General features: G+C 38.5%; 1 protein-coding gene across 1 annotated transcript; it reads left to right on the top strand.

Annotated features, from left to right (window-relative positions):
• The first annotated feature begins 27,495 nt into the window (after window positions 1-27,495).
• On the top strand, window positions 27,496-71,502 carry CATSPERB (cation channel sperm associated auxiliary subunit beta). Its single transcript, XM_068944115.1, has 19 exons — window positions 27,496-27,579; window positions 29,023-29,089; window positions 30,455-30,550; window positions 31,113-31,262; window positions 35,713-35,805; window positions 37,032-37,150; window positions 38,863-39,039; window positions 41,941-42,093; window positions 43,000-43,152; window positions 43,748-43,892; window positions 56,203-56,529; window positions 59,918-60,057; window positions 62,842-63,039; window positions 64,288-64,398; window positions 66,210-66,320; window positions 66,561-66,699; window positions 69,041-69,141; window positions 70,162-70,236; window positions 71,293-71,502. Exons 1-19 carry the CDS (start codon window positions 27,496-27,498, stop codon window positions 71,500-71,502), a joined length of 2,649 nt encoding a protein of 882 aa, XP_068800216.1.
• Window positions 71,503-72,089: the final 587 nt, after the last annotated feature.

Below are 72,089 nucleotides of genomic sequence, written 5' to 3'. Positions count from 1 at the left end.
ATCACAAAAAGGTATTCAAAGAGATGCCTTGAAATGTGTGCTTAATGTACGCTTCATAAGAGCTCAGATAATTTTGGAAGCATACCAAATCACTTTTTTTCTTTAAAATACTGACCGTATACAACCACATGAGCCTCCCTAGCAGGAAAAAGAGCTACTCCACTACATGATAGCCAATATTGGGCTGTTGGCTCTGTGCTGTTAACACAGATTCTTTGTTAGTTCAAATATGAGTCTGTGCTTTTGGCAAAGGCTCTGTCCTTACAGTGGCTCTGGAGTCTGAAGTAGCTGTGTAACAGTGCATGATGACAGGCATGAAATTCTTAGTTAGCATCAGGTCCATGGTGCTATTAAACTTAAAATAAAAAATATCATCATAGAAAAGTTAGGTTCTTGATGGATGGGGAATCCCCAAAAGGCGGGAATTCAAGAGCCGTTCGGATGAGCATGCAAAACTTCAGTCACTTATCTGAGTTGCTGGAGCTTTTAGAATAAGTACAGCGTTCCCTTGAGGAAATGCTCACTTTTCCCCACAAACGCTGCCCCACTTCCTGCTTACCTCCCCCCGCCCACGGTATTTCAGCACTTCTGGTTCTTACCAGCATCTCAAACTGAAGTCCACGTCTTACCTTCTCTGAGAAAATGCCTGCTAAGGAACTATTTTTCATATAGTACTGTATGTAGTGGTTTGATTGCTAGAACACTGGGAGTATACATAAGGCCTGAGTGTTTGTAAGTGCACAGGTACTGGAGCGTTCATGCAAGTGTCCCTGAAGAATGTACTCTGATGCCCTGCCTCGTGCTGTGTTCATTCCCAGCCCTTGAGGTTTCCTACCTTGCTGTGTGCATTCATGTAAGAATTTCATGAATTGTTAACAGCTGGGAAAGGGGAAATGTTCACTGTTCATCAGCAAGGAAGTTACTCAGCCGGTGTGAAATAGAGGTTCTTGCCCCTCTTTTCAGAAAAAATGGTGGATCTTTCTTCTCTTACCTCTCTAAAGATACTGGTCTAGCACTGTTGGGGAAGATTAGGAGAAAGTTAAAATATTTCCCTTCACATCTAGAAGAGCTGAGGCTATAGAGATCATGTAATTTTCTATAAAAACAGTGCAGTTAAGTTGCTTGTTGCCCAGATTTGTACCCCAATATGTCTAGGGCACTACAGACAATGTTCTTGATAAAACTGATTATATTTCAGGTTTGGGGAGAGCAAAAAGTTGCTTTTATCTGTCCCAGCATGCAAAGTTTCGTTCTACTTGGCAGAGCGAATGTGCAGTACCCAGCTGCATAAGATGAGGAAAATAAATTTCTGCTGATCTGTGTCAGGAGCCTTTTCACTGCTGTATCCTGCTTGTTTCCCAATTCTTGGATCCCAGCATCTTGGGATGAAACCAAGAACTTTCTTCCCACTCACTGCTGAGGAAAATCTAGGGGTGAAGAGAGAGCTACCCAGCTCAAGAACCAAAAAGTGACCTTCCTCGCATCAGCATTTGCCTTGCAGGTAGATCAAAGTTGTGCTCCAGACAACCCATCATCACCTGAAACTACAGTCCTTTCCTCCTAATGCCTGCTTTAGTGCTCCTGAGGACACCTGCCGGTAAAGAGGTTGTCCATAGGATTGCCTACAATGTGTTGGAAAATGAAACTCTGTTACGGAGGTTGGGGCTGCCAGAAGGACACTCAGGTGAGGTTATCTTTATAAGAGGCATTGAGGATAATATATGGGAATGGAGAAGGGCTCCAAGAAAAAGCCTTGCTAGATAGCCTTCTCCCATGTGTCACGTTTATGTTGAGAAGACCCTGGGATGAATACACACTAATTCTAGAACAGAACCCAGAAAGACTGGAGAAAATGGGTGGTGTAGTATAATCAACCAGTTAGCCAAACTTAAGTTATTAGCTGCCTCATAAAGCATTTCCCTCGATGATTCATCAAGTCTAGAGCTAGCTTATCAATATGTTTGTTATTAGAAAATAGTTCTGAAGAAAAAAACATGGAGCAGGGGGAGACATAGGTGTTCCTAGTGCCAGTCCCAGTGTATGAAGGGCTTAAGCAAGAGCGTTCCAGCAGGTGTTACTTCAGTTTGAACATCTTAAAAGGACAGCTAAAAATCATGAGATGTTTTTACTTTCAAGTGCACAGTGTTTTGCTTTACTGCTTCTTGTTTGCCTTGCTATGAATGTGAGACTAGTTCCTCCAAATTCAGCTCCTGACTTATTTGAGACCAAGGCTGTCCTCCAGAAAAGGAAAATGGCACATCATTTAAAGGCCCATCTGCAATATAAATCAGCAAGGAAGTTTACATACTTCAAGACGCATGAAAAAGAAGGAAAAAAGGTGCCTAAAAACTCTCTTCTAATGGTGGCAGTTCTACACTGTCCCTTTTAACAGATGTTTAGCTACTACCTTAATTACAAATGACATCCAAGTTTACTGTCATTGAACGAACTGTCATGAAAGCAGTTTTATTTATCAGTATACTTAATTCATAGATATAAACCACATGATTTATAGTCAGGCTTGCTGTTGCTTATAGTTAGTGGTTCACTCAGCTTCTTCTAGCAATTTTGATGAAAGCTGCAGAGGTTCAGAATCTCCACCAGTTGCATTTGAATTCGCTCAAAAAGGGACATAGCTGAACTGGCACAAAACTTACGATCCTATGTTAAATGTTTTTCCTGTAGAGATCTGTGCTTTCTTAGTTAGAAACTGACTGTAGACTAAACCAGATTTTCAGACTGCATGTACATAACTACACTGGTTAATTAAACAACTCTGTTCTAAGTTTATTTATTTATGACTAATAGCATTCTCTATGTAAAAGAGGCCAACAAAGTTATTTTCTACGTCTTTATATCTCAATGTCATGGCCTTCCTTTTAAGGAAAAAAATGTAAGATTCTACCTCGAAAGATGAGTGGGTGGAACAGGCAGTTTGTAAACCACAATACAGTAAAATATTACTTGGAAAATAATTGTATTTGAGTATCCGATCTCCTATGATCGCAACATAAATAGTGCCGTCCTGCTAAGTCCATTAGACATCACTGGTTCATTCTTTTGTTGGCAGGACATTTATATAAAACAAAAGGTAATTTGTAAGCATTCAATTAAGCACATATGCTGTACGGCTTGAAAAACTGTCTGCCTAGTGGAGGTTGCTTTTGCTTTTGAGTTATGAGTTGAATTTGCAGCCAAAGTGTAAGGTTGTCTAGAAGCTGGGGGGCGGGAGTGTCCCACTTGTTACCTTTATCCTGCCAAAATATGTATGACATAGGAGGGAGGCTGCATAGTTGTGGAAAGTTTGGCATAAATCATGCTGGACTTGATATACCGTCCTTGTTTTTCCAGCTTCTGCTGTAAAATTACATCACCATGTAAATACAGCCCTGTACATGATCTCATGGTTGGTGCATGGAAAAAGCCATCTCTAAAATCAGCACCATGTTCCACAAACATTGTTCCAGCAGATTTACATTCTTTTCCCTTGCTTGCCCTGAGAGATAGTCCATCTTCTCTCACAGTCTATGGCAAAACTCCATTCAGCAGAAGCAACCAGTCTGCAAAGCTGTCTTAGTTATTTTGGCATTGTTATCGTACAAGTTATCTCACAAAAGGAAGTTACACATAGCTTAATTTTTTTTTTATTTTTAAAATAGACAGCTGGAAATCCATCCTCAGCGATGTTTCTGTAGAAACTTAATTTCACTGAAAATGGATCTGCAGTGGCTTTGAAACAAATCCTACTTGTTATTTTTTCCATATTTCTAAAAGTGTGCAATTTTTTCCTTCCTTTTATTTGCCTGTAGACTGCTCTTCTTGCTCCCTAAGCGTAAACAGGCCTCAAAATGATGTCTGCTTTTTGCAACTAGCTTTCTGCTTTCCCAAATAATGTTTCACTTCGTTATCTAGTATTGGGATCAGCATTATATATGCCCTACTGATGGGAGTTTAAAGAGCTGGGTAAAGGCAGAAGGCCCCTGGGCCTGCGATCATGTCTGATGCTCTGCATTTCTGAGCTACTTTCGCTTGCAACTTTGATGTGGTTCTTTTGGAGCTCCCTGAAGTTCTGTATTCCTTACCACTGTGAGCAACAGTGGGATAAACCAGTTGTAACATCTTTTGTGTATCTGGGAATCTTCACTTACCTTTCTGCTCCTCTCTATATTAGCTTAGGAAATGATTTTGCATGGGAAGAAGAGGAAGGAGCAAACTCTCTGTGCCTCTGTCTGTAGAGGACAGTATGGTTGCTTGACCTGCCATACCAAGAGGAAGACTAGAGGAGGCCTAGTGGAGAATCTGTTCCTCTAGGTGGAGCGAGGCTTGTATATCCTGTATATACAATCTGGGAAACACTTACTAGCCTGGAGACTAGAGTCCCTTCCCAGATGTCTAAAGGGAGGTGTAGCTGTATTGTACTTCTTATCCTTATGTGAAGAAAATTTCTGGAAGTGTGAGGCAGCTAGATATGGACATTTTCCATAGGAGCAATGCTATGGCTCACAGATTTCTGTGAAGCAGAGCAGTGATAGTCATACCTTAGGAGCCTTTGAAAAATCGGAGTTATAGGAATGTCCTTGTATTAGTTACAGCAAAGCTTTGCCATTTGTCACAGGAGAGGAGTGAACTCTCAGTCTGTGGTATGCAGCAAAAAAAGGAAATAATGTTACACCCAAAACAGAGGGCTGGGTCTCCCCTGCATTAGTCGGCATTAGCCCTTCAAACAGAGGTGGAACTATACGTACCAAGTTGGCTTATCTGCCACCTTTTCCTGCATGAAAGACAGGTTGGGTGGAGAATTGTTAAGGGGAGGGAGTGAAGGAGCAGAAATAAAAGCAGCGCTTCATTTTTAAAAACAATGTCATGTGCCTGTAACTATTGACACAGCTTTTGTTTGAAGTAATTTAACATAGATGATTACGCATTTAGGTATTTGCTTAGGTACTCTAATACTTCCCTGGTATGAGAATGAATTAATCCTCTTTGTATTTAAATAATGCTTCATTTTGAGGTGTTCATTGACCTTTGAGCTCTAGACCTAATTATGCCGATTATCCTATGGACTTGTGCCTCATGGTTGATTGACTTTGGTGTGTAAATAAGGACAGCTCTGCTTGGACTTTTTTCTTGCATTTCACATAGTTATAGAGTCTCTCTCCCAGGTGGATTCTCTGATCTCTAGTAAGAGGTGAGCTCATAACAGCTCCTCCTTCAGCTGGGAAATGTACTCAGACTCTCTCTCCTCTACCCCCACCCTTTTTTTTCAAACCTGTGGAAACAGTTATTTGTGTCACTTCTACCATCTGCCAAGTTTGGCTGAAATTTGGGTAATGAGCTCAAAAATCATTGTGCCCTGAGGGGGAGAGGGAGAGAGGGAGAGAGAAAGAAACGAAGCAAGCAAGCTGTGCTCCTTCAGGATCCTGGGGATCAGATGTCTGTTCTGCCACAGGCCGGAGAAGCTTTTCAGATAACTGCTGATTACTAGATGTTTCTGCTCCCAATTCCAGCAGTACTAGCTCTCAAAGCAGCTCAAGCAGTTTTTCTGAAGATACATTTGTTAAAACGTGGATATTATAGTACAGTGTGCAATGGTGCTGGGCGCTTACTGGGGTTTCGCAGTAATGCAATTTAAAACATCTCCTTGGTGAAGGGTATTTTGATGTACCTTGAAATCACCATTGATTAAAAGCAGCACCAGAGATTTATCTTAGGTTAGTGTGAAGAAATGCTTTAAAAGTTTCATTTTTAGGTAGTAAAAGAATGGCTAGCAGCAGCTCTCAGATCCCCTTCTGCTATGCAGCATGTCCATCGAGTCAGGAATCCATTAAAGTTCATAGGCAATGATAATGCCTTTTTGAAACCACCAGCTTTGCTAGATTTAACTCAATGCTGAGGTTGAAAAGCAGCTCCACGTTGCACTGACAGAGCATTGACTCCTACAGCTACAGACTGTGCTGGAACTGTAGCAGTAGGATCTGAACTCTTTAACCACTGTGTTCAGATCTGTGCACTGTGACTTGTGCAGAACATCAAAAAAGGGTTTCGGGCAGTCGGACTTGTTTTTAGAGCACGTACCTTATAGGGAGTTGTGAGTCTGTGGATCCAGATTTACCACAAAAACATTCCCAAAGACTTGGACAATTAGATGATGCGAGTTCACGATGAAACTTGAATTGCTTGGAAATCAAAAGGTTTGGAGTTCTTTTTTAGAGCAGGACAGACAGGTCCTGGAATTCTGGATGAAAGTGTGACAATTGGACCTGAGTTTGTGATCAATAGACTGGCTTTCAACACCAAGCTGAAATGCCTGTGTGGATAGGAGTAGGTCAGAATCTCCATGAAAGAAAAGTAAGGAAAGCAGAATAAATGTACAGACAGTTACAAAATGCTGCAAAACTCAGGATTAATACACTTCTCTAATTTCACGGACTAGTAAGTACAACCTTGATGATGTTAGAGCACTTAAATCAAGCTCTTATACTAAGGTAAAGTAGATCTGGGAATAAAAGAGGATCTCTTGGGCCCCACTCCTTTGCTGTAACGAGTTAGACTTTACTATCGCTGCACTAGACGTTTTGTAGACCACATGCAAGCCTGCTGATTACCAGGCTCTAGTGTGGACAAATTGTACTGAGTGGGAAAATTATGGGTTGTGATGGATTCAAAGGTATGCCACACTGGGATTTCTGGCATGAAATCTGCATGTAATGCCAAAACTCATGCAAGAGGAAATGTGACATCAGTGTGGATTCGGTATTCTCTGTCTAGCACCATGGCTCCTTGTATAGGCAGTAATAAACCTACAACTACCCTTTCTGAAAAATATAGCAGGTACTGATATTCAAGTACAGGTAAGTGGTATTTATAGCATCTACTCACTCTCAGCCACTTTATTTCACCAGCACTCCATTCCCTTTCCCTGCCTGCACCTCCCTTTGAGTTGCCTAAGAGACAAGTGCAGTCAAACACATCCAGCTGTTTTACTTTCTTTAATCTGCCAGTAGAAGATCATGAGAGTGACAAGTTGTTCCTGTGCTTTAGAAAATATATGTCAAATCTGTTTGCAGATGATTCCCCATAAGAGCAGATCAAAGCACCAGGCTGGTCAACAAAAGCAGCAAGACATCAGCCCTGCCAACTGCATCGATGCTGCAGCTGGAATTTTGGCAAAACAAGTCACAAATCCAATGTTTTGGCCCAGATTCTTAGCCAGTGCAGCGTAAACTGGACTGCAGATTGGTAGACCTGTGCCAGTTCACTTTAGATGGCAGTCTGGATATGCAAGCCACAGAAACTACAACCCCGCTATGAAAAAAGATGTTAGTTGCTATTCATCCCCTGGAAGGCTTCAGTAGGCTGCCTGAGGGTCTCAGAAGAGAGCGTCCAGGGCTGGAAATACACCCTCAGCAGCTCCAGCAAAAGCTGGAAAGAAGAAATCTCACCTAAGAGCTAGACTGATGCAGAGTTATTTGGCATGGCCTTTCGTAGCCCTGGAGATCTGTTTTCTTGATTTTGGTGCTTCTCAATTAAAATATGGCTTCATGATGAGCTAATAAACCTTATCCATTTGTCTTGCTAAATAGGATGTCTTGATGTGACAGTGGAGAAGGAGGTAGAGGGGAAGAATATTTATTGTGGTCTCTGTTAACATGCCAGTAAGTTGCTTTAATATTTCTTTGAACTAGTTGCTTGTGTCCTGCAGGTGGGTGGCTACTTTACCCTAACGGAAAAGGTTCAGAATACCAGACTCAAAGAATCGGATTTCTTCAGGTCTTTGACACTGACACCAGTAAATGCATTTCTTCACATGGTGAAATAGAGATTTTTTTTTTCTTACCTTACAGGTGAGACTTAAATCACTGTTTGTGAGGTGTGTGGACAAACACCATAGAGAATACACCAATAAGATGCATGAAATACTGTTTGTATTTGATGTTTTAATATATGGTCTAAAAAGTATCCTCCAGACTAAATTCTTACCTGCTTATATATCCTCATCTGTTTTACTAAATATGTCAAAGAGTTAAAAAAGCAATGATTTTTTTTAAATGTTTGCTGCTTCTTCATTTGAGCTTCTGCGTTTCTGACTCTGGGTAATACAAATAGAGTGGTCGCATTTACTGGAGTAAGATTGATTCCTGTCCCTTCGCCCCCGCCCCCCCCAATGAAGTATTTGTCAGCAGCTGTTTTGCTGTAGAGGATGTTTAGTAACATTGTTCTAAAACCTGCATTTTAGGTTCATTTTAATATTCTACTGTCTATTTTACTGCGGTATGCTGAGTAAAACTTCATGTAGGTTGTTAGAAGCAAAGCTGGCAAAATATTTACTAGAAGGGTAGGGCTGAAAGGATACAGAGCTGATTAGAGTTGTAATTCTAACAAGTTCAAATACAACTCTAGTAGATTATCCCTGAAAGTTGTAAGTGCTTGAGGTTGTTGCATGATCTTTGCAAAACACTACAATGCTCTCAGTCCAAGGGTGTCTCCTTTGCTCAAAACTGTGCCATATCTGTTAAAAGAAACAAATGGAAAGACAAAAATGAAGTAGGCCATAGAACTGGGATTAATCCTAGACTGTGGACCTTTTGGGTCAGGGCTGAGACAAAGCTAGGAAGTATCAAGTGGTGAATGGCTCTGCCCATGTTGCACGAATTTTGTGCCAAATCAAAGGTTTTTGTTTTCTAGGTCTGTTCCCAGTCACAGAACTGAAATCATAACATACAGCATCTACTATTAAGCTTGTAAATGTTCTGATGAACTGCTTTTGTGCAGCAGAGCGATTTCTAGTTTCTGTGATCCTTGGTGTTTTTAGAGGGGAGACAACGATGCAGATTTGTAAGTGCATGTTCTGATTAGCCCAGCAGCCCCCTGGGATGTTAGGAGTTCTGAGGTGCCGGCCTTACAAGGTTGTACAAGTACATAGCCAAGGGCCGCTCTGCAGCAAATGTTATTTCCAAGGCTGGAATTTTGAAATTTTAAAATATTAAAAGATATTTCACTTACAAGAATCTGTAAGTATACAGTGCAATAATTTTAAAGTATGCCCAGAGAAGCAGGAGCCTGGAAATCCCGGAAGCCTTGGGAGCGAGGTGCCGCAGCATCCTAAGGGTGCACCTGACAATGCAGTGCTCGAGGCTTTTACAAGTTCTTAACGGAGATGTATTTTCTACTTAATGCAGACCAACTTGGGCGGCCAAAGAAACTACAGAAATACAAGCACTGCACTGCAAGTAAAAGCGAAAATTACAAAATTCAGATTTTTAGACTGAAAAGGTGAAGTATGTTACAGTCTTTCAATTTGGAGGAGTTCATTAAGGCCCCAGCAAAGATCAGATCGTGGCTGGAAAGGGAAACAAGAAACTGTGACACTACAAACACTGCAATTAATTCTTGATAAAACTGTTAGACTTTGAAGCAGATGCATTTTCCCAGCTTGCAGAAGCTCCTGCAGAATGGCCAAGACTGTAACACCATGGACATAATGAAGAAGCCAAAATACAAACAGAAAAAAAGGTTGAAGCATAAAGGCATGCAATACCCTGAAGAAGCTGCAGAAAAAAAACTCAGTGCCTTCCCATGCTGCAGCAAACAGCTCAAGCCAAGCCAATACTCAACATTGTAAGATGCAAAAATTGCAATAAATTGTACAGCTGTACAAGAGTTTCTTAATGGCGGTGCCACGTGCACAGACAATGACAGCGGCATTACTAGCATAAAGAAATCCTTTATGGGGAAAGGATTAGTGGGCCCTGTTGCGACAAATGAAGCACGTGGTCCTCGTGAAAACACATTGGCTACTGACTGCTATTAAGCATGGACATGAGTCACACAGTGAAAGCTGAAAAACTAATGGGACTGTGTTTGTGTTGGAAACTGGCATCCAACTGTCTGGACGTCAGTTAGAGCCACATGTGGTAGAGTGGAAAAATCCTAGTGTTCTGGGACCTGTCACTTCTTTGGCACCATCTATGTGCCAAACACATAAATACACATGTACTAGGAGATAACAATCTGAATGGCAGCAATATCACAACAGGTGGCCCCACTGTTGGGTAAGCTTGTTCCTGTGAGTGGAAATAAGCTAACCAAAAAGAAGGCAATGCTTTCTTCAAGCCCTACGTGGATGACAACCCATTTTACCCAAGGAGTCAGAATTCACATCATCTCCCTGGATGAAGCTGGCATCTTTCTCAACCAAACGTCAAGCTGGCCATCGTTCAGTTCCAGGCACGCAGTCCCCACGAGCCCTGACCGAGCACTTCCAGAAAAGGCTATTTGGCTCTTAAGGGGCAGATCTCTTTGACTGTAAACGTAAAAAAAAGGCAATGTGAACTGTAAAGGGGGCATAGCTCAGTATCACATTTGTAACACCAGGTATTGTGACACTATAGATGCTGTTAGTCGTTATCAGACGATGAGAAAGGAGTGTCTCGGTACCGCAGCCCCAGCCTCCAGGATATGACAAAATGGCATTGATTCTTTGTATTCCATTCACTTTTGTATGCACAACCATGTCAGGCACAATTTTCCAGGGCACTGAGGTAAATTACTTAATTGCTGTTTATCCAAGCTGATTTCAGGCCTCCCAAACCACATTTACTTTAAAAACCATTTAAACATTTCCCAATGTCTGTAATAAATTAGTCTGCCGTTAGAATTTACAGGAAGGCAATACTAAAGGCAAAACTACAGAGCCGTAATTTCTGGAGGTTCATACTGAAAGCAGAAATGGGCACAGTGCACACTTTTAGTGGGTGAAGCTGTTACCTTTTGCTTCAGAACACAGATTTGAACGGCCACTGGCGATATAGTAATGTTTCAGAAAAGGGAAATAGTATGCTGAGAAATGAGTCAATTTTGCGCAGAAGACGCAGAGGTATTTATTGCTCTCCTTGGTGTTGGGGTGACCTCAGGATGCTGTTGAAGGATGCTGTCCAACTCCAGATACCATGTTGAGAGAGAGAGAGAGAGAGAGAGAGAGAGAGAAAATGGAGAGAGTCTAGAGGAAACAATGAGGTTACGAATGAGAAAAGCTGACCTGTGAGGAGGCAGAAAAGGTACTGGGTTGTTAAATCGGGAAAAGAAAAGGCACGGAGACAAAGTTTCAATATTCTAATATAAAAGTTGTTGAAAAAGAGGCCGGAGGCTGATTATTCTCTATGTCTACTAAGAAAGAACTGCATAATCACCTGATTACAGTTTACAAGGAAGTTTTAACTAGAATCTGCTTCTATTTTTTCAAACTGCTTAGCAATGTTTAAAATTTTCTATGAAATACTGAAGCAAAAGGAAAGTGCTCAGATGTAACCTGTGTATCTTAAAAGTTCAGTTATTGTTGAAGATGAGTGAAAACACGGTTTTATTTAGTTATTTAGTTTGCTAGTATATGGAAAAGTCTTTTAAAAAGCTGGTTTTACCAGTAATCCAAAAATGGTATGCAAAAAGTTTTTAGTGAAATTAAGGGTTTTTTTTTTCCTTTGGCTAATCCTTTCATCAAAATTTCAACAGTTCTCAACAACGATAAAAAGTTCATTTTGCAAAGGGAATGTGAAGAACTCACCTCACTGATGAGGAGGAAATAACCTTATGTAATTCACCCGTTGGGTAGATGCATATTTCTGATACAGTAATGTATTCACTATTTGGTAAATACAATACTAGTATTACCAAAAAGTATAGGCTTCAGCAATCACAGGAGCTCTATCCTGTGTTTAATCCATTAATTCTTTATTGTCTGTTCTAGCCCACAGGTAGTGTTTTGTGAAAGCCCTCCATTACATAAAGGATGAGCAAAAAGCTAAAACATTGATTTCAGCAGTCGGAGGCCTCAGCACACACTCCTCCAGCTCCTTTCCCTTCAAGGGGCATGATGAGTATGCACAGGGTTCCTGGGCAGGCCACTCAGCCAGAAACACGGTTTCACAAAGCAAAAAGGTTTGAAAAGGTTTAGTAAGTGCTGTTTTGATCTCATTTTGGAAGCTTCCTCGGTGATTTTCACGGACTGGGCCCATCTTAATCAGCTTAGTTGAATGACACTTAATTCCACCGGATAAAGAAGCCTGTAATAGAACCATGATGTTACTCAACTGGGATGGAGTTTCTTCCCGTTCTCTCTCCTGCAAACAAGAATGACCATACTGAAATTAGTAAAAATGGTTTTAATTCTTTTTTTCATTTTAAGTCTCATTCCATGGTACTATCACTTTCTTTTTGACTTAGCAGCTTGAATCTGGCATTTCTGTCTATGGGGACTACACGTACTTAGTCATGATAAAGGGCTATGCTAATAACATGGAACAAAACACTGGCAACAACAAAAGCTTCTTTGCTCTCAGTTTAAAGCAGTATTTGCTTTAGCTTGGTGAGCTGATGGTCGCTTTGAACCTGGATACGTGTTGGCTAATTACAATGTAGAAGGCAATCTTTTAAAAAAACCCACATTCTATATTAACGGGACACGAGCATGGAGTGAAGTTTCAGAAGGCCGCTTTTACTACATCTTTCCTAAAGTTACTGTGACAGGTAGCCGGAAACGCTAGGAGCACCACTCTATAGACTGTAAAAATGAATCTGTTTGCACTTCATTCCCAAACAATTTATATGGATCTATTTCCAGATGGAACTGATGAAGCATGCTTTCAGTTTCAAACTCATTCTGTACTAGCCTGTGGTCATTCATATTTGTTAGTGTGACACTTCTTCACTGATTCCCAAACAAGTTCAGGTATTACAGAAGAACTGGGCCTAGCATGTCTTATGTTGATTTTTCTGATGATTGTATCTTATTACACTTAATTTACACATAGCAACTTTTTTTTTTCCTTTTTCGGAGCTTCCTGTTGGCAGCGTAATATTGCGTGAATGGCATATAATCTTGACTTCTTTTGCAATATCGTCTGGTCCAATGCCAACCTTTTGTTTAAAAAGGGTGTGAAAGGATTTGGCCTATGAGAGAATGATGCTAAACATCAGCTCTGACGTCATTTGAGCACCTGCCTCATGAATAACCCCGGATACTCTCACAGATGCAGAGTAAAATTGAAACTCAATTTAATATCATCTGCCAGTTAATCACGTGTTCTTTCTGCTTTTAGTTACCAACTTAAATAGAAGTTTTGTTCTTGTTTTATGAACAAAGAAACGGAATCTTTAGCTGATACTGAGTACCCAATTACCGTAAACTGTATGCTCTGGACAAAGGCCAACTGCGATAATCATATTTTGCCTTAGTAAACTTCTAATTCATTTCATAAACTGTTTAACATGACTATCTTAATTTACCATCTCCAGTTGTTGTGCAGTGTTGCTAGGCTCTGTTGAACACCCGTGATTCATCTCTGTTCAGCTGATTTTGTGTTTTCCTCTGAGCGCAAAAAGCTTTAAAAATAAATATGTTGTGTTACGACAATGAAAAAATCATAACAAAATTAAGAGTGCAGATGTTTTGCAGATGAAAATGAGTATGTAGCAGATTTCGCTCAAAAGTTTATTTTCCAATTACCTCAACCTTCTGCCTTGGAATGAGTGTTTATTTAAATAAAAAAGTCAATAGCCATGAGCACTTCAATGTTTTAGCCTGTGAAGCACTGCATGAAAAATGGAACAAAATTAAAATCGACCTAGTTGTGTACTTACTGTCAAGTTCTCTCAGGAGCTGTTTTCTTATGGAACAGACAAAACAAGGTTCTATTATTTACCTCCACTGCTAATTTGTTGTAAAAGGCTTAGGTCTCAAGGCAAGGTCTCGACGCAAAAAGCTCTGCTTTTTCTATCCGGTTGTTCTCACATAGATCGGCTGAAAGGGATTCTTTCTGTACAGCTGATAGGAAAAGAGAATTGCACCCAACAGTAAAATTTTTTCCAATTGGTTTTAAAATATGACACCCCATTCATAACAAACTGAATTTTAAAAGACAGAACTAATGGAACTGAAAATATACTACGGGGAGCTAGGTAGAAAATTCTAATTACATCTTGTCCCATTCAGTCACTAGGGATAGGGCTGTGGAGTTCAAAAGTCAAAAGGCACACCAAAACTACACTGTTCAGAACTGAACGTTAATTTTTCTGTATTTCAAAATAAATGGAAACCCCTCTAGTAAAACTGCCCTCTTCGAAAACAGCTTCCACCCCTAGTTACGCTGGACAGAGCTGTGGTCAAAATCAACTTCAGCTGGGTGATCACTGTGAGAAGCTCTCTGTCCTACTCTGTCAATGAGACTGAGGAAAGTGGCCCCTAATCAAGACCATCTGAGCTTCACTCACTTGAAATGATGAGAAGTAGGAGCCATTTTAGAAGACAGCACCTTTTCTATCGGGATAATAGCCCTCAAAGCCAGGGGAGTTACCTTTGAAAAGTAACTTGTACTGCTGTTCCTCAGGTGGTATTTATTCTTTGATCTCCACTGACATACAATCTTTGTATTATGAAATTATAGGATCATTAATTTTATCACAGGATCACAGAATGGTTTATGTATTTTTTTGATAAACTCCTCATTGCACTAGGTACATTCCACAAAGAAGGACTAAGGAAGAAGTGGAAGACAAAAAAAAAGAAAAGCCATGCCCAGTTGCATATTGGGTAGTAGAAAACGGATGAGTGTGTATTTGTGCGTGTGTGTGTGAGGGTACGCATTTGGTTTATGTGTGTATAGAGACACGTACACATAGAAGGAACTGGGGAAGAAACTGTTTAAAAGGACAGCAAGATAGCTGTGCACAGAGTAAGTCATCGGGAAGAACAGAGAAACACAAAAGGTAGCAGAAAGCTGACGCATGGGCAGCAGAGCTAAGCTTGGCTAAATAATTGTGCTACTTTGGCAGTACCAAGTATCTCTGAAAACTATTTGATTATTCAGTGTGCTATGGCTGCTTTAAGATGCTCTGGAGTGCATCAAAGCTAATATAACCATATTTATAGCTGAAGTTACAGCAGGAGATGGCAAAATGGCACAGATTAAAGTCATTTTCATGCTCAAATGATGTATTTTCTATATCTTTAATGTGTTGGACTTTCATTAACCTTAATTCTGCATTTCCTAGGTTTACCATGTTTAGTTTAAGAACAGTAAGAATATCACTCAAAAATCATCTGGGGAAAAAACTGTCTGCATTTTACTCTGTGTTAAGAAATCCATTTTACAGCAGTTTTGTCAGGGAATGTAATTCCTAGTATTAGTTTAAACAGTTTTGGTGGAAAATTAATTTTTATTAATACACATTTTTACCCAAGAAGCCTGTTTTCTGGGGAAAAACTTGTTTTCTTTAAAATTAACTAATTAAATACTCTGAACTAGCTTTTTAGCCAAAAGCTGAAAAGTTTCACTTCGGAAATACTCCCATCTTTTCTCAGGGGAGTTGTAGCTCAAACAACTCATTGTCCTCTCTTAGGACTCAGTCTCTCTAACGAGACTACACCTCCAAGGATGCACTGCAGGCAATCAACAAGACAGGACCCTGACAGACACAGCCACAAGCCAAAACGGTATTCTGCGTTACAGCTGCCAGGGCCCCATCAGGCTAATGTTCTCTAGACTTAAACATCTGGATTTTGGCTGAAGGATTTAGGGCATAGCTGGAAACGTGACTTCCTCTTGTGTTCCAAGATTCAAAATTTTCTGTAATGTAAAATTTCCGAGAGCAGTGGAAAACAATCCCTGTGTCTTCTGTCTCGTTCCCTAGAAAATACAGTCACTTTAGAATGAGATGGTAAGTGGCCTCTACCATTATTCGTGTATTTGAACACGGCCGCCATACACAGCTTTGATGTGACAAGCCTTTGGTACCTTGTAGTAGCGGTCTCAGTATCTTTCAGAACTGCCAGCTGACAGCTAATTTAAATCATTTTATAGCCATTGTCTGAAGTTTTGAGTATACTGATTAGCATTTATATGGCCCTTAACAATACTGTAAAGAAGTTCATGCACAAAATACCCACCACCATACACAGCCTTATCTCCATTTACATTAGGCTTCCCATCTTTCCTATCCAACATATGGTTTCATTTTGAAGGAGCAGACTTATTGTAAACTGGATTGTAATTGCTACACTGATACATGCTCTAATTCGTAACAGGACATCTGTTTGAGGAAGATTTCCCATACTCAGTGAATGTTTAAGGGCTTTTAAAAATAACAATTTTATTTATACATTTCTATCTTGAGTAATGTATATAGGAAGAGGAAATGAGGATTCTTTCCCATCTCTCCAACAATTTTAGGTTTTCATTTATTTTACAAGTCTAGGCTGACGTATGGATAGATAACAAGGGCCTCAGGATCTTTTGTACTTGGAGGCAAATGGGATCTTAATTCTACCTCAGTCCCCCTGGGTTTGCTGCTCTTGTAATCTGGCATATTAGATGTTCTGAATAACATAACTCACATTTTTTTAAATGCAAGTGTGGTGGGGTCACCAGATCCCACAGCTGGAGCTGGAACTTTTCTGAAAACCTACTGACACTGACCGCCAGTGAAGACTTGGGCCTGCCAACATGAAGTGTTTTGCGTGGAGGTCAGCTGAGGTGCAGTAGTGAAGCACGCCGTTCAAGCTTTTGAGCTTCCTAGTGACTTTTTTTTTCCCCTTAGTTTCCTGACTTAGTAAAGGTAGACATCACAGGCATACAGATGATTAACAGGTGAAGAAATCAGTTTATACTTAAGGGTCTGCAGGAAGAAACTCCTGGCTCCTTCACTAGGAACTGCTCAGTACGCAGACCTGGTCCTGGAGCCCCTGCTCAAGTTCTAACTTGAAGCAACATTTCAACTCCAAGCCTGGCCCTACCGAAAATATATGATCCAGGAAACAACCTAATCATCAACAAAATAAAATCTAAATGCAATCAGGCTGTGACAATTCTGCCTTTTAAAGAGCAACTTGAGTAGCAAAAACCTTGCGCAAGGAAGCAAGCTGGCCTGGGATACATACTCCTGAAAGACAGACACATCTGTTATCATGACCAATAGTGAAGAACAGCACTGAATACTGACTTTGAAACCTACAAAGCATAATGTAAACAACCCACTGAGATGAACAGGACTACTAGCTCACTCTCCTAGTGTTATTGTTTTGAGCTGGCTGTGGCCTGAGGAAGCTGACACGCTTGGTTAATTTTTCCGTGATTTGCTTTGCAATCCTAAGAATGGCAATTTTTTCCCCTTTCTTTCTTAGTAGAGTTTACAGTAGTTTCCTAGAGTCTATGTCAAATTCTACAGCATCAAAATTGCAATATATCTGAAAAGATGAGTAAAAGTTACATGTTTGGTTGGGGCACAGATCAGTGAGTGTTAAGTGCATCTCTGCTTTTCACTTTGCAGTGCACAATGAAAGCTAGCCTCAAAGAACTAGCAATTTAGAGGACCAGGTAAAATGGTCACGTGAATGAACAGGTCTTTGTGAACCTTGTAAACTTGTAACTCATAACTTTATAAGTAAACTTAAACTTATAAACTTTTTTTTTCCCCCCTTATTCTTGGATCTTTCACTTATCCCATTTGGAAGTTTATGACTCCTTTGGCCAGTAACAGCTGGATTAGGGTTCCTCATTTCATGCGCATCCAAACTTCTCTCTCAATGTTTAGCCAGAGGATCAGCTAGCCAAAGAATGAGGCCAGTCTTATGACAGCCTAACGACAGTTGCAGCAATACTGTCTTTAGCTGACCACCAACTGAGCTTTCTCACTGTACTTCTTTCTTTTTAGCTGCCACCTGTATGACCTGTATAACCAGCATCTGATGCAAAGTTGTTGCTTGCACAAGCCATCCTATCAGGCCAGCTTCATCAAATTCTTTTTAGCAGGTAAGTAGCCCCATTGAGACTAATGCTAATATTCATATGCTTGAAACATGTTCATCTACGAAAACTCAGGCATAGTGCCTTTCAGGACTAAGATCACAGTTCTGTAAGACTGTACCATGAGAAATGGAAGACAAACATTTTGGCCACTGAAATACAGCACAAGTCGGCAAGACAGAACTTCTCAGCATCCAAAGAAGGTATATGGCATAGATTAAGGAATTCCTACACATTCCCAGAACAAGCAAATAAGAAGGAGGGAACAATTATATTTGCCTTCTTTAAATATGTCATTTTGCTGGGTTTTCACCAAAAACATTTTCTTAAAATGTGGATCATGTTTCCCAAAAGTTCTGCAAATCCATACTGGTGTTTTGTCCCTTTGCTTTTTTTCCTAGTCTCGGATTTTAATGTCAATTGTTCCCATGATTATGTTTTAACACTGCTCTCTAAACACAGCCTGATTTGGCCTGAAGCATGTTTTGACACAATGGCTTTAGTTAAGAGAAGTAGGTTTGGGTTGTTTTGTTTTTGTCTTCTACATAGTTAAGATAATGCGCTGTGGCTGCAGCTTATTACACTCATTATTTCATAGACAGTCATAATTGTCTCTCTTACTGTGTATTACCCAGCTCTGTTTAAACAGTTTCTGCCATCTACAAGCATGCTAAGCAGGGGCCATCTTTTCTCTGTACGTACGTGATGGTTATGTCAGATGTCAGGGAGGTCCTGACTCACTTCGGAAACTCTTAGTGTTGAATACAAAATTAACATGATAAAAATAATATTGCATTTATTACTTAAACTCTTGATCAGGACAGATGCTGTCAATAACTCCATTCGACAGCTGCGTTAAACACTAAAGGGGAACTAATGAAAATCCTGCTTGTCCTCAGGACTTACGCTTTGCTGGTATGTGCTGATAACAGCGTACTGGCTTTTCAGTTTGGTGGCCAAACTAAACAAATGAAAAATAATTTTGGTTTGGGTAGAACCGAAAATATCTTATTCAAGCCAGAACAAAAGCATTTATTTTGATTTCTGCTTATGAGTCCCCCGGAAAATCAATTTTAAAGTGAAAATGTCATGTTAAAATTCAAAGTTTTGGCCAGAGATTGCAGGAAAAACACACATTGACCTTTCTGTACTGTTTTCAGTTTTGGAGCACACTTTATCATCAAAGCTGAGGTGCATTTGCTAATAGTTTAGACACTCTGAAAGCATGTTTTTCAGCAAATCTAGCGTTTGCTAAGAAGGGGACTCCCTCCTCGGCTGTCAATACGGCTCAACGAGTTTTCTGTTGCTTTGGACGCCGGACTCCAGGAGAGGAAAAGCGACTGAATACTCCTCACCGTTCGAACAGGAGCTCCCTGCGGTTCTACTCACTGTCTTCTGTTGAGGGGGTTATTTTTTAAAGCGACTGGGATCGCTCTGCCCTTCCCTGCAGCTCCCTCCGCTCACAAGGAGCGCGGCAGGTCTCACGGCCGCCTTTCCAACCGCTCACTTCACCGGGCAGGGGTGAGCTTGCCTCGGCACAAAACTCCTGGGTATGCCAACTTAACTGAAGGAACGGTCTTCACCCGGCTTCTTTCACACCGTTAGGAATAACTCCGTGCCCGCCGATGGCGTAGCTCTTCGGCTAATAACTATTATTTCGGCAGCGGGGCTGGGGCCAAGCCCCGCGCCCGGGGGCCCAACGCGCCGCCCCCGCCTGACAAGATGGCGCCTGCCCCACGCAGGCGGCCGCGGGCTGCGCTCCCCGGGGCTCTCCGCGCAAAAGAGTAGTCTGGCTCTCTTCCGCCACACAGTGGCTACTGCGGAGAACAGCCAGAAAGCCAGATGGCACACGTCGGCTAAACAGGGTGGTTTGGGGGAGACTTTTTGTTTAGTTAGTCTGTTCCAAGCGGGACGAGCCCGCCCTCCCCTCAGCCGCGCTGCGGGCCCCAGCCCGGGTCCATGCTCGCACGTCATCGGGCTCCGGAGCCCGCCCTCCCCTCTTGCCCAGGCTCTTCCCAAACTCCTCAGGGTGTCCCTTCCCTTTGAGGGGAAAAGCAGCAGCCGGTTTCATTAATTCTAACCCCGTTATTATCTGGCAAATGGATCATCTGCAAACTGGTTAACAGCCGTAATGCAGTCTGCCCTGCTCTGTGCAGCAGGTGACTGCCACGCGGGCGTCCCTGTGCCAACGCTTCTCGGGCGTGAGAGGACCGGGTATCTCCACCGAAACACACAGTACAGGGGGACTATTTAGCCCACTTCCACAGTAAGGGGGTTATGTGACTCCTGGGGTCTGAGCTAGCACGTCTGAACAGTTTGCCATACCAATTTGTCCATTAGCTGCTTAAACAAGGCAATACCCTGAATCATATAGACACTGCTTTAGGCCCTGCCAAAGTTCAAAACAAAGACTACTACTATTAGGGACTTGTAGCCTGAAGAAAGCAGTGCTAGTAGATAAGCAAGCAGTGCTATATCCTCTCATTTAAAACGAAGTGGATCTTCTCAGATTAGTTCAGCAATTTCAGCACAGCGGCCTGCCTTCAGCCAGGTGAGGGAAGCTGCTCTCTTCACTGCAGGGGGTTCACACAAGCGGCTGGCAGTGAGCCTCTTTCGAGGCCTAATTCACAGAACCGGATTGACGGCGTCCACGGGGTCGTTGGTAAGGAGCACAGTGAAGTAAGGAGCCACCTGATGCCTTTGCCAGGTGAGCTGGAAACACACAGGCTTCGCCACCACTGTGACCCACCTCAGAACGGACAGAGATGGGGGAGTATAGCTCTTTACCAGCCCAGCTTAACTGCTAAAGCAGACACACAGAGAAACTGCACTAGACTACATCAGATTTTCCCCTAGTGGTCTGGAAGGTTTTGAACCCAGCGTTGTGTCTCAGGCCCGCTGCTGGTAGTACTTGGCACAATTCCCGATCTTCCTTGGAAAAGAACCCTCCATTTAAGGTTACGAAATGTACGGTCAGATGGAGTTACTTTTCATTCGCACTGTTCAAGAAAAGAACAGTTTGGTTTGAAAATATGGCTTTGTTATGCCATTTCGTTTACTGAAAAAATTGAGTTTCCACATTACTCGAAAAGGAAAAATGATGGCCCTGTGCAGCTTCCAACACAGTTCAACTGATACTTGCACACATGCAAACCAGCTGATTTCTGGGTTCGCGCTTTGACCACTCCATCTCTCTAGGATATAGAATGACACGAGAAACTCTTCATCATGCTCATCCTTACAGTCAACATGCAGAACCTGTAGGACCCTGTCTCCAGGTGTTACTCCCTGAGCATTGTTGTTTATATATAATTCTGCTAGGTCTGATTCATTGTCCACTGAAACCAATGGACAATTCTCCTTTGACTGACCCACTGGTCACAGAGGAGTGCTGGCAGGGAGCAGGCCTCTGGTATGCCAAGTTTCAGCCAAAGACACAAAAAAAGGCAGTACCTGTCCCAAAGAACTTACAATCTAAATATAAGATAAAAGGTAATAGTAGTCTGCCGTTGCTCTCTGTTTCTAGCGAACAACTTGAGTGTTTATAAATTTCAAAGACTTCACTGCAAAAAATTCTGCAAGTTTAACATAACTGTATCAGTATAGTTTGTCTGGGACATCCTTAAAGTTTTCTTTCCTCCATCTGGTGATTGACATTCCTGAGTTAGTTGAGACAGGCATATTAGCACTAGAATGAACTTTTGAAAAAATTTCTTTTTAAATCAATGCACTCAGCAAAGCACTTTCTCTACTGCGTCTGCTAATTCTGGAACTAAGTGTGTTTGAATAGAAATGTGTCTCCTTAAGCTTTGTTTTCTCATTTGGCTGATTCTACAGTGATCCTATGTTCTATGTTTGCAAAATGAGATTTGCTGCTACAGCTTTACTGCAGGGTCAAGTATGATGAAAAAGTATGTTGAGAGAGAGCCAAAGCCTTGTTTAAACACAGATGTCTTAAATATTACAGATGTCTTCCATGTTTAGCAAATAGGATAGGGGGCTGGATAGCTGATAAGATTGATGATGAACAATCAACCTTTCACTGTTAGCTCTGCAATCCCAAACAAGTACAGAACATTGAGAGTCACCGATTACATGTTTCTGTCTGATTATTTGAAATAGGTCACAATGAACAAGTGCTCAGTTCTTAAAAACCTACCACAACAGGAGAACTTATTGTTTTATCACATATACCAACTGGTAAGAACCTATTCTTCTGTCAGGAGCACATCCTTTAGATAAGGATTGGAGGGAAGCATATGTTGCTCTTTCTTGTCCTGCCCCTCTTCCGCTGCTAAAGAGTTCAGGCCTCAGGAACGTAAAGAGAGCATGTAACAGTAGCAAGAAATTTAGAAAATAAAACGAAAAGTCAACCAAAACTACTTTATGCAAACTAGGGAAACTAGAAACAGGGACACCATTGACCTTTAGATATTTTGTGATGGGAAGAGAGCGTGCTATTTACAAATAAGCATTTGGAAAGCTCTCACAGCTTCTTTGAGACTAAAAGAAACGAGCTTGGCAGTATTGACTACACTACGACCTTTTTATCCTTCCCAGTGACTGTTCCTTTTTTTCATGATTGACTTTCTGATGAGAGCTGAACTTAGTAGAATATTATATACCTAGTGATTTCTTTCATATAGATTAACTTTCTCTTCTTCAGTATGAGCTTCATTTCTGACTTTTTTTTCTCTTCAGAGAGAAAAAGTTTTTCTTCAAAGCTTTTCTGTTATTTTAAACAGTAATTCTAATTACTAAATACAACTTTCCACTGCTTGTTTTGATCATCTGTTTCACTGGCTTGTCATTGCTTTTGCCCCTACAGTGTTTGGCAGCTATTGCTCTCCTACACTGATAACTTGCTGCTGTCCTTATGGTAAGATAGTCTTATTTTTAAGAGATTGATCCAAAGGCTTTCGTAATACATACAATTCTTTCTACTAATTACAGTGTGCTTTGGATCAGTATTGGATATCAGAGGTTGACACACTGAGATTAGGAGTCTTTTCCTGGCTATGTCAGAGACATTTTAGGTGACTTAGGGACAACACTCTTCATCAGCATATATTTTTTTCACCATCTGCTGTGTGGTTGCGCCTGTTTCTGTCTCATGCCCCTTGGAAATGAGCTTGCTGGCATTTATAAAATATTTTAATATTTTTGCAAGTGCAAAAAAATTATTGATAATTCTATGAGCTGAGTATTGTAATATCTAGATGTTTGGTTTTAACTTTTATATCATGTGATAAGTTAGACTGTAAAAGACTTGTTGCTGCTATCTGTTGCCACTTTCACAATCCTACTGATTTAAGGGGCTGTTCAGATGGTTTATATATATATAAATATTTGTATGTATCTAAATGTGTATATTAATATGCATAAGGTATATATATAGACTATGTAGCGCAGGGGTGGCACTGAAAAAGAGCAGTGCTGTTTTTATTTCTTCACTGAGATTGGGCTTCCACCTGTTGAACTTCTTCATTTTTCAGTTTGCTCCCATGGGCATTTGCCTTGCATTATCAACCATTCCCTTTTATTATTACCCATTATTTGAAGTTCTCTCCTCTGAAGTTTGGGGGATCAGGCTTTGCTATGGTTTTGCCTTTGGCCAGCAAGTAAAATTGCCTACAGTCATGTCTACATTCTGTTGCTGCACAACTGTTTATGGCACAGCAGCTTGTATCCGTGCTCATTTCCGTGTGTGTGTATTCCATAAGAGAGAGAAGAAAAGGAGAAGCATTCAGAGCTGTGTGATCAGCTGATAAACTTACCACTTGGATTGATGCTGTGACCTTTATTCACTGTCTATAGAAGGATAAATACAGATACTTGTGAGAGTAATGACATCTTTAAAAAATATGAGCTATTCTCTTTAGATTTTGCTCTTAGCCATGTCTGCTCTAGTCTGGGATATAAGGAATCTGTGGCAGGCAGGCTAGAGGAAATGATGCAGCTCATGCCAATGATCAGCTGATCCCACGCAGTTGTGTGAGGACTGGTTCGGGTGCAAGTGCAGTAACTGACTATGTGCGCCCGCCCAGTAAATGCGAGTGCAGTAACTGCTGTGTTTGCAATGTGAAGTAAAACGTGCTAATCCACATGAAACCAGGATTTCCTTGTATGTTTGTAGCTCAACCTTTTTAAACCGCTAAAGGAAAGAAACAAACAACGACTGCTGGTCTGTAGAGGGTAAGAAGTGAAATGGAGGTGAGCCTGAGCCCCCTGGTCACTGAAGCCATTGAAACAGGACTGCTGTCCAGAGGGTGAAAGGCAGGAAAGACCTCATCCCCCAGTTTCACTGTCAGGGGTTTCTGCGGCAGCTCCTTCCCTGGCATTCGGGGAAGGCACAGGCAGGCAGGTGGCCCCGCACCTGCTGGAGGAGACAGTTGGAAGCACCAACGACCAACGGTTGTCTCCAGAAGCCTCCGGGTGCCCCAAGCTGAGAAGCCGCGGCTGCTCATGGCCAGCAGAGCAGAGCCCAGGGAAAAGGGGGTGGAGAGGTCTGCCTAGGTAGGGTGGGGAGAAGGGAATAATCTCTCTCCTACTTGTATGTGTTGCAACTGCATGCGAAGGAAGTGCAGAATACAGGGGAAAAACAGGAATAAAGCTGGAGGAGTGAGGCACACAGGGAAAAAATCAGGTATGTAGAGGAGGAATCATCAAAGGAAAGAGTGCATTGGACTTTACATTGCCTTCTCACCTAGATATCAAAGTACTTTATAAGTGAAAGCCTTCCTGATGCTTCCTGAGGTGGATGTGGAGCATCTGATGCACAGAGAATGAATTAACTTGTCCACAGCTACACAGAGTCAGTCACAGACTGAATGCTCCCTCCTCTGCTCTATCAATAACCACTTCCTACCCTCTCCTCACCATTATTATTATTGTAGCGTTGTGAGGCAGAGCCAGATAGACAGCATAACCGGCAGTGTAAGTATAGAAGCTGACTAACTTGCTCGCAGTCAGCAAGATGTCTAAGGTAAAAATCTCAAGCAGAATCTGGAAGTCCTCCATTTCAGTAAAAAGTGTTGTGAAATATCCTTATTTCATATAGAGCTGGTAGAAACTTCTTCACAACAGATTGTTAGACTGTAAACTCTGGGAGATTTCTTTTATTTTAGCAGATGGGATCATTGATTTTGTGTATCACAGCTGCAACAATTTTAAAGATGTTTCCTCCGTCTTCAGGAGACACACACATTGTGAAAGGCAAGTTGATCTTTTTGTTGAGCAGTCGGTTCTGTTTACTTGTTGATTAGCAGCACAAGCGATAGTTACAGAATCACTCTGGAGACATAATAGTTAAATTTAACCTTCCCCTTCAAGCATTTAATTTTAAAAATGTTTTGGAACACTGCGGGTAAAACATGACTTACAAACTATAATAAAATAGTGGGAAACATATGATTTTTGTATACATGAGGACAGTTCTTTCTCTTGCTCACTCCAGTTTGATTTGCCTTTCTCATGCTGGTCCCTAGTTCCTTGCTGTTTCCCGGGGCTCATGCACTTTCCCTATTTCACGGCAGGCACTGGACGTGCTTCATCATCTGGTCAAAATGCAGGTGCCTATTATTCTGATGCAAGAGTCATTTCCAGTCCTGTAATGGTGTTATGACAGGCTCTTCAGCAATATGCTGAGAGGCAAATGTATGTCCTTTCATACTGATTGACAGCCATCTGGTGGTTTGTATGATGTCCCTTCCAGCCCTCTTTTTTGTGAGTTTTTCCTGTTTGTTCTTCATTAGAACATCTGGAAATAATCTATTTTCTTGTTTGGGGAAGCAGATGAACAGAAATTAGAGCGATTACAAATATAACCTGCTAATGTAGGCTGTTTGAAAGGTATTTCGAAAACGATATAGTGAAGTTCGTTTCAACCTTTCAAGTTCTGAATATGAGCTTTGACTTGTTCAGTCTCATCTGGGGACTTATTTGGAGTTCCACACCATTAGGATCTGTATTCACATCCTCTGATTCAAACCAAGCAGGTAGATTTTCTGGGAAGATAAAGAGTAGAACCTAATCTGAATGCCTGTTACAAACAGAACCATATCTAACACAACACACATCAGTCAGTGTGGATGATTGATGGGAAGAATGGACTGAAGGTTCAAAGGAGCTATAAAATGCATTCTAGTATGAATCAGAGAGTCAGCAGGAAGTTTGCGTTCATGTTAAGGAACTAGATCTTCAGAAATTTCTGTAGTAATCACAGGAAAATTTTCTGATGCACAAGTGTGATTTTCTTTCTTAAGGTGCTATTTAATCTAGGTTAATGTTTTACATGTTCCTTTCACAAAACTGGTGTTTGGTTTTTAGATACTTTTGCAAAAGGTGTTTATGTAACTACAGTGTGTTTGTTGCCTCTCCCAATGAAAGGTAATTCAAGCTTCTCATGCTTTACTAACAAAACGGGTGACGAGAAAGCGAGGTCTAAAGAAATCAAATTGTACCTAGATTCGCACAATCTGGTAAGTTCCTAGTTATGGGTTTGTATATATTAGTTGCAATTTGTTCACTTCATGTAGACAGAAACACATATTGTGGTTTATTACCTTATACTTTTATCGGGAAGATTTTTATAGAGATGGAATAATGGATAAGCCTAGCATGTAAATGATGATAATTTGGATCTCCTTTATATGCTCATTCTTTATTAGGGTGATACTATTAAAGATTGATTTTGTCTATTGAGAGGAGTTACCTAAGAAAACAGTTTATGTTCCATGATTTACACAGTGTTTGAATGGAGGGATCCAATTCATTGAACTAAGCAGAATCACTGAGTTAAATGTCAGTCATTGCTAACAAATGACCTTAAATTTTGCATATAGTGATGCATTTCAAAAATGGTAGTTCTTTGAAAAATATATCTGGGAACCTGTGGAAACATGCACTTAGTGCTGATAGTCAAAAGTCTTTGGGCACATTTTGAATACGCTGTCAGTTTGTCACCAGAAAGATTGTAATCCCATTTCTTTTCTGTACCAGGAGCAAACTCAGAAGCTATCATGATCTTGCAGCCAGATTTTGATTCTGAAACTTATATCTCCACTTTGTAAATGCATATTTGGAACCTTCAGTTAATTGCAAACTATCACGTCAAATTTGATTGTTTTCCGCCACAACTGGATGATTCTAAATATTCTCCATGCATAAGTTTCTCTTAATGGAGAAAATTCATTGCTTTGAGTCTAACAATATATGCAAGTTATGATGCATGCAAGGTTGTTTTCATTAAAATAAAAAAATGCCATAATGTTGTACAAATTCAGGGTTTGAACTGATTAATTGTAACGTTCTCTATCAGCTGACCTCATTCTGCTGTTAGTATTTGCATCCACTGCAAGTGGCAAGAACAATATTTATAAAACAAGAGGCTCTCTCTCTCCAAAGTTGGCAGGGATGCAATATGCATTATAATGATAATTCAGAACCCTCTATGACGCTGAACTTATTGCAAGATGTCTGCTTTCAAGGACAAATAGTGTGGGCAAACCAATTCAATGAATTTTTCATCTATAGAAGTGTGTTAAGCGTTTGACTAGTTTAGTAATTGCAATGGAAGGGATAGCAGAAGATTTCTCAAGTTAAAACATGTATTCTTCCTTCCTTCTCAAAGAAAATCAGCTGTTATTTATATAATATAGAGAAGGATAATAGTTTAGAAGTGAGAAAGAAGTTTCTACTGATGTATAACGCCGCGGGACTTGCTCCCACCATTGAGATCTTCAACAGCACCTATTCTCAGGTCTTCTACTTCAAAATGAAACTGGTAACATTTCATTTTTCCCAGTACGTGTTTGATTAGCATGAGTTATGAAGTACTGTCAATGACAATACTAACTCGTTTCATTAATTCTCTGTGTTGTCGCAGAACCTGAGCCCTACAGTCATGATTAGGACTATGTATATACCCTACCTGTTCTTTATTCTTTTTCTTGTCTACTAGGCAGCTGGGTTAGCTTTGCACTTCTGCAGAATTAGAGACCAGTACAAGAGAAGCATGTTTAAATAAGGCTAAATCCACTTTGATTCATTCATTCTTGATACAGTATTATGACGTTCAGGGCTAAAATAGGGAACTTGATGCTTAATGAAAGGTAAGGTAAGGTAAGTGGTAGCAGGTGGTGGCTGTTACAACAGAGAGATGAGCTGCAGAATTTGAAGAAACAGGGAGTGGGCAGTTGGAAGCCGGAACTTCCAGGTGGAGGTGCTGAATCTCCTTTGCCTGGAAAAGGAGGAGTGCTATAAGCACTGAAGGTTTTGTGATCTTTTATATGAATCATTTTAGCTAAATAGAGAAATTAAAAACAGAAAAAACATGGAATTTAAGTTTAGGTTGTTCAAGTGGCTTTCCAGGCTTTCTTTAAGCTTCAAACAGATCTCAAAGCAGACAACTTCAGTCAAGAGTAAGATGTCTAAATTTCAATAAACTTCTTCCACTTCATCACAAAATTGCATGAGAATCTGAAATTTAGTCTTAGCTCTGATATATCTTCAAGACATGTCTGGTGCTGTAACTGAGGCCTGACTGCGTCTGGATGCTTTACTGCTTTATTGACACTGGTATCATTACAGTAGTACAAACACCTTCAGGTGATGAAGTTTATTCTCCAAAGGCACATTATACGGCTATAGCTGTTCTTGTACAGAGAGAAATTATTCTGACAGGGATCACCTTTTGAGTAGCGCAGTTGCATCCACATCGGTATTGTACTGGTCTAATTGTTTTTCCAACTGATTACAGTTACACTAGCTAAACCTAAAGGCTAGGCCAAAATTTCTATGTGTGTTCAAGGGCTGATGAAGGTAGTGTAGTGTCAGAACTATCAGCACAAACTCTTTAAAAAAGGAAAAAAGAAAAACTTTTGTCCAAGTGCTCAAGAGAATATGTCCAAAGGAAGGTATTTCTCCAGTCAGGTAAAGAAAGGCTTGATATGCAGTCTGAGTTTAATGGGACAGATACAAAAGCAAAAATGACTCCAGGAGTTCTGTGAATCAGCTGAGTCCCAGCACATCCTTACTGGCTTCAGCCAGAGGTAATTTGAAGGAATTTGCTCCATCCATCAGCTCTTACCCTCAGACTTGTACCCTACAATGGTGCAGTGAGTCATGGGCAATTAGGCACATAATCTGGGGAAGAGGATATTTTTAAATATAGCCTTTGCAAGAAAGTTTTATAAACCCTTCTAAATACTGGTTTTCATTTCTAAAGCAAACTGAAGACAATGCAAGTACTTGGGACATTGATATCCCCAGAGAAAACATTACATATAATACCGGTAAGAATTTTAAAATCATACTTCCTATCAGCACATTTTGCTTTGGATTGTTGAGCTTTTTCTGGATCTCTAACGTTATCCCGTAATTAATTAACTTTCCTTTGTGCTCTGCTGTGTAAAATACAGTTTCATTTTTGCTGCCACTCAGATATTGCAGATTTTTATCCCCTTACCATGATATCACGCCCATTCTATAGAGGATTGGTTTTGCTAAACTTCCTTAAAATATAGTATTATCAGTGTATTTCCTTTGATTATTCATTATTTTCCAAGACTTTGTTGGTAGGATTGCAGTTATTTATTGATGGATGAAGGCATTATTGCTTACTATAGCAGAAAGTCTTAAAGAAAGTATTTTTAATAACACCTCTCCCCACTTGAGAGTTCCTATCTACAATCACAGTGGTATGTTTGGTTTCAGACTCCTGGGCTTTGTTCAATAATACCCTGTTTCTTTCAGCATCACTGCTGTTCCTGTTTGTCTCGTATAATATACTTGTTTTTCATATTATTTTTTGTGCAGATGGACTTTAACTTTTCTAGATTCGTTCCTTGATATATTCTTTTTTTTTTTTTTTAAGTCCTTTAGATGACTTTTCAGTCTTCCTTTATGCCTGCAATCTCTCCTAATTTAGTGTCTGGTCACTTTAACACTTTGCTGAGTCCTGCTTCCCTACCATTATTGCGGATGTTAAAGAAATCTTCGTGGCACTGATCACTGATGTTGCATTAAACGTCCTCACAATCTAAGCAGTTGTCAACTTACTCCGGAGAAGTGGGTTTCTGTGCCTCCATTGCCAAGCTAATGCTAGTCCACTGCAATTAGGGTTAGGAGGAGTGGGACTACACATGCAGATAAGTTTCTAAAATCTTTGCAGCTATGCAGTTTTGCAGTTGTGAAAATGTGCAGCTGATTTGGAGATCTTGATACTAGTCTTCCAGAACTAATCCTCAGTAGTGTGACAGGAGTCAGATTCTGAGTAAAACTGGGCATTTGTATCTCAAAACCATTGATGTTGCAAACACTGTAGTTTGTCACCTCCCTTACTTGGTACTCTTTTACCTAGCTTTCACTTGATGCCGCCAAGACGTTTCTAGTGGCTATTTAGAGTAAGGCAACACTATCTTTTATGTGTAAAATATCCAGGTATATGACTTCTTATATTCTTCATATTCAGCTAGCTTGTTATATGAACTGTTTAGCTATGCATTTTTTTCTAGCCAGGTACTGGTGTCCTTGCTCAGTAATCAGTGGTTACTAAAAAAAGGTTTGGTGAAGAAAAATCCCCTTCTGTGAGTATCATTCTTCTACAGTATTTTATAAAACTGAAAGATTTCATTAATATTCATTTCATGTTCAATTAGATGTTGCTCCAATAGAGGAATGGTTCGTAAAATTCAGAATGCATCATGGATTGAATATGTTTACCACTGAAGGAACATTACTGGATGTTCTCAGAGGTAAGAATTAGATAAGCCCCATTTCTATTATATATTGAAACAGAGATTGAATTCAGAGTACTATCCCAAACATCTTTTAACTGAAACCAGTCCCAGCCACAGGAGACTTGAAGGTGGGTTTCAGATCTTGCAGCTCTTGAGCTTGATTTTGCAGTCTTCATAATGTTCTTTTTAATACAGGGGTATTTAAAATGTAATTTAAGAAATAAAAAAAAGCTCTCTTAAATTTTACACAGATGCTTTTTTTCACAGCATATGTACTAATACTTTAGCACAAATGTGTTTAATAAATTTTAGTTCTTCATGTTACAAGCATAGTCTTATTTTTCTGTGATATTTTCTTTCTTAAGATGTGTCTGTTCATGAATGTATCTTTCCTTTTGTACTAGAAGTAAAGCTATCTAATCAATTTATTTTCTTACATGTTTACTATACTTAACCTCCTGTTTATTATATTTGTCCTCTTAGTCCCCAAATCTGTAATGCCTAAAGACTGTTTCATATGCATACAGTTTATTTATGCTTTATCTGTGTTAAGCAGCTAGACTTTTCTCTTCTACAGAACCAATTCTTCAGTGGGAACTTGGTGAAAAAATATCCCCTGAACGCCTTGATACTGTGATACCTCATGTAATAAATATCACATTGTCAGAATCTCCTTGTGCTAATGATGTGGTAGTTATTGCTCTCATCTGTAATGCTGAAGCTCAAGGTAAATATAGATCTCTGGGCTTTCACAAATGCACAGTAATTCTAATAGGTGGAAAGCAATGAACATGTGAAAGAACTGATACTTTCTGTATTAGTTGTAATTTCTCAAATTACCTTCTGCAATCAGCTGCATTCTTCTAAAATGAATTTAGCCAATGAAACGGTCTAGTATAACGCTTTAAATAAAATTCAGGTATAGCCAGAAATTAAATAGAATTATATTCTCTGTATTTTTAAGTTTTATATTTTATCAATATATTCTCACCCTGCCTATTGAGGTTTATTCCTTTGTTTAAAAAAAGGCAGAGCATTAAAAAAAAAAAAAAGATCTAAAAAGGTTAGATTAAATGATCTGAACCAGGAAAGGACATTCAGAAATCTAGGAATGTTTAATTTAGAAATAAATAAAGGAGGAAAAATTGGATATTTCTATAAAATAACAAATTGCACAGCAAAGGCCTTTTGAGCATATGCTTCCAGAATGAGAGCTCTCAGTGAAGAGCTTTTTCTTTTGTTTTAAGGCAGGTTATAAATACTTATACATCAGTATCTCAGTATATTTTGGGACAATGAGTAATATGGTTTTCAAAAGGCCTGCGTGGCTTTTAATACAAACAACAGACCTGATCTCTGTTGTTGTTCTTATATCCTCGGGTGGGAATCATCTCTCTGGATTTGGTTATGCACAATGAGGGCATTATTTCCGGCTTTGTTGCCTAAACTCCTTTTATAGTCAAGGGAGCGAAATAAGCATTTTTAGGGTGCAAAGTTCATCTCACCTAACTGTAGATGGATGGCAGGTAATTCACATGCTGACACTGCTTCTCTATAAAGGAAATCTAGACAATTTGTTCCAGTGAAAATACTTACATGGTAGATATTTAGGGTTAGACGAGATAAATTCCACCCCGGATGACATGTCCGGATGAAATGTTAACTTTTCTCTCTGACACTCCTCCCAAGCCTAAAATGATTTAAGAAAAATTCTCCTAACCTCCCTGTGTACTTCTCCGCAGATCTCCTTGCAACTTCCTTTCTCATTTAGATAACACCTACCACTGTCCCGTACGTCATATTTTACTTTATGTCCTGCAGGCTGTGTCTAAACCCTGCAATTTTTTTCTGCTGATATCACAAGATTCAGCTTTTCCTACACCTTCATAGAGTCAAAAGTCTCATCACTTACCCTCTCTTGGTTATTACATCTTCTGTATTACGCAAGACCGGAGGAATCTTGCTTGCATCTTCACATACTTTCAGAGGGCTGCTGCAAAGTTTTTTATGTTTCCTTGCATCTCTCTGCTGATCCCTTTACTGCTACTCCAAACATAAGCTGTTTTTCTTTAGTATAAAAGCTCTCACAGTAGCCTCTTCTTACTCCACCTTTTCTCGTTAAGTGTTTGTGATATACCTGTGATGCCCATGTCTCCCATAGGGTTGTTGAATTTTCTGCTGCATGCTTTCTTGTTATTTCTCCAATGGTGCCCCTCACTCTTGGAAGAGTTTGCAGACACTTTCAGAGCTGTCTTATTATTGTTCTTCAAATCTGTCCTCAAAGTAGTCTGCTGCACCAACAGCTCTAAAATTCAGAGTGCATTTAGACTGCTGCTATGAGAAACCATTGCCTCTCATGCTGAACAATATCTCATTCAACGTGTCTTTTGCTTAGATTGTAAAGCAGGGACCATTTTTGTTCTGTGTTTATACAGCACAAATCAGAAGTGGACATCCCAGTCCTTTATTAGGATTCCTAAACACTGTGGTAGTACAAATAATCCGTTACACCAATACTGAAATTATGAGAGTTACTTATAATACTTAGCATTTTTCATAGCACTTTCCAAAAGTGCATAAGTGCTATTTTCCTCGTTTTCCAGATAGGCACCTGAGGCACTGACCAGTGATATACCTGGCTCTAGTTATTCAGTAGGCTGATGGATTTTATTCCGGTATCTAACAAGTGGTCCCTGCCTCAGACTTTGTGTAGATCGTTATCCAGGTCCAGGAAAAAGTCACACTGTACAACAATTATTATGCAATAGATTGTATTGTAAAGGCTTTAAAACGTCCTATGAAAGTGGATGTGATGAGCTATGACTGGAGATAAAGGTTATGCCTATGTCTACAGTTGACAAGTAGAATGGTTGAATGGACCATAAGTTATAATGTTGGAAGAGCCCAGGGTGATCTTTTAGTCTTACCTGTACTATACACACAGGGTATGGAGTTTTCCAGGATTACTTCTATAGAAAAGTAATAGTCACATTATCTCTGTGTCTCTCCTTATTAGCTTTTCCAGGCATTGGTGAGTTCAGCCATGCCATGCAGACCAGTGGAGCCTAAAAGATATTATATTTCTACAAGTTTTAGAAAATAAATGATTGGGCAAAAAAAAAAAAAAAAGAGCCTATTTATGTGCCAGTGAGGAAAAAGTAACAACCTGTGCTCATCCTTTAATAGACACCGCACAGGAGACCTGCATCATAAGTGTTCTATCTCATGAACTACATGGCTGCTGTAACACAGTGTGTTTTTTAGAGGCAAATCTTTTATATGTCTTAGTAATGTGAACAATTTCAATATTTAGCAAACCAGTCTTACGTACCCTTCTATGTTCTGCTGAAACAGACTTTGTAACAATATATAGGCTCTAAGGTCTGCAAGGCCTATAAAAGTGACTGCTCCCATCTATTGGCAAATGAAAGAACAGCAGAAAAATAAAAGTAAATGTAATATCTGCTTTTTTACAGCAGTAATTGTAGACATGTAAGAAGGTATGTTCCCAGATCCAGAGGGTTCAAAATAAGACCAAAATAGGCCAGCAAGGGGAAAGGTAAAATGAAGATAAAACCACTAAATCAGTTTAAAATGTATTTAACATGCTATCTAACATTCTAACAGTACAATTTTAAATAAATATTGACCTAGATTTTCATCCAGTTTTTATTCAGATTTTCTTTGAACAGAGCTTTGACCACATACTAATTTTAGGATGTGGCTGGTTCTGTTCAAGTGGTAGCACATGCTGTGTGAAGAGCTTAGTAGGAACTAGAGCTGACAGAAGTATGCCTGAATCAAAATGTGCTCAGAAGAGAAATGCAGAACAGGGTAGGTATATGTCACAGTATAATCAGGTATGGAAACTATTCAGTCCTCACAGTGATAGGAAATGAGAGGCTCCATGAGATGGCAAAGTCAAATCTTCTTCCAAATTAATTTTTTAGTCTTCCTTTTAGTAGTTTCCATGTTGCTCTGCCTTTTGGCTACAACAAGTGGAAATCACATGACAGATACCATTTAATATTACTAGTCCAGACCCAAATGATTTATCAGAACTGCTGTATGTTCTGTTAAAATTTACACTATATTTTTCAGAATTATTTTGCAGTTTCTTACACACTAATTGCAATGAGACATTATATTATAAAATATCGGGGTAGGCACCCAGGCAAAAGCAGTTGAAGGAATTCTTGTTGTAAATTCCCTGAGAACTGTTTGACTTTTCATCATAAAATTTGACACATTCACATGGAAAAATAGCATCTCATAGATATGAAAGGCAAAACTGGCTTATGAGGGACCACCATTTGATCATTAAACTCAAGAAACTTAGGGCCAACTAAACGTGTCTCTCTACTTACACCTCCAAACTTTGTTTTTCAGATATCTATAGATAGCTAGAGCTCCTTCGTTTGTCCCTCCCTCTTCTTTTTCTGTGCTGAAATTTTCTTTACAACTTCTTTGCTTTAAAGTTCCATTCCCAGTCTTACTGAAAAAGAAAAATTGTTGAGTAAAATCCTTTAAAACAAGCTCCCGGCGCAAGACGCTCACAGCTCTTTAAACTGAATATTGCTCAGGATGTTACTGTGAATTGTATTTGAAGCAAGAACCATCTTTCTTTTTTTCTTGTGCAGTGTTAAGCATGGACAGTTTGCACTAGAAAATAATCAGAAGTTCCTAAAGAAGAAGGATAGGAAGGACTTCCTCAGTGAAATTCCTAAAGAAGGACTCAGGCTTGACATCAGCTGTTATTCCGGTTGCAAAATAATTCTGGAGCCTACTGATAGTTTTGTGTCAGAACAATTCATGTTGATATATTTGGGTAACAAAAATCAACCTGCAGATTTGTTTGCAGATGTTAAACAAGATATGACAACAGCTGAGACACAGGAGTTTCAAATGAGCTTCATTTTTATTCCAGTTGTCCCAACCAGCTTTCGTTTGGGTCTCACACAGACAACAATTCCATGAAAGTTATTGTACTGAAGGAAGCAATAGAAGCCGTAGAATTTCCAGACCTCGCTTCTAATTTATTCTTTTTATGTTAACAGTATCTTTACCTGAATAGAGAGTGCTATAAAATATATTTCCTAGACAGATCTAACATTAGAGGACAGATTTTTAAACAAATCTTCCTTTCATAAATGAAATGTTGATTTTTCACTTTTCAGGTGTATATGTTGGCATTACCTATTCTGGATTTGCATATGACAAGACAAAGTGGTTCAATATGACAAACAGCTTGTGTCCCGAACAGGAGGATGGTAAATTTGTCTTCTCCATGGTTTAGCAATGCAAATCACATGGGGAGAAAGATGGCATTTGTTATACTAAACTTATAGTATTGGGGATGGAAATAAATGTGTGTGTGTGTGTGTGTGTGTGTGTGTGTGTGTGTGTGTATTCCTATATAAATATATATATAAATTATATATAGGAATGCATAGACCTTCTCCATATGTGAAACAAAAGTAACACAACTTTAAGCCAAGTATAACCTGACAATAGCTGTTCTAACTCTATCCAATTTTGTTTAATGATTATAAGAGTTCAAAAAAGAAAAAAAAAGTGGGGGGAGTAGTTTGTACCTGTGAAAGCAAAAGGTCAGTGAAAGTGAGCCATGGGGAAAACTGTCATGCATTATCAAAACGATAGCCATAATTTGTAATATCAAGTAGAATTATGAATATTAGTTCCCAGGTGCTTCTTCTGAATGTATTTTGTATATCTCCTTTGAGAATCAAGACTAAACATCAACAGTTAAGGGATTGTACCCAAAGTTAACTGAATATGCCTATTTTTATTGTCTATCTTAGTTTATTTGGTCAGTAGTGGTTGTGTGATTTCATCCACATTGTTTGCATGATAGCATCTGGGTCATGAAGAGTATTGTATTCTATATATATACCCAGAATTTGATGATTCAGCTGATGGTTTTGATGATTCAGTTGTACTTGTGCAGAAATTTCACCTTTATTTCTCAGTATAGTCCTGTTTTGTTTTGGGAGTGTCGATCTAAAAGAAGTTTGCTTCTGATATCGAGGGTAGGATGTTATTTAAAGACTGTGTGAATGTAAAGATTGCGTAAGAAGGGGAATTCTTTGACATAGGCTGGGGGGAGCAGTTTAGTCTGGATGCTGAAAAACTGCAGTAAGCTGTATTTTAGACATGGATCTTACCATTTTGTGTCAAGCATTTGCCGTTCTTCTAGGGCAGTTGGCCACAAGGACAGTATGATCCTAAATCTGCCTAGCTGACCCCATGTAGGTGTCCCTGCATGCCAGGCTGCATATAGTGTGCAAATACTGTGCAGTTTTGAATGTGGGTTACTCTGCAGGTTGGCTGTGTGCATGAACCTTGCCTCTAGTTTTGGGGGGAACTCTTGGGGGGGTTAGGGAGATACTCTTGGATAGACTTTAGCAATGTCAAATTGTACATGAATGGTGCAAAGCAACAATTCTTCACAATGTTCATTTTTTTCCCTCCTAAGTCTGTGATGGCCTGTCACTTGTGAATATAATCTTAACAAATCACCATTTAATAGTCCTCACAACAATGGGCTTATTCATCAGTGAAGATCTATGCCGTCCTACTGGAAAAATCCTAAAAGTATGTGAGTTTGTTTAAACATGAATTAGCTTTTTAAGCCAGTTTTGTGAAATTTCAGCCAAATGGCAAGTGAAAAATTGTAACTATTTGCTAGAGAGGTACTCTGAAAATATGACACTGTACGTGTTCAATTTTCTGTTCTGTTTTCCTTCTGTGAAAGATTATATTTTGAAGCTCTCAGTAAGAGATTATGAAACTGAAAGCAGTGACTAAAGACAAGGACTGGAGTGCTCATCTTTAAAAAAAAAAAAAGTACATAACTGTTCTCTAATAACATAAATTCTGTACATGAAGTTATCGTATCATTGAAGTATTTTGAAGGAAGGGTGACATCAGCAGTCATTTATTTGTTATTACCTATTTATTTTGGTCCTTTTATAGAAGTAAATCTTGCACTGGAAATGCTGTACCATTTTATTAGTTTCAAGCTATCACAGCAGTCAAGTTTTCAAAGGATTTTGTTGGTCGAGTTGATTTGAAATCAAGTTAGGCAGGCTGATTAGTTCTTCTTCATTTGAAGACCTTTATTCTATTTGATATAGAATCAGCAACTTCTAATCTGTATTTTAGGATGCATAACTCATTAGAAGTAATGCAAAAGATGAGGCTTTGCTGTAAATGCGTGCCTGTTGTATCTAATATGATTTTTGAGTCATGTTCTTCATTGTATTTATTTCCTTTCAATTGGTAACATGTATTTCCTTCTACATTGAGGCATGTCTTGAATTTTTATTTTCTTGACAGATCGTTTCATGTACAGAACTGATCGCTCTATGAATGGGCAATTGTATTTGTCAATTGGGACATAGAATGTTGCAAATCCTCATAGCAGGTCTTTATGAGTGCTGCTGATGTTAACTGAGGCAGGATTTAGAAGCAGAGTTAATAAGGTTACCTGAAGAGGAGTTAAATTATTTGGATGACTAAAAGATAGACTTTCCATAAAAATAGCCTACTTAGGTTCTTAAACTATTACAGACACAGTAACAGAGCTGCTATGACAGAATTAACACAGAGTTGTTTTCCACCAGAGCACAACACTTACACTCTCCGCTGTGCTTTAGTGCCTTTGTCACAACTACCACAACTACTATTCAAACTATCATTTTGCTTTCCATGCTACCTGTAACCAGCAAAGCACAGAAGAGAGTCCAGAAAAACACTATCCATTCAGCAAGGTGTATTGCATTTCTAAGCCAGTATTCCTCAGTGATTTTTAACTGTTGACATTGAGGAAGTGTTTGCCGGGTATAGGAAAACTTGTAATTTTAGAAAGGCTAAATTTTGTTGGATTGTCCTGGAGTTGCAAAAAACTCATCCTTCATGCAAAGATGATCATCGTTCTACCAAAGTTCAACCCCTTCTGAAAGCATGGTGCAACAGGAGCTTCTCTATAGAAGGTCACTAGATTTTTAATTTATTTTATTTTTTACAGAAGTAGGACGAAACTGTATTTTTTTTCCTTGCTCTGACTTTAGAGATAGAAGACTATTTTAGCAAATATTTTCCAAACTTTTTGGACATGTCAGCCTGGGACAGAAAGCTTGCAAGGAGAATTTCACTCCCAAGTAGCTGGTTTGTCAAAACTGTGAATTGTTCTATGTTTCCCATTAGACGGCTCCATATTCTGCTGTCTTAGTATTGAACAATGCTACTAGATCTGCTTGTACTATAACTTCCATTTTTATCCTTCTTCATTCTTTTTTCCCTAGTTCAGTAACGTGAGCTTTTGTGGCTTCGAAATGGTAAGAAACCTGGCAATACAGTCTGTTTTCAGTGTTCATGTTTACAAATCTCTTTACATCAGTGAATATTTATTTGAAAGTATTTCAACTGTTGGGGATAAAACAGCTCAAACGTTTATCATCTTAACGTGGAGACGTTTTAGGGTAAGCCAAGATAGAAAAATGCAACACTGGATTGAAACTGTGGAGTGTTTAGTGGCAGCTATTGAATTTGGCTGGGATGTTACCAGAGAATATTCTTGTCAGATGTGCAGGGGGGTGTTTTTAAAGAGTTTGGTCAAACAGAGTTTTGATTTTCTGTATAATCAAAATAGTTAGGTCTCCAGTGGGTGGTATCTCTGTGGTTGTTTGTTTATGTTCAGACATTTCTCTTTCTTGACTAGCAGAATAATCCATGTGTTATTTCCTTGGAGGTCTTTCACAGTATTGATCAGACTCAGTCTGGCTTATCCTGAGTTTAGTCAAATTTTAGATGGCATGGCTATATCCAAATACAATGAATCGTTCATTTTCCTTGCTTATTATTGAAAGTAAACTGTAGTGTTAGTTACAGGTTTATTTATATGTTAGAGGAGATACAACCACTTGACTTATTTTTGTCTTTTTATTTCTCATAGCATGATTATTTCAGTGCAAATATATGGTATAATACCCAGTGTCTAGCTAACAGAGAAACCTATGAAGGTAAAATATTCAGATTTTAAATTTACAAGAGAAAGAGAAAAAAATGATAGAAATTATAAAGCACTTTCTAAGGGGAACTGAGTTCAGCTAACCAACCTCAAATCTGTGAAGGAATTCATATTCCACTAAACTTGCATGGAATTTGGGGGCCAGTTTCCCTAGTTCACGTGAACACCTCATTCCTAATTGCCAAGTATCTCTTTAATTTTAGAGATCTTTAATATCTTTCATTTTGTTTTGCTTCTAATACTCCTCCGCAACTTGTTATATCTGGCAGAAGGAACAGAAACCTATGATTTCAACATATTGGTGCAGATTGTGGAAAGCCTGTATAGAAATAACCCTTAGCCTCCTTTACGCCTCTTAGCCCAGCTCTGTAAAGCAATACAGTATTGTGTTCTCATGGTTACCTGTAAGGCAGTTTGTTGTTAAGACCACCACCTAGTGCACAGAATGCAAAAAGCACTTACTGTTACAATCCATACTGCTAAGTGACTGTTGAGAAACTTTGCCTAATGAAATGAGGATTCTTTCTTGGCTAGTTCAGGTAACATTCATGTAAAACAAAGTTATTCAGGTCTTGAAAGAAATTTAGCCTGTGGACAGTTCAATACAGATTTAAAGTATTTTAAAAGATATATATGCATATATATATATATACACATATATATGTGTGTGTGTGTGTGTGTGTGTGTGTGTGTGTATATTTGTACACACATTTTACATAAGCAAGGGAAGAAATTTTCAAATACACCTGTATTTTCTGGTTCTTAATGTTGTTTTACATATTTATTTGAAATTTTGCTGTGCTAATTGGAAACAACATTTGAAAAATCCAGATCACAAGTTCTCTTAAAAAGTGTCATGAAGTCTACTGAGATATCCCATATCCAGAGGTTGGTGTGTATATATCCATGCAGTATAGAGTAAGCTGAAGGGAAGTATTCTTATGCCAGAATTATTCCTTGTGAATACACCACCACTTCTTGTCTCATAAAAGAGATGACTAGGAAAGGACTCAACTCATGACCAGTGCAGAAAAAGGTCTAGGGAATTTCTCACACTAGAAGAAGGAAGGTACACCAGACAATTAATAGGCAGAGATTTAAAACAAGTGAAGGGAAATACTCCAGACAAATTTAAGGAAAACAAATTCATAAATTGCTGTTGAACAGGATGATCTACATGCAGTCTCTGGTCTAGAGAAGTCCCTGAACCACAAACTTATAAAGACTATACAGAAGATTATTCTGTATATGTCCTAGTTCTTGTTGTTTTTCCCCATGCCCACATATTAGACTAGATGGAGCATTTCTCACTTTAAATGACTATTATCTTATGTACTGAAATGTACTTTTTGTATCTTTAAAATAATTTTATTATTTCACTACGCTGAAGAAAATACTGCACAGGCAATAATGTTCCTTATAAGCTGCGCAGAAATATGCCATTAGGCACATCTGTTTTGCAGTGCAGTGTCTGTATATTTAATATTTGTAAATATATAAAATCAAACAATTATATAAACTGGTATACACCATTTTGAAATTACTTAGCAAATAGTCTGCAATTTTTTAAAGAGATGGTAGGTTAATGAAGATTTCATTTATTCTAGAGGATGTTATTAGTGTCACATTCAACAAAGAAAAGTCATGGAGCCAGGTAAGAAAATGGAAGGTTTGCATTGGCTTCAACAGTATGCTGCATGGTACAAGTCTACCTGATAATTTAACACTTTTATGATTCCTATTTTGTTGCCATCTCTCTGCCTGAGCATTTTGAGCCTTAATATCACCGCTCCATAAATGTTGGCATATTTTTTCCCAGGATTAGAAATTTTAAATTGCTGTTTAAAATTGTTTTCCAGATTATTTATCTGATAACTTCTGGTTCATACTGTACCCTAATAATCTTATTATTAGATGGGTACTGGTAACCTCTGGCCTATTTAGAATCAACAAGGCTCCAGATAGTTGTAAGTGGCTATCCGCGTGGATTTAGATGGAGATCCAGACACCAAAATTTGAAATTCTCTATTAGAAAGAATTTGTTCTACCTATAGGAAAACTTGCTTAACTGATACCAGTAGAATGATTAAAGTTTGTCTTGGTTTCACAGAGATAATAGTTTCTATCCTAGTAAATTTCAGGACCTGAATAAATCTGAACATAAAAAGTATTACTGAAGAGTTTTATAGGAAGACATTCCACTCTGATACTTCTAAGCCTTTTATATCAATGACACTGAGCTAGTCTATGCTGAGGATCTGACTTTAGCAAACAGAATCAGAGAAAACTCAAACAAGCCCCTTCATAATGCCAAAATGCAGAATTTATTAACTGCATGTTTTCTTTCTCTCAGGTGTCAACCTGCTTTTATAGTTATGAACCCTTCCGTAAGTGGGAAAGTTGCCTTCCTGGAAGATTCTATGGCAGAAAGAGATCTTCCAAAAGAGCGATAGCATTTCTGATTGATTATGAGCAGAATACAGGAATCGGTATTTATAGGGTTCAGGTATGTTGTGGAATCAGTGAGTTTCTCTTGCTTTGCTTATCCATGTTATGTTTATAAATTAGATTAAATTGTTAGAATAACCCATCTGAACGAAGAAGGCTGAATGGTGTTGACCAGTAATTTAGGCAAGACACTTCAGCCCAGGAGATTTTGGTGCTGTTCTCAACTCCTTCACTATCTTCCTAGTCTGGCAAATTGCCTTGTTTCTCTGTGCATCAGTTTTCCTACTTGTAAACTGGGGCAATTTACAATACCTGAGGATTTATTCACTGTGTGAAATTCACTCTGAAGAGATTAAGAGGAGGTTTACAGAATGCAAATGCTTCCCTGGTTTGTGTTGTACCTCTGCCTGATAGAAAATTTCTCTTAAGAGTTTACACACCTTGAGAACCCTGCTTCAGATGCAATAAAATTGCAAAATAGGAATGACATATTTTTCTCTTTTACTTCAGTGCTAGTTCCTCCTTTTGGTCAACAGTATCAAAGAAACTTTTCATTTCGATGAGTGACCTTTGAGATTTAGCTGGAAATAAAAGCTACTTCTCCAGGCTTCCCACACGTTCAGCTACAGCTCCTTTGCTTTAGATACAGCTCCTTTCCCTTGCCTTAACAAACTTTTCATCCTCCAAATATGGGGGGGAAAAAAACCCTTCTTGTGTATTACAAGTGACTGTGGAGGGTTTGTATTTGACCACTTAAAGGAAATAGACATTTGAAGTCAAATTTATAATATTCACTGCTTGCTTTCTCCATTATTTGTGTACTACTTGCTCTCTGCTGACTTAAAATTCATTATCAGCTTAAGCATACTGTCTAGTCTTCCTTTTTTGGTAGTCTATATAGTAAGAGTATGAAGACTATGCAATTATCTTACTTGTCGATATTTACTGTGTTATTTCTCTCCAGAAAAAGTCAGTGGTTGCTGTTTTGAAGATAAGAAAACACAAGCTGACTAAGAAAACAAAATTTCCAGTGTTTGAATTTCCAAACACTCATTTTTTGCCATATGGAATGTTTTTCCACCCACAGACTCATTTTCTCTATGTTTATGGAAATGAGGTATGTATGCAAAGAAAGTAATATTGAAGTTCAGTGTAATTTAAAGTCTTACTTTGGGGGGAATTAAATGGTCCAAACCTGTTGTTAGGACTGTTTCTGCAAAGTTCTTACTGATTTCAGTGGAATCAAGCTCAAAATCATTAGGTTTTCATGCATTTTCCAATTACTGGACTTACTTTTGTTGCAGGGTTTGAGCTGTCTCTGTTATGAGACTTTATGAAATGACTTATTAGTTATTCAACATCTGTAGCATTGGCAGAAATGGGTCTTCAGTGAGGAAATTCTTCATTTTAGTTTTCTGGAGAATATAGAAGAAGCTACCCATAAACAACGTTTGGTTATGGGGAAATCCTGAATCAGCAGAAAGATGTTATTTATTGTAAACAAGATTCTGTGTTCTGGCAGTTTGGTCTGTTCCTAGTACTTTTATACTTACTGAATACATTAATAAAATAAATTGCATTTTTACACTTGTTGGAATAGACATGTATTGTTTTCAGAAAATATTAATTAAGTAATAAGCAATCTTTTTAGAGGCTCTGCCTCTGATTAAAAATAGATAGTAGCTCAGCAGTGACTATTATTTCTTTCATAGGTGTGGTTATCCAGTGATGGAGGCAATTCTTTTCAGTTATTAATCAGTCTGGAAAATGAAAAAATTATAAAAACAAAGACATGTGTGTATACTCATTCAGTTGCATTTGTGAGTGATAAGGGTAGCATTTTCTTCAGTAAGGCAGGTGAGGAACTTAAACCTACTTTTTCAGTGACATGAGGCATGACAACTACATGAAAAGGCTTCTTCATTAACCACTCTTCATGCACTCCTTATTAATGCTATTCATCAGTAAAAAGTTTGATAGGTTACAGAAAGCTTTTGAAACTCTACAGTCATATTAACACTTTATGTTAGTAAGTTCTGAGTGAGTTGCCAGGTTAAAGCAGAGACAAGATTTGTAGAAAGAGGTCATACTATATTAATTATATAGTTGGAGGAGTGAAGCTTGTAAGCACACAGTCCTTCTCCTAATGTGAAGAGTAGCAGGCTTCAGGCAGAGTATTATACTGATATCGACATACAAAGTCAAACAAGGAAAGTGTAGTATGTGATTGTGCTAAGCATGAGGAGTCATGCTTTACTATACGCTGAGAGGCTATCAAAGGACACAGTGAGCTAGTCAGTCACATACCATATTTCCCTTATCGTTCTGCTTCAGGGTGCAGATGGCTATAATCGAGTAGCTGTTACATTGTACAAACTGAATCTTAATAGGCTGACTGTCATTTCTCCGTTTCCATTTGTCATGGTGTGCTAAGTATAGCATACTAAGAGAAAAATGGTTTATATAGATGGTATCAGGAAAATATAGATGTAATTTAGCTATCTTTTAATTCAGCGCTTCACTTGACAATGAGAGCACCTGTAAGAAGATGACTTTTCACATGTCACTTTCTGTGACATAACAGTGATTCAGCAGTTTAAGAGCTGCTGGTTTTAGGTGAATTTTTTTTGTACTATACTTTGCCACCAAGGAGGAGAAAATGCGACGTTAGTTTTGCCTAGCGGAATCGAAATCCAGCTTGTTCATCGCTCCACTAATATGGAAAGAAACCTGTTAAGGAGGATGTGCATAGACAGATTTTACTGGAGGATGGATGTACTGATGTTTTATCCAGAAGTAAACCGTGTGTGAAAAATTATGAACATCAATAGGAATTTCACCATTTTTTTTCCACAGTTCAGGCTGAGCCCTAGGTTTTCTAATCCTATAACAAGCTGCATGTACATGAAGCCCCCTTTTCTTGTAGAACTTCCTGGACTATATTAGACATAAGTATCCACTCCAATGGATAATGCACATGATATCTTTTGAGGTATCTTAGGAGAAAAAATTCCATTCTGCTTACTTGTCAATTTGCTTTAAAGAGGTTTTTCCCCATTAATATGCTGTAGAAATGTTTCTTTAGAGATATATCAAAGCAAGAGATCTGATTGGAACTACTGAACCTTATAACTACCACTTTATTAGCTTAAGCAGCATGACTTTTCCTCATATGCATTATCTTCTTTTAACTTATTGCCTCTATTTCTCCTCTTTAGGTCTGGAAACATATGCCAAGTCTGTGACTTCAACAAGAAGTGTTTTCAGTTTATACTATGACCACTTGGGAGCTTTGAAGCTAATTACTTTTAATGAGTCAAATTCTGACAGGCTGGACGTAAGAAACCTAGATGTTTTAACATCGGTGGAGGTCAGCTCTCAAAATATTTAACTAACTGTTACAAAATATTCTTAAGGCCTGCAGTTTGTCTCTCACTGTGCACAAATGTGAAAAGATTGAGTTTGTGCAAGAAATAGAATCAAATATGTCCTACTGTATGGAGAATGCCAGGCTACAGCACATGTACATCTATATGTACATTTTAAATGTATAAACTGGACTATGCTGCTGCTGTTTAGCATTCAGGAGAATAGATAGCTATGAATCCTTTAGTGCCAGTCTCTACTCCACCACAAGGAGAGTGCACTGACCTCTATATTTAGAGCCACTCTACAGCTCCCTCCAAAGGGAGCATGCTTGATCAGGCTTTTCACTCCAGATGGTATTGCTAGGCTGCACTTGACTGGTGGAGAGGGCTTTGAGCTTGCCCCTCGCCCTTAGAGCACAGCTGGATCACCAGTGCTGCTGCATAGGCAGCCATTACTGTATGCGAAAAATGAGGATTACCTTTTCTGACATGTATTACTTTTCATTTATCCACACTGAATTTTACCAGGCCTGTTACGTTCAGTCCCACAAAACCATGATGTCCCTCTGTAATCTTCATAATCAGACCTTACTTGTACTACCCTTAGTATCCTTGGTGACATTCATCCCCTTTCCAATTCCATTTTGAATAAATCAAACACTAATATGCTGAACACAAAGACTGTGTGGAACTCCATCAGTAACCTCCCTCCCCTGCAAGAACTGACCATTTACCCTTTGTAAGAAGGACTTTTTCTCTGTGGGACTATCAATTTTTCAGTTGCTTATTTATCCCTGAAGGGGTCTTTCCTGTAATACCATGACTGCCTCTTTTCCCTAGAAGCATACTAATAAATAGGAAATACTGGGGAAGAGCTGGCACAGTTTGACTCAGTTTCAGGAGTTCTCTCACAAGGGAGATCCAGTTGTCACAGTCGACCTGGATTGCCAAAAGGCTTTCAGTAAGCATTATTAGTGGGATAACAAGTTTCCCATTATTACCATATTTGTTACCTTCACATCCTGCTTGATCACTCTCAGCTTGTCCCAGGTACTTATACTATACTGGTCTGGCAGTGAGTAACACAACCCTTCCACTGCGTTTTTCCTATTCAGTCGCCGGATTTCAGAGTTCCTGATGTTACTGGTTGACAGAAGTAGCTTGATAATTGGATTTGACTCTAAACTTTCCTTAACATATAGTGCCACTAACTGTGCTGGCACAGCTAGTTCCTCCTTGTATGTTTTGTTCCTAATTGTTACTGTTCTAATGAAAATGGCGTGATCAGAATATTTTCCCTCTAAACTAATGTAAGTAGTACCAATCATCATCCAATAATATAATCCTACTATCATTTATTACTCCTTTTTCATTATATTATAAATCAGTACCAAAATGGTCTAGAGGAATGCGTTGGTTGCTGTTTAGAGGTTTTTCACAACAATCACACAGTTCAGAAAATACAAGTTTTCCTTTGCTATAAAAAGGATATAATTGTGGTATTACAGATTCTACTATTCTGAGACCAAATAAAAATAACTTTAAAAACGATAGTTATTCTATGGACAAGATGTACATCACAAGGAAAATGAACAGCCTCTTTTATAAGAATTAATATTATTTTCATTTATTCCATTTCACCATAGTTTTTAGACTGGATTACGAGGCATCAAAATAAGCTTATATTCTATCATATCAGATAAAGTATAATTAAAAAGATGACCCCCTTCTTTTCTCTGATATTTTAGGAAGTAAACAAATTATTTGACCATGCATTGTCCCCGCAATATATCACAGAACAACAAATGATTTTTTTTGAGCATAATTCACCCAGCAGAAGGAAGAGGAGTATCAAGAGCTCAAGGATTCATTATCTGAATAAAGGTCAAGTTATAAAATATTGGTAAGATAATAATGATAATATATTAAGACTTAATAAGTCAGAGAATATTTAATTCTTTCACATGTTAACTAGCAAAGGGGCATTGGCAAAATACGTTATAGTTCATATTTTGAGGTTCTTGATATGCTATTTTAGACATTTAGAAACAAATGGCAAAATGTTTTACCAAATGTCAAGTTTCGTAATTTGGTTGCAGAAGTATGGGTGGCATTTTTTGGTTAATTATTACTTTTTCCATTCTTCAAAAATAGATCCACTCTTGTAGTTTTGGTTCAAGCAAAGCTTTGCTGAAATCCTGTGAATTCTCAGAGACTGTTAAAAAATTGTTATTTTTCAGGTAGTTAACAGCAAAGATTAGAAATATTACCTCTCTTGTCTTTTAGTTGGTTGCTGGAGTGACATAAGCAGCAAATAGTCCAGTTAAAATAACAGCCATTTGAGAGAGTCGCAGTTAATATTTATTGGAAGCCTGCTTAGTCCAGAATGTAAGAATACTGTATCTGATCCTTGAAATACAATGCTGTGGTTTTTATAAAACCTGGATTTATCGTGACATTCACACTTATTTTCTTCCTATGTGCTAATATTATGTATTGAATCAGCACTTTACTGGTGCAACACTCCTCAGTAGATCCTAGTAGGGACCAACAAGAGTGGACCAAGCTTTATTTTCAGCTGACCCGTTAGTGTTTGTAGTTATATCAGTATTTAAATTTTGTAAATGAAAGTAATGCTCATAAAAACATCATACTGATACAATGGATTGCAATTATAGTGCCAGAGGTATCCAGTCCACAATGCATATATTGGACTCTGAGCCAAGTAGTCCGATGTGACTTACATTCACACTACTCAGGGGTATTTGACGCTTTGTTCAATCTACAAAGGATTTGGAGTGTCCCCTGGCTTGGTATATATCCCACAGGCATTTGCCCCCGCTTATTGGCATGTCTCAGGTTGGTATATTGGGCATGACATCTGACCACACTCAGGATATGGCTTTTTTTTTTTTAAAAAAATTGTTGCTTAGAGTAATGAGAAGATGGCTTTGCTGCCTGCTAGATTATTGTTTATCAGCATGTTTGCCATGCCTGGCATGTGGCGTGAGGGCAAGTATAGACACATATAGAGGCAAGATCTGCACAGCTGGGGCTGGAGGATCACGCAGGGCTAGCCTTGTAGTCTCATCCATACTGCTTATATGGAGCTTGTCCTGGAGCAAACTAGCTCACAGATCACATCCAGGTTTTATCTCAGAGGGAGCTAGTTGGTTTGATTCTGAAAGGATCTCAAGACCAAACAGTAGATATGTAAGGTAAGACAATCAAGGTACCAGCCCAGGAGTGAAAAGCATTAAGGTTAAGTAAGTTCTACATTCTGGTGGCTGTTTCTAGTGAAAGGTAGCGTTCTGTTACAAACCAATAACCTAGCGTACAAGCGCATTCTCATTTTACTTTGAATGCTTATCTGCATGTTACGTTTCCAACCTATAGACTGGAGACCAGACTGTCTCAGTCACTAGCGTTTACTGATATGCACCTGAACCCACTGTATCCTTGAGACTTCCAGCCTCCATCTAAAGGTTTAAAGGAAGCAGAATGGCCATCAAATCACTTGTTTTTTCACAGCTAGAGCTGCAGGACAGGGCAGAGCTGTAAGTATGCATCTCCTGCTCTTGTTTTCAGTTTGTCTTGTTGTAAATGATGGTAGGGAGAAGGGATTCACCTTAAATTGTTGTAGGATAACAGAGCTCAGTTAATTAGAGTTGTGGTGCAATCTTCATATTTGTTTACACAATACAAGGAGGTGTCCTTAAAGCCAGCTAAAAATATCTCCTGATTTCAGGTCTTGTCTTCCAAGTGGTGCTGTACTCCTCAGCAACAGGTTCCCAGAACATTTGTTCTTCTTCACAGAGGCAGAAAAGAGAGAAAATTGTTTCTATTCTTTTTCTAAAACAATTGAAAAGACTCAAGATGTCAGAAGTAATTTCCTGAATCTGTGGGGTCTTTCTCATACACCAGTAACGGAATACATCAAGCTCTGAACAGCCCTCCATTGAAAGTACTTGACAGTGCTTCTAACGTGGTGTATGGGGACATCTTATTCAGCCCCCAACTGTCTATTTGGCGCTCCATCTGAGATGACAGATCCTTGTATTACTCCACTAAGGACCACAAGAATGGATTTCTTGTTAAAGGAAGCTAACGTCTATGTTTGATTATTCTGGTGTCTCTAAAGAACTGTTCTTCAGAGCAGCAGTACCGATTGCTTCCTTATATTTGCATACACAGTCTGCAGTACGAAGTAAGCTTTCTGCACAGATGCCTAACATCTCTTCTTTGACTGCAACAAGTTCTGAAAGTGAGGGCACAATCTGTTCAGCACAACTTATGGGGTCTGCCTTTAGCTGGGTACCCATGCCATCAATATTGCAATTTCCAATACCAAAGGTTCACAGATTCCTGAATCCCCTGCATGACTCACATTCCCCAGAAATCTGGAATAGTTAGGAGATCCTTCCCTTGATGATCTCAAAAACTAATAGATGTCATATATCTCAAAAGTTTGAGTCAGTATTTTCCCTTTTGAGTATTGATACAACTCAGTCCAAGGTAAAACAGTTTTGTTATCAAACCTAAACATGTCTTTTCTTACTATTATCTTAACAGAAGTTTTCAGAAACAGCCAAAGAGAAACAAAATTTACATAGCATCAGTGAACATGGTAGATTATTAGTAGCAGCAATACCTTAGAAGAAGATTTCTTAGGTTACCACTGCTTCTAATACTTTATTGTACTCGCTGACACAATCAGTTTGACAGTCGCTGTAAGAGAGGTCCATCAATCCCAAAAGATATGTATCCTTAGACATCCCCGCCTAGGAAATGATTTGTACTGCTCCCAGAATCTGCAAATTCCAATCCACGGGCACTACAAGAATATTTTAATGTTACTGCTTTCCACTTCAGCTCCCGTTTCCACCTATCTGCATATCAACTTTCCTCATCCTTATTTACTACATATTTATTTCCTTTTTATGAGAGTTCATTGGATTCATAGACATGGTCTGTGAATTTTCAAGTGTATCCACTGTTAAGCTGATTTATTTTATCTTTTTCCCTAGCTGTTTCAGTTGTCAGCTGTACACCAAGTTTTTGTCTCTGTCTTTAAATTTAAATGATATAAGCAGGTAGGGGAAGTGTGGGTGTGAAGGGTGGGATTCAATCCCTTACTGCATTTAATAGTTATGTGTAAATCTGCAGACTAAAAGCTTTATAGTATCTCAACACCACTTCCCCACCATATGCTGTCTTTCGTAAAGTTTACATCTGCACCAAAACACAAGCTTTTTTTTTAATTCCTAAAGGATTGTTTTTTTTAAGAATTTGTGTCATGTTGTCTGTCCCAAACCACAACATTCTGAAGAAATGATTGCTCTGCACATTTTAGGTGTCATAATAAAGGAAAATTCTTACACTCTTCACTATCTTTACTGATCTATCTAAGCATCAGGGAATTTCAGCTCAAGTATGTGCCAGCTTATATGAAGGTGTGCTCCAAGACAGCTAATTTAGAACCCACAAGGCATATTACTATGCATTTTAGCAGAGAAAAAGCAACTTCTTCTACTTCTTATGAGTACTCCCATAGCACATAGGGTTTATAGAAACTCTGTGTGTGTGTGTGTGTATGAATGTGTATATATATGAAGCTTAGCTCCTCTGAAAACTGTAAGTAATTTTAGTTTCATATCTCAGTTTGAACCTGGTAAAGCTGTGTTTCAGTCACTGAATAACTTGGCTCAGAGCACCTTCTTCCAGTAAGTAATTCTATGTCAACAGCCACAGAGCACATATGGACACGGCTGCATGAACTCTTTACTCAAAGGTAGGTAAGTAATTGCTCTTTGTTTTTTTTTCCCAGCAGACAGGCAAAAGGCTATACAATCTAAGAATCCAGCCTATCCCATCAGTTAGTAGCATTATGAGGACTTTCTTTTAAATATCCTTTCATCTGTGCAGGTCACCTGACTTCCACATCTGATTTTTGCCAGTTTGCTTTGACTTTGGAGAACAATATTTCTTCAGAATTTGTAGAAAAAGCGCAAAAAGTATATGCTGTTTACCTGGAGAATTATCCAACACAATAAGGAAACTTATACTTCCTGTCATTGTAGGCCAGTTGGAGCAGCTCTGGTAGTCGGTGATTTCCCACTGAAATATTCTCCAAGTTATTTATCCTCTGTCATTGTAAACGTTCTGGAGAAGTTCCCCATTGAATCTGAAGGAAACAGTCCCTGCATAAAACATACGATAACTGTTATGAAGGGCTTAAATGACAATAACGTAACACTCCACCTTTCTAATCCTGGTGAGTTGCAGGTGTAGTTGGTCACGTGTCATTGATTCTTTACAGTAAAAGGGATCTTTGTATACATTCCCTCTTGTTTCAAGCCCTGAATTGCTGTCCTGTGTTGCAATACCACTGTTTTCTGTTCTAAATAGGCACACCACTTTTTGTGGGCAAAAAGCTCCGTTTGAAATACAAATGTCAGAGAACAGCCTAGCATAAAAGCTATTGCCTTTGACAGGTGTGAAGTACTGCTGGTGAAAGGTATTTTACCTTTGTGACAATTAGCAGCAGCTCACAGATCACAGATTCTCCACAGTTCTGAACTCAGCAGGAGTCAAAAGATCCTACATACAGTCCATGGAGGCAAAATTTTCTTCTTGGCGGCTGAACTACCAAAGCCCCTGCTGAGTCCAGAAGTCAGTGGGGGGTTGGTGGTCATTGCATGTGTGGAGGTAAAGGCCTGCCTTTCTTGAGCAGCAGTAATAGTTGGCTTACAGAAGCCCTTGCTGCATTCTGTTACAACAAACCCCAGCATACTATGAGTGGCTTGGTCTTATTGTGAGTAGCAAGGAATGTCAGGAGCTGTTGCTTCTCTGAGTAGAGCTCGTGGCTCTCATTCTTGCTGAGTTCATAACCTAAGGTTTTAACCTCATAACCTAAATATTTTCCACTTATTTCAAAGCACCGCATAACCTGTGGGTGTAGGTGTCTGTATATGTAATTAGGTTCTCATATATTCCTTTCATTTTAGTTGTGGTATGCTATGAACATAGTTTTACAATCATTTTATAAATCACTACAGTATATAAAGCTGTTATCATTTACCAGCTGATTGCTAGCACTCCAAAATTTCTTGTTGCCCCCTCACAACTGAGTCACTTTAAGAGCCTGTAGGAGCAAAATCCACTACAGTGCAAAGTCAGCTGCAGCTGCTGGCGTTCTAATCACCTTCTGCAGTGTTGCAGAGCGCTTTACACATGCTAGTGTGGTAAGTTGAGGAAGTGGAAGAATCATTGCTCCATCCATCTGCTTCACCTCTCTAGCTGAGCTGGCTGCAGTACAGGTCACTCAATGTGACCTGTACACAGGCTGTGATGAAAATATGGATGAAAATATGATGACTATATGATGACTTTAGATAAAGATAACCCAGAAGTCAAAACTGCATTATCTTTCTTTTTGATGTATGCTAAATTTATTATGCAACTAAGAGAATAACTTGGTGATTGGAGTCAGGTTCTTTGAATGCAGGAGGCATGAAGTGTTTTTTTGTGTGTGTGTTTGAAAAAGTCACTTTCAGCCACTGCTCAGGCCAAGAAGCTTTGTCTCTTTCATTCTTGCTAGTATTTATTCTACTGTTTCGTGGCTTCCTGCTCGTTTGTCTGTCATTTCCTGTGTTTTTCCCCTACTTGTTCCACTTTGCCCTCACTGAGACAACACTCCCTTTCAACCAGTCTCTGTGCTCCAGTTTTCCACATGATTTTGTTTGAGACGGTCACCCCTCAGATTTCATCTGTTTTATAAAGGAGCTCAGACTCTGCATGTCTCCTAATCAAAGGTAGTTGTTATACCCAACAGTGCTATAAGTCTAGTAGAACTCGTCTTCTTTCAACACACACGTCCTGATAAGGTTTAAAAGAACAGCATCATAAACAGCCTGTTCCAGCTAGGAAACAAATAACTAATTGAACCTCCTATGCAGTCTCAACTAAATATATGTATTTGCACAGAGATTTTTCTTTTCTTTTAGGTTATATTCACATCACCAGAGTAAAAAAAATGTATTTGGACTGAAATCTTCATGGAGATTTCTCTTTCCTGTTAATTTTTGTTCAGCTGCTAGAGAGAGCCTTCATTTAGTGAGCCACTTGGGAGTGACTAATATCCCCGAAGGCAGAGGCCTAAGCATGTCATTGGCACATAGTCTGTTTATGCTCTTGCACGACGTTGCTGGCCAGAGGCTCTGTGGCCGTAAGAGGTTCTCACTTTGAACATTCTTTAGACAACACAAATGCTTGCGTCACTTGACAAAGATTTTGTGATTCCTGAGGCCTAAACAGCAGCTTTAAAATAGTGACACAAATTCAAATCTTCCTTTCCCAGGCCTAGTACAGCAAGCTGACATCTATGTCACGTGCTTCTTTTCAATTTTTCTTACTATGTCCAAAAATGTGTCACTATATTGTTCTGAGGAAAGAATACTGCCTCCCAAAGTGCCTCTCTTTGCCTGATGAGTTTCTAAGTGCACCCAAAGATCATATCGTTATCTACCTTATAGGAAGCTCTAAGCTGATCTGAATTTTCTCAGTAGCTTATAAGACCTTTTCTCTGTTTGTTACTGGGAAACGGTGAGGTGACTACTTAAAAGGTCAGCTTCCCACCAAGAATGGTCTTATGCCAGATGACCATTTATGTCTTTGTTGACTGAATGTTAACCAGAAAATTTCTGCTTCCATTGCATTAATTTCTGATTTCTCGTATAGCTTTGCACTGGACAAATCCAAAATAAATTCCAGAAGCTTCTCTTCCTCCCTCCTCCCTTTCTTATCTGCACAGCAGTTACTAGATTTGTTAGTTAAGCTTAAGCAATTGCAGTCCCCCTTGCAGTCTCTGTTATTTATTGGAAATGTTCAGCACAGTAACGGGGATCTATTTGGCTTCTGAGCATCAAGAAAGTCTGAAGCTAAAAATCCCCAGAAATCTCGATCATAAAACTGGATTTAACTAATCCTTTTTTTAAATGTAAATCAAAAGATACTGCATCAGGTAGCCACCCTCAGGGTTTCTGCCCTGCCACAGGAGAACGTTTCCACTATAAAGCAGTTGATCTCCCTAATGCACCCGTGGCCTGAGTCTTCAAGATCCTCTTCCTGAGACTGTTTCATTACTATTTATAGCAAAATCCTGATGAAGCTGCTTCAGGACAACTGCTGCTCAGGTGCACAGTCTTATCCTGCGATAAATATGGGGTAATATGAGGACGCTTATCTCACACTGAAAGGAATATCAACTACATCGTATTGATCACAGAGCAGCTAGATTGCAGGAGGTCATACAGTAGATAATCATGCAGTAGCATACAGCACACACCTGCCTGTGTACTTCTGCCCATGGGCAGACAGACAGACAGACGCACCTTCACAGATGAACAGTCCATAAAAGTCCGTGCCTATGCATGCCCAACATGTGTGTTTTGGCAGTTTTATAGGTTCTGAGTGGAGGTTGCTATTGTTTCAGTTCTCTAGTACTAAAAAGACCTCAATCATTTCTTTAATAACTTAGGAAGGACAGCTGTTTTATGTCCACCAGTTTCAAAAGGACTTACCCCTATCCAAACAATATTTTAACAACTTTAAAAAAAATTCACTTCCTGAGTGTTGTAAATTATTACTGAGAAGATTAGTATTTATTGTCATGTTTTGAGAGTGTCCAGAGAATGGACACAAGAAAGCGGAAAAACACATGTAAAGTGAGGTAGGTTCTGAAGAAGTAAGAAAAGTAATTTGAAATGTGAACAAGGAGAAGGTGGTCAGCAAAAACCTTTTGAGACCTGAGCTGTTTGCGTACTTCCTGATTCTTTTAAGTGACCGGGAAGGGATACTACAACCAGCATCAACATCTTTGAAAAGCCATTGTGCTCTAAGCCTGCGCTGCTCTAAGCCTGAACTGTTATTTCTTTCGTGGAGTGTATGTCTCGAGTTCCTGAGCTTTAGCCTTGTCCAATTAAAAAAAAAACCTTTGGTTGAATTTTATACAGCACAATTTAAAAATTTATTTTAAAAAATCAAACTGGTTGAAGCTTCCAAGACAAAAAGCAGCTGTGTTATTCTTAAATTTTATTGTAAGTATGCATAAAGTGACTCTGCCTGGTTCCCTTAACAGCAAGTTCTGTGCTACACCGAAATTTATTCTTAGGGTAGCTGTCGAAATCAAAGTTGAAACCTAAAAATTCAGAGACACAGAAGTGGCTCCTGCTGCAGTGCACAAAGCAGAGTTTCAAGTTACTTTGCAAGGAATAATAGAGGCACAGGAAAGCAGTTTCTATGTCACTTCTTGCCTGTATATTGGTCAGAAAGGTAGGCAGAGCTGAAAAAGCTGCAGTTAACCAGGACGCTTCTATGTTTATCCCATCTCCAGCTACAGTAATAGTATTGGATTGATGCTTTGGGGGAAACAGTAATAGTATTGGATTGATGCTTTGGGGGAAGGAGATTGCCACAAATGTTTTTAAATAAATTATGGTATAAATGTTATAAGCACATGACCTTATGCGTCGTGTTAAAATGAAGTGCTGATCTTGGCACAGATTGTACCTGTAAGAGTGAGATTGCTGTAACTAACATGAATTTCTCAATCAGTTGAGGAATTTTACTCAGAAAGTTTTGTTTATGAACGTTTGAACTGAAATTATGGGGTAGATTGTTCTGCTATGTGGTCTTTCAAATGGGAGGGGTAAGGAATTATTCAAAATGAAGGTCATCATTTAGCCACAGATCTACAATACTAAAAATTAACAAACTAAGTTAAACTCTGCTTTTGTTAGGTAAAAATGGATTTAGAGTCACTGATGTGGAAAAGACAGTGGTGATTCCAGGCAGCAGTAGCTTCCTAATCACAGGTGTTCTGAACAATCAGACTGCGACAGCAGAGCCCACTATGCCTAACAAGGTGCCTTTCAACAGAAGCTTTACATCCAAGCAATGGTTCATGCATGACTTTGGTACTGTAAATGGAAAAAAATGGGAACTGAAGTTAGACACGTGCAGATATTCAATACAAGAGTACAATCATATAGCAAAGAATATCATTAAATACTTGGATCTGGACACAATTTACAATTTCACATTCCGAGTAACCCCTCAATATACAGGTAAGAGACTTGGCATTTAGTCCTTTTTTAAGCATATAGGTTGTGTGCAATGCATGCAATGGTCGTTAGCTGGTTTGCGTGACTTTATGCAATGATCTCAGAAAAGGTAAACCTACAGTTTCTCTACTAAAATCTCTATCCTAATTCTCAAATACTATTTTGTGGAAAAATTACTTTGAATGCTTGTTTTCAGCCAGAAGTGAATTTTACCAGTTTCTGTCTCTCTCTTCTTTCCCACTCAGAAGTAAAACTGCTTTACTTTGGCTATTATGAAATTTTTTAAGTCTCTCTCAATTTGGTAGTGTCTGCACACACATTATCTTCATTCTTATAGCTTAGTCCTGAGTCAATTTAAAAGTTGAAACTAGCTATAAATATAGGGTCTATAGGTACATCTTTAACTTTGATTCAATGTCTCAAAGTTGATTTGGAAAGTGAGCACCTTTCCATTGATTTAAATGAGCTAAAGAAAAATGACTTTTGACAATTTTTCAAATGAAAAACATGTACATTGATATAGTTGATGATGTTTAAAGTAAAGCTGAATGTTTTATTTTAAAAAGAATTTATTCATTTTCTCTTGTATATGAACATATGCCCTGCACTCCGAGACCCCATTTTTTAAATAGTTGACCCTTAATAGATCATTGAATGAATCAGAGTAATAAAATAGGAACAACGAGAATGTAAATAACGGTGATGACTGCTTAAATAGAATCTTAATATAACATTAAAAAAGTGAGTGGTTTGACCTGTAGGTATGTAAAATTCAGTAAGGGCAAAGAAAAACATTAACAGTAGTTCTAAAACAATAGTTTTAGAACTGCATATTTATTATTATAGTTCTGATGTTACACCCACTTGTATATGAAATGAAATGCATATGAAGTAATTTTAATTGTGTGAAAAATACTGTGGATTATGGTAACATTTTCCTTGTAAAGCAAATTATTTCTGTTGGTAAGAGTTTGCATGATGGAGCTGTTTAAGAGGAGATTATCATAATCATTAATATAAACATCTCTCATCCAGATTTGAGAAGGGTAATTCTGCAGTAACTGGTGTTGACTAGTTGAAGTTGGAGCTTACTACAATTCACTGAAAATGTAAGCATATGGTGGTGTCATTGGTGCTGTTCAAATCACTGAGAAAAACAGCCCCTATATAAGACTTGAACATTCCAAATTAGGAGGGCAAAACACTCCAGAGATGCTTTTTCTAAAGATTACGGCATTTACGAATGCAGGTCCATTTCAGAAACTGAAGACACTTGAAGACACTTGTGCTCCTAAATCCCCAAGGCACGCATGAAAACGCCAACTCTCACTTACAGAAAGGAGGCTAAGTCCTGACCTGTGCATTTGATATGACCTGAGCAACACCCGCCTATCTGGGGAGGCAGGGAGCAATTCAAGGGATTGGCACTGCTCTTGACACAGCACTACTTTCTCCTAGGCTGAGCAAACACTCAGCTAGTATCAAAGAGTAATACCAAGATTTATAGCTGATTTTGCTGGGAGTAGGTGACCTCTTAAGATGCCTTGCTTTCCCATGGTTCCATAAAGAAACTTATGGAAAAAGCAGTGCGCCCTGAATGAATGCTAAAATCTTGATAGTCAAATTATTACTTTTGGTCCCAGTTAATAGTTTCAGTGCTACATGTCTGACCTTTCTGCCTGCTAAAGGATAAAAAACAATTCTGTTGCTGCCAGTGACACTTGTGTGCACTTCAAATGTAGTGATGATTTTGCTCTAATTGCTATGGCCTGGACTGTCCCCTCCTATTGCTACCAAGTGAGTCTGTCCTCTGCGTATAAACCCTCCATTCTGGGCTCTTGCTCACTGCACAATGAATGACTGGTTGAACTCCAGTCTCTGATCTTAAGACTATCATTGTCAGTCACTGGATTAATACATCAAAACCTGTTGCGGCCATCAGCCAGGAACTTAGGGCTCTCCCTTCCCCCTGCAGTGCTAACTGTCGGGTTAAACCATCATGCTCCCCCATGCATGCTCTGTTTCTGGCTTCATTAACCCTCTGTACATGGCTACACAACAGGCATTTCAACAATAGGAAAGATGCAGACAGCAACCTGCTCCCCAATGCTGTAAGCTAGTAGTTAGCTTGCTCTCTTGAGACAAGGATTTGGACTCTTACACTGTGGAGGATGTTGAACAAGGGGCTTGTACTTTATGGGTGAGTGCTCTAACCAGTAGACTATACCGCCAAAGGCCAGCACCCCTAGCAACAGCTGATTTCATAAAACTAGTGCAGCTACATATTTATTTTAGAACTGAGGATGGACACTGAAGATTTCTTTTAACTTCGCTCAACGCGCCAACTAGATGGAGATCCTTAGGAAATTTAGATGCCTCCTATATTAACTTAAGTGAGAGCTGGATTCTTTTTTGCATAGGCCAGAGCAGCCTGGTAATGCTCAAAAACAGTGTTGAAAGAACACAGAGACAGGAGGCAGTGGGCACAAACTGAAATACAGGAACTTCCATTTAGACATTAAAAAAAAGTTTTTTACTGTTGGGGGGGGTCAAACCCTGGTTGTGGAGTCTCCATCCTTGGAGGTACTCAAAACCAGACTGGACAAGATCCTGAGCAACATGCTCTAGTTGATTCTGCTGTGAGCATGGGAGTTGGACTAGACAGTCTCCAGAGGTCCCTTCCTACCTCAGCCATTCTGTGATTCTGTGAGCACTGGGAATCTGAAGGCCAAACAGAAAGGCAGACTCAGCCTTCAGACTTAGCCTTCATCTGAGCATGGTTTTATCAGTTCATGATTTTACAAAAAAGAACTATTTGGAGGACAAGAAGGCAGTTTATATTCTAAGCCTAAGTAGCAGCATGGAAAGTGTGCAAAGACTGAAGTGTCTCTAAGTTGCATTGCTAAGGGTAAGAATATTGCTAGGGCAGAAGCTGACAGTTGAGATCTATTATGTGGTTGTGTGGAGTACTGGAGATGGGAGGGAGCTGGCTTCCAAGAAAAAAATAAGTTCAAGGACTAGAGAGCTCAAAGCAGTGGAGAGGGGAGAGAGAAAATTTTAACATCAGCACTTAGTACAGGTTATAAAGCATGAGGTAAGTGTAGATGGAAAGGCTAAAGATAAAAACTTAACTTTCATTGTCTTCAGCTACAGTACCATAAAGGATAGGTTGGCCAGTCAGCCAAACTAGCAAAGAAACAGTTACTGGTGTTGTGGAGAGAAGACACACAGAGTTATGATGAAGAAAGTTTTTCTCTATTCCTTTCACATATCCACTGATCCTTTGAATGGATCTAGAGTTTGAATTTAACTTTTTTTTCTTAAGATTTTCTTTAATTATAGAGGATGGAGTACTGAATACATATCTTCAATTTTCTGCTTGATTTCACAGCCTATCCAATGTTTCAAATGCGACTAATAAACCTTGTCATTGGCAATCCATTGCTACTGGAAGTGACTACAAGAGAGTACTGGGATGAAATTGATAGCTACATACTGGAATTCTCTGTTTACAACAAATTTTACAAGCAAGTAAGGGAAGTCAAGTCATCCTTGCTTCCACAATGGAGCTTTATTTCATTCTGAATAGTTGTAGTAATGTGAGGGTTATCTTTAGACTGAGAGAATCTGAAAAGGTACAGATTATTTTATGTAGTGTGAAAAATAGTTGTGTAAAATTTTGTTGAAATTTCCTGCTCATCTTTTCTCAGTCCTTGGATAGATCAATCCATAATGAACATTTTTCAATAATATATTATGATATGATATGAAACTTCAAGTAACAGTATTCCTCTTTTTTGTTTTTGATTCATTCTTGTATTAATTCTTGCAGTTCTTTTATAATATCCTCTGAAGAGATTGTTTTCTTCTGAGCTTTCTTATTTCAGAGTCCTTTTGCTATTTGATTATATATAGTTGTGCGTTTAATTATAAATATTGCATATGAGATATAATAGGGATAGACTAAAGGAGGTCAGACTATAGGCATTGGGTGAGATTAGTCTTTGTGAGAATGTCTTCTGAAAGAGTGGGACTACCATGATTTGGAAAGGATATCTTAAATTGGTAATAGGAGACTTCAAGAACTGGGTAATACTCTGAGAACTATTTCACACTGATTTGCCATTAGAAAGGGTTATAGAACAAATCAATTAAAGAAATAGCAAATGACTGCCAGGACAGAGAATGTTCATCCAAGAATTTAAATTGGAAATTCCTCACTTGCTAACTGTGGTATCATTTAAATTAGTCAGAAGAGCAGAAGATGACAAACATGCCACCTGTTTTTAAAAAGGACGCCAAGGGTGATCTGAGGAATTGCAATGCCCGAAGTCTGACTTTTATGGGTGGGAAACTGACTGGAATTATTGTAAAATAGAATTAGTAGACATTTGGATAAAAGAAAAAAAGAAACAGCAATCAATGTAAACTTAAAGAAAGGAAATCATGTCTGGCATATGTAGCAATCAGAAGAGGTTGAGTTAGTGATTATAGTATATTTGGATTTTTAAAAAGCTTTGAGCAAGGTCCCTTTTTAAATGCTCTCAAAGAAACTAAGCTGCTATGAAATAGCATGGAAGGTCATCCATCGACTAACAATTAGCTGGGACCAGAACATCTAAATAAATGGTCTTTTTTTACAAATAATGAAGAAAATAGCCAGTGGGTACCACAGGATCTCTATACCTTCTGTACAAGCTATTCACAAATGACATTGAAAAGGAAGTGAATACTGAAGTGGGAAAGTTTGGAGAAGGTAAAAAATTATGCAGCGAAGTTGCAACTAACAACAGCAAAGAGTTGCAGAAAGATTTAATCAGTGCAGGGCAACAAGGTAGGTTTACCAGAGGTTTTACCTCTGGTAAAATTCATGGTTAACAAATGCATTTGGAAGAAAATTACAAAACAAGAAGCTCTGACTTAGGTGTTACTACTCATAAAGGGGATTTGGGGGTTATTTGGATAGGCAGCTCCATGCTCCATGGCAAGAAAAGCCAAACTGAATATTACAATTCTTTTCATATGAAATGAATAGAGAAAAAAATGGAAAACATCATGATGCTATTGTACAAATCCAGTATCTCAGATACATGCACTTCTGGTCATTCGTCTTGAAGACAGATGTCATAGCACTAGATAAGACATAAAGAAGGTGAACAGTAATGATGGGAAACAAGGAATGGGTTCCATACAAGTGAAACTGAATAGGACATTCCTGCTTGGAAAAGAGATGATTGAAGGCAGATATGGCAGATGTCTATAAAATCAGTTGGTATGAAGATGGCGATTCATTGTTTCTCAGAAATGCAAAAGCTATTTGGTAATTTGAAACAAACAAAAGGAAATACTTTTTTACATGGTGCCTAATTGAATTGCTGAACTCATTGCTGCAGGATGCTTCAGAAAACAAAAATTATAGACAGGTTTTAAAATTGATTAGACAAATATATGGGGGATATGTCCATTGTTTGCTATTGAATACAGTTGTGCAAATACTTTAACAACTGTCAGAAATAAGGATCACTCTGTATTATCCTGTTTGTTATACTCTTTCCTTGAACAGTCACAACTGGCCACTGCGCAGACTGCTGAAATAAGTGGCTCTTTAGTCGTGGCAGTTCCTATGGCCTTATGACAGACACTTTTTCTTTGAGTGTTCAGTGTCATGCTGAGGCAACATCAGTTGAGCAATATGAGAAGTTCAGTATAAAAATAACACCCTTTTCAAAGTATTCTTTCCATTTGTATCTACCATCCCTCTCTACTGTGACAGGCATTGCCAGTAGCTAAAAATACAAGCCCGTAAATAACATCAGTGCCAATTATGTGTCACAGTGATCTGCCTGTGCCATACTTGTCCACATCATTTCTGTTGATCAGTTTTACCAGCTCATAATTCACAACTGCTTTCCCCAAGTGCTCTGGTAAAAGTTTGGCATTGCCACATATACTGAAAACTAACAAAATTAGGCTTTGTTAGGTTAAAAAAAACTGTGAATTCTTCAAAACACCTCACTAAGTGTGTTCTGCCATGAGTCCCTTCCTAACTAAAAGAGGGATCACTTTAAATGATCTCCTGATCATTACTGTAGGAGCATAGTATAGGGATAAAGCCAACTTTGAAATGAGCAGTTCAAAGATATACTGATTAAAACCAGCCTCTTTATCTCCTTGCACTAGGTTAGCAGGCAGGAGGAGCAAACTTTGCGATGCTGGTATAGCTATCAGTACAAATAAGATATTTACTATATTCCTTTAAATGGTAATCTTTGTTTTGGGAGTGCTAATTTATTTTCACAATGTAAATATCTACAGGGTAAATCTTCAATAGCTGTGATTGTCCCAGAAGCATCATGTATTTGTGATACATCAGCATTTATTGTGACACTGAAGACTGGCTGCTTATATGGGAAATCAATTCATTACATTTCTCCAGTTCCAGTGACTGCTGAACTGTGGCTACAGAAAGCTCCAAGAGATGAAAATGGTTTTCTTCTCCTAAAGGAACTGCCGGTAAGAAAGCTAAGCAGCCATTAGATGTTATCAAAGAATTGGTATAGAAAAGGAAGGACTTGCTTTGTGCATTCATTTTTGCAGGAAAGACAAAAGCACATGTATAAAGTGAAGACGTGAATGTCAACAACAGCTTACCAATTTGTTTAGTGAGAATGCATTGTGTAGAAATAAATCAACGTGCAAAATCAGCCAGCAGATTTGAAAAAATGCACGAAATGATTCGTTTTTTTGAAGTGTTCACTGAATTAAACTGCTGCTTTCCCTGTAACCCCATGAACCTCCAAGGCTTTTATTTTTTAGTAGAGTGTTTTGAAAAAGAAGAAATTTCTCTTGGGATCCTTAAGTTCTTCTGCTGTGAAAGATCTCAGCTGAAATAGCCAGAGGCAAGAGACTGCACAGTTCCCAACTATGATACCATTCACTATATTACTATTAGAAAAGCAGCATTATATTGTCATTCTATAAACATTTTCTGTTTAAATGGCTGAACATTTCATTTGCTACTAAGTTTTTTTTAATTATGTGAAGTACACAGTCTTGAGTTTAAACTATTATAAAACTGCATAATATGTGCTGTGTTTAAAATGGAAATGATTAACAGAACTTGTATCTCATATTAAACTTGTATTTTAGATTTGGTTGCCTAAATAAAATAACTTCTTTCTGTATTCGGATCGTGCAAAGGAATGTGGAATAAGTGTCTATACATGTTCCAATATGAACATTCAGACATATACTCTGTTCTTCTCTTTGATTTAAACTTAAGCCAAGCTTGTAAAAGTCTTTATTTGTGTAATAGATACACTAAAGGTCCTTAGGTTTCAGTCACAGTGGACTGAGAGCAGCTGATCTCCTTTGAACATAATTTCTGAGCAGCATCGGGTAGAGATGAGAGATCATCTGGAAGTCCTGAGTCTAAAGGACTCAGTCAAGAAATCATGGCCAAATATCGAATCACATAATGCATATGAGTAATAAGACATCTGTTAGCTCACTTGTCACTGCTGAGGTGAAAGTTTAAAATGAAAAAAATAATAATCTGTATTCTCTGAAAGAGTCCCTGGGGACTAAAATGTTAAATATAGATAAACGAATTGCTTTGTTTTGTATCCTTTGGTTTTCATACCATCCACATTTCTTCTGGTTTTTTATCCTGACATTAAAAGTAGCTTCTTATCATCCTTTCTACACAGTGAATGTGTATTTAATCTATGTCTCTCACTCTTGTGGTGCCTTTATATGCAGGTAAACTACAGACCGCCATCTGTACATGGAATAGCTATTCCACTCAGTGATAACTTTTATAATGCAGACCCCAGCAAACCAAGAATGAGGAACTATTTTAAGAGCTCAAAAGTAAGTCTTCTATAATCGTTTCCCTGCTGCTGAACATATCTTAAAGCTATGAATTCTTTTATCATCAAATATTTCACACACAGTAGTGTTTGTTTTTCTGTCACTTACTTTAAATAATCAGTGTTTCAAAAAACAAACTGTACAGACAGGACATTTCAGTGATGTGCTTGCTGTAGCCTATTTCCTCTCAAGGTAGACATTTGGTTACATACTACTGGAGCAGGCTCTGAAGGACGGGATGGTGTAAGCTTATGAACATTGTATTAACAGAGAGGATGGATAATGGGAAAGAACAGGAACTGAAATATAAAATCAGGTAACTTCAGTGTAAACTTCTAAGTCCTAGTCATTAATAAGGAAGGGACCTGTGCCAGAGTTTCCACTCTAAATCTATTCTCATCACCACTGCCAGAATTACTGATAAGATGTCATGAGTTAAAATAGAAAGGCAAGAGAGGATATCTTTCAACCTAGCACTTTCCCTCTGAAAACACTGTTGTTTGTTAAAATAGGTGGCACAGTGTGCTAGTCGTGATCATTCTGAAATTGTAAGACATATATGGAAAAAGACCTTTTTAATCAAGATTTTCGCGCTGGGACTTTTGAACCGATCATTGCTTTCTGTGTTGATAAACACAAGAAGTTAACATAGATATGACACTGTATCAAAAAGTGGTAGAAGTTTTGTGGTGCCCTTACAAAGGTACTAATGTTTTTGAAACCATACCTACCTCTCCATGTTCCTCGCTTCTGCCTACACTATAAAAGGTTTTTGAATTTTAAAGATATCCTCTTTACAGACACTTCCTAGCAACAAAGCACAGGTCCACTTTCTGCTTGTCCCAGAAAAGGGAAAGGACAATTAGATGGCTTGTCACTATATTTTGAGTCTAAAGAAACAGAACCTTCAGCAATTAAGTAAACTGAGGCTGACCACAGGAAACCTTAGGTAGGCATCTGGGTAATTCAGGCAGGGCTGGCTTTCGGCCTAAGTGTGGCAAGTGGTTGCTTAGGCCAGAGACTCATGGGGGCAGCAAATCTGCCCCACACCTTAGGAACAAATCTGCCCTTAGGAACTGGCCCCACAGCTTATGCCTTGGCCTCAGTATGCATTTGCCTTTATTCCTGCTTCCATGCTTCCAGAAGGGAAAGGACATGTAGGTAGAGGTCCTCAGCAGTTAAAAGTGGAAAGTTGGCAATACAGGTTTGTATTTCCTCTTGCCTTCTGTTCTCCCTAAATTAAGATGGTCCCCTTAGTCTGAGCAAGAAAAGTTGCATCAGTGCTGGTCTTTTTGATTTCCAAAAATCAATGTCAAAACCAGGTCACTTTTTTTCCCTAATGGAACAATTTTCCACCTGAAAATGCTTTCTTGTCAAAACAAAGAACATTGTCAACAATTTGACAGAAAATTACTGAAATTTTAAAAGATCAACATTTTTGGATGTTGTGATATTAGTGGAAATGATACAGTACAGATGAAATCTTTAAATCTTGGCGAAGTTAAGGTTTGAAAGCTTGAACATTTTTTTCAGAATATCAGATTCCTTGAAGAATCCCAAGATTTCAATATTTTTCTTGATCAGAAAAGAAACTCAGTTCCAGGATCTTCAAATTTCCTGTAGGATAGAAATGCTAGATTTTGGCCTTTTCCAGTATCTGGCTTGTAGCAAATATCATATTTACATTTTGAACTCCCCTATGCCGTACATGGATAGTTGCACTGGTTTACTCGTATCTTCTTCTATAAAATCTTGTTTTTAGAATTCAGGCAAGAACTGAGCTAAAATCAGATTTCATGGCCTTTCCACAGGCTTCTGGATTCTACAAGAAGTGTGCTAACAAGTCATCTAGAGCTGAATGCAACTGTACCCTGGCTGAGAAAATGTCCTCACTTGCAGCTTTATCAGACTGTACAGAGAAGGTAAGAAATAAAATAGAAGTACAGAAATTATTTTCTTTAAGCTAAATTCTGGGACATGGCCAGATGCTCAACCAGTATTTGAGTAAGAATTACTCGGAGAAAAATATGCTACAGTTGGACTGTAAAGGAGACTTTCCAAATCACCATTACAAAGCTTGAAGGCTTAATGAATGTCTGAAAGAACCAGAGCAGTTTTTCCTTTGAATATAGCCATGTAACAATAAATGACTTACATTTCAGGTTCTAAGAATGAGGTATCCAGTTACAAAGCTTCCAATCCATTTCAACCTTAAGCATTCAAGTTCTATTAAAAATCTGTCATTTCCTTATTTTGTGACAATAACAGAAGTCAACCAAAGGACAAACTGGGAAGTCAAAGGTAAGGACAAATTTCAAATTGAAATTATAGAACAATTCTGACCCCACTGAGTCCATGGCAAAACTGAGGGATTTCGGTGAAACCAGGAATATAATCATGATCCTTAAATATCATTTAGATGTTCAGGGCAAGAATCCTGATTTCATATACATCTGCTTTGTGCTAGCTTCAAGGAGTCCTGATCTTTACTGGATGCTGCTATAATTTCAGTATAAAATAATTGCAATCTTAGAAAATATTATCCACCCTATCATACCACTATACTGACACTTAATGTTTCTAAAATAATTAATGTACTGAGTGAAATAAATGGAAAAAAAAAAAAACCCTATTATTCATTTAGAAGCATATATTTGAATAGAATACCTAGAAGCTGTTAGGAGTTGCCTGAAATGGTAGCCTGACAGAGCCCAGGTAGCAGCACCCCATATCCCCAGGTCTAGGCAGTAGCAAGGCTGAGCATGTATTCCCAATAGACACACGTGCGCACATACACACACATACACTATATATATAAATATTTTTGTATATATATTTATATATATGTACATGGCAGGCAGGTTGCACAGAGATACAGACGGAAAACAAATAGCACTTGGGCAAACATGAACAGCATGAATGGAATGATCTTGCTCCCTGCTTCTGGCTCTCTAGAGAAGGGAATATAGGTGGGAATCGAGTTGTGTAGGGCCTCATGAGTGTAGAGATTAGGCCTAGAACAGGGGCTTGGTAAAGCAGAGATTCCAAATAAATGATGGGTCCGAGCAGAATGGCAGGTGAGGACATAACCTGAGTACAAGTCATTTGGCGATACTGAAAGGAATCAGGAAAAACGCAGATAAGTTAGAAAGAGGGAGCTTGCATGAGCGGAGGAGGGAAATGACCACGACTGGATCCATGGTTTCTAAGTCAGAAGGTCAGGCAAGGGATTTAGTGCTGCTACCAGTGATATATAAAAGGTAACAGGACAGCATAAATTATAATCCCAATGAGTTGGTATTATGAGAAGTGAGAGGCACAGAGGAAAGCAGGAAGAGATCAAGGCAGCAGCTTTACAGGCTGGAATTAGTCCTGTGTTCCTTTATCTCTGGTTGTCCTAGAATTCTCTCAGGCCTCTAAAGCACTCGGAGATCTTTAGGTGATCAGGGCTCTAGGGTAGCAGTGTCTCCACGTGCAGGGGGTCCCAACAAATGCCTGTTTGCAATAGGCAATTCTACTGGCCCCATACACATGCATTAATCTGAAAGGCTGTAGTAAGACATATTTGAAATACTAAAGAATGTCTTGAAATCAGTAAGCCTCAAATGTCTATTGAGGCTAATAAAAATCAGAAAACCCCCAAAGCCTAATCTGCAACAAATGGAAGTATGGAGAAAATCAGGCCCACAGATTTTCCATGTGCTGCTGCAAGAATGTAAAGAATGTGTCCAGCACCTCCTGCTGCTGTTTATACACTGCCAAATGAGAGGTGGGTTAGTTTGTTTATCCAGTTCACCCTCCAATCCTGGACTCCCTGCACCATGACCCCACACAGCTTTCTTGGCATCCTGAGCCAGTTTCTGACCTGCAGATATACCCATGGCTACTAAAAGGTCTCAGTCACTATGGGCAGCACCTACAGTTGCCTACAAGGAATTTGGACTTGTTTTGTAGCAGGTCTCAAGTCTGTCCAGCACTGATGATGCTAGACCAGATTTTAGCTGAACCTCGTGAATGATGACTGAGGTATGGACCTCAGTCCATCTTGTGGACTTGACTTTACTTGTGGATCTTTACTTTATGTAAGATCTTGTGAAGCTTTACTTTATGTATTTGGACAATCTTTCACTATCAGCAGCTAGCTCTACTGCTGTCTTTCAGTGGGAATACAGCTCACCATACATCAGCTACAAAATACGCACCTTTATGGTTCTGAGCTCTCCAGTACAGACACCTCATTTTATTCTTTATGAAACAATATACTTTTTAATCTTGTGGGTGTAGAAGACAGTCATAGAAATGAAACCTCATAAAACTTTATTCTATGAGGATAAAAAATTATCCCCGTTAATCTTTCCTCCATAACACTCAAGAAACTCAAGTATAAGCAAGTTATCACCACTGTATCAGAGACAGGATTCCAAGCAATCCTAAACATGTCTGGCAGTGGTGAATGTGTTCTGTCACCTAATGGGAGAACGTGCTTAGTGCCTCATGGAAAGCTGTTAGAAAAAAAAGACTAAACTAATTCTCTTTCCCTATCTGTCTGTGAGAGCCAAAAGCTATATTGGGTGCATTTAATATATCTGCGGAAAGGAAAACATTGGAAATATTTTTGAAATGATTTTTTTTTATTTTACAGGTATCAATGAAACATCAGGCATATTAAAAATAAGATTCTATTTAACAAAAATGCTCCACACTACTGTGTATAATCCAGATTCTCTGCTCTTAAACTTATATGTAAGTTTTATCATTTCAAGTTAAAATAAATGTTATAAACAGAAATGGCTAGAAGCTACAGAACTGAACACCTTATACCTCTGAGGCAGTCTTGATATGAATTGAAACATCTTTTCTTTGTAAAACATATATCCAAGCACACATTTGTAATTTGGGGCTATTTCTACACAGGAAAAATTGGGGGTTATATTTTGTGAGCGTGCTTCATGTAATCTTTAAAAGTACTGATCCCAGAGATAATGAAGGTAATTTTTGTTGAATTTTTCACATATGAAACTTTTGAATAAGTGATTTCATACATCCTATTAACAATCTTGCCTTTTTTAACTAAGCAGTCTATTCTATACGCTGTCACATAGACGGTCTCCCTTAGGAATGTAACTGTGTGTGACTATATCTGGCATTTAGATTTTGGAAGGATAAATATACCTTATCTGAATAAATTGATCAATACTAGTTATTCTGAAACCCTTAAAAAGCCCCTCAGGAAACTCTTTTCGTAATGCACTGCCTTATGGGAATTGTAGTCTGGCCTTTTATTATCTGTTTTGAGCAGGGCCGGAGGGAGAACTGCATCTCCAGCAAGGTAATGCAGATCTGCTGCCCAAACTGGGAAAATGCACTTTTCTTTTGCTCTGACTCAAAAAGAAACCTTTCTTATCAATCCAGAAGAAACCAAATATGTAGAGAAAATAGTGATCTACCTTTTGGTTTTCTTGATAGCCTTTGTCAGACCTTTTGAGAGCAAAGAATGCAAAACATAGCCACTACTACACAAAATTGTTATTCAGCTGATGGACCCTATTTAAATCTTGCTTGATTGCTCTTTAGAGCGGCATAGTTATGTTCCTTCCTAGCTTTACTTTTGCTTGAATTTATCTTCAAAATTAGGCAGTTCTCATAGCACCAACTGAAAATGGTGTCAAAATGTTTCTGCTCAGCAAAGCCTACATTTTGTTTAAACATGTGTTTTTCTGGAAACAAAAGGTCATCAATGATGATGATGATTTCTTTTAATAGGGATCAGAGCTTTTCCATTTCAAGGTATCAACTGTTCCTGGAATTTCCCACTGTAACCTATCTGATGAATTTCAGGTACCATAAATAGATTATAATTATAATGAGTGTCATTTAATAATAACAGCCATAGCGTTTCTTATGAAAAACTAATGAATTAGATCAAAAGCTTCACTTGCACAAGTCCATCTTGAACTCTCTTGTTGAACAGGATCCTGATCACATATTTGGCCATTTGCAGAATCAGTTTTTCTCAAATATTGCATTATAATTTTCTAAACATGATAGGCTGAATCCTTTCTGATCAAATTCAAACTCGATCTAGACTGAGCCTGCCAGTCATGCAGAGATCTGGATCCCCTGCAGCTCTGGCTTCATCCCAGTTATCAGCAGGGGCACTGCAGATTAACTTCCACTCAGCCTCCAGCCCTCTGCCTACCTGCAAAGAAGGCTAGCAAAAGGTACTGCTGGCCTGTGACCTTGCAGAGATTCACATGCCTAGGCTCTTCATCAGCACATATAATTCATTAAGATGCTGTTTATTGATAAAATAGAGCACAGAATATATAGTATTTTCTAGCCAGAAAGTGTTTTACAAAGGTTATTATCATGATCTTTCTTTTTCAATTGGAAAATGATAACACAAAGATCCAAACTGGCGTTTAGGGCTTCATGCTTCTACATTTTATAAAAACAATAGGGGTAGATATAGCCCTTAGCTCAAAATACCTGTAGTCAAGGAAAACACATAAGAGGCAGAATAAGGTTGAAATGTATATAATTCCAGATCAGCTTTTTATTTGCAAAGTATAGCTCCCATGTTACCATAACACAATTGATACCTACTACGTAAAAACATCTCTCTTGATATTCCATCACTGAAATTGCTTTCCTGTGGTGACCATCCACCTCCTAGCTTGCAATCGAGCCATTATTAAAGGAATGACAAAATTTTTGCTGAGCTCAGCGACTATATGCTTGCAAGCAAAAAAGATCATGCTCTTCTACTGCTGTGCTGAGAACAATTTATTTGTATTAGAAATAATAAATTGGAAGAATTAAAACTTTGTTATAGAATTTTCATAATAAAACTGAATAAAAAATAACAGATATTTTAAATGTTTTCTGTTTCAGATTTATGTTGATGATGTTCCACTGGCCTTTCCAGGACAATATCTTATTAGTGCTTTAACAGCTTTATTAATAGGGAGCATTATCTTTGTGGCATTTCTTGTACAACTGTATGATATAAACATATGGGATGAAGTCAAACATAAATTCGGACGATTCAACAAAGTATCACCATCACTAACTTCAAATACTGCAACTGCTACTTCTGCCTAGGTGGAGGAGCAGTGTTTTTGAATTTCGTACAGGAAGATATCCAAGAGGAAAAGATTTCTTTCACTGCATGTTTATTGATTCTGTTACAGATGTTTCATGTTATTTTAAAAGTAGCTTCTAATTTGATGATGATGTATTACTAATCTTCTGAGATTTATATTTTTATATATATAACTTCTCCATTAGAATTTGAGTTGTCATTTCCCAAGTGTTTTTGAAATCTCCAGAAAATGTATGTTCACAAGATCTTTTGTTGCGAAGATTTCAGAAAATATAAAGAGTTCTTTTCTCCCCTTATTATTCGTAGTCAATACTAAACGTAGTAAATAGTTAGAACCAATATAATGCTATTCTTATAGATTCTGTCTTGATTATTTTCTCAGACAACTTCCAACACCCATGAAAACTGTAAAGCCGCATAAATAAAGCCTTCGTGATAATTAATTTAGACAATTGTGAGTGAATATTTAATAACTGTTAAGTAATTTCTATAAAGTAGTAATGAGCTGCAGTGATGATTAATGAAATGGTGTGCACTTCTAATTGCACTGGCTACATCCGCTCTGGTTTTGGTAGCAATATCCATG

This window comes from Struthio camelus, chromosome 5, assembly GCF_040807025.1.
Source record: "Struthio camelus isolate bStrCam1 chromosome 5, bStrCam1.hap1, whole genome shotgun sequence".
NCBI classification, from domain to species: domain Eukaryota; kingdom Metazoa; phylum Chordata; class Aves; order Struthioniformes; family Struthionidae; genus Struthio; species Struthio camelus.
Note: the sequence above shows the minus strand (reverse complement) of the source record. Positions and strands in the feature narration are given on the sequence as shown.

What these genes read in the sequence shown, in the direction of transcription:
- CATSPERB (XM_068944115.1), top strand. Translation starts at nt 27,496, where the DNA reads ATGTATAACGCCGCGGGACTTGCTCCCACCATTGAGATCTTCAACAGC. An exon ending in TCGGTATTTATAGGGTTCAG is followed by an intron (nt 42,094 to 42,999) that starts GTATGTTGTGGA and finishes ATTTCTCTCCAG; the next exon opens with AAAAAGTCAGTGGTTGCTGT. An exon ending in CTCTGCTCTTAAACTTATAT is followed by an intron (nt 69,142 to 70,161) that starts GTAAGTTTTATC and finishes TTCTTTTAATAG; the next exon opens with GGATCAGAGCTTTTCCATTT.